Source organism: Urocitellus parryii, chromosome 14, assembly GCF_045843805.1.
Source record: "Urocitellus parryii isolate mUroPar1 chromosome 14, mUroPar1.hap1, whole genome shotgun sequence".
NCBI lineage: Eukaryota > Metazoa > Chordata > Mammalia > Rodentia > Sciuridae > Urocitellus > Urocitellus parryii.
The window spans coordinates 65,819,875-65,885,723 of NC_135544.1; the positions used below are offsets into that span (position 1 = coordinate 65,819,875).

Consider the following 65,849-nt stretch of genomic DNA (forward strand, 5'->3'; position numbering starts at 1 on the left):
AAAATTCATTAAATTTCATTTAAATTAATACAATTTAACAAAGTCAATTTAAATAACATTTAATATAGATTAAATCATTTAATATGAACTATATAATAAAAATATTAATAAGATTAATTTTAATAAAAATCCACTTAGTGGTTTTAGAAACTACAGGTATCAGAGAAATATTAGCTATATATTCTACTTTTGTCTGCTCTCTCATTTTGCCTAACTTAAGCTAGAAACTTTTGTTTATCTTTTATCTTAATTTACCAAGATAAAAATGGGAAGACAAAACACCCAGTAGCTACACACATCAGCTTTTCCTTTGTTTTTTTTCTAAATTTTGCCTTAACATTTACATTATTTTATCCAGTATCCAGGTATTTTCTTATGTTTTTATGTTAAAAGCATATGCCGTTTGATTTCAATCTCTTTTCAAATACATATATCTAAAATCCCTGTTGCTTCTGCCATTATAGTATTTTAATTTAATTCCATCTTGATTTTTGCTTTAATCTAACAATTATTTGGAATTGTTTCTATGGCCCTAATTTCATTGTATATGGAATTTTTTTTTTTTTTTTTTTTTTTGAGGAGTCAAAATTCTTCTAATTTTAGATGCACAAGGAATTGCAGCCTGTGTGATAACACCTTTACGGAATTGGCTGGCGTTTTCATTGTGGTCTAGGGCATGGTAAATTTTGGTGGCTGTAGCCTGTGTGTTTGAACATGATATGTAGTTTTGTGTGCATGGTACAACTTCTTGGTATAGCTCCTCAGTCAGGCTTCTTAAGTGCATTACACAGCTCTTCTCTATCCCTCCCCCCTGCTTGTTGGTGGTTCCTTGTTTGGGTTCTGAGAGAGGGATGTTCAGTTGATGCCTTTTATTCTGCAGGGTTTCCCATGTTTTTGCTCTATGTACCCCACGGTGTGGTACCCCAGATAACTATCTTATTGTTGTCCTGTGCTCTGTGATCCCTGGTATGTAATACTGAAAGCATGAAGCAGCCTGTTACCTCTCAGCTTCTGCAAGTGAACTGTTTCCTTGCACGTTCTATGTTTGCTTTTGTCTTTTCAACTTGATCTACTCTTTCATAATCTATTTTTGTGTTCAGTCCTTGAAATTCTCATTCTTATTTTGGATCACTGAGCATTTCAAATGTCCTTTTCTAACTTCTATGAGGATTTGGTGGTAGAAGGAGAAAGAGAGGTGAAACATGCTCATTTTCAGCCTTTAAGATTGAACCTCAAATCTTAGTGTAGTTTTGATTTTCACTTCTCTAAGTGCTAGTGATGATGAGCATATTTGCATAAATTTGTTGATTAATTTTATATCATCTTGGGAGAAGTGTCTGTTCAGGTCCGTGGCCCATTTATTGAATGGGTTATTTTATTTTATTTTATTTATTTATTTATTCGTTCGTTCGTTCATTCATTTATTTATTTATTTATTTGTGTGTGTGTGTGTGTGTGTGTGTGTGTGTATTTAGATTTGTGAGTTCTTTCTATACCCTAGAGATTAGTGCTCTATCTGATGTGTGATGGGGCAAAACTTTTCTCCCAAGATGTAGGATCCCTATTCACCTCCCAGATTGTTTGTTTTGTGGAGAAGAAACTTTTTTAGTTTGAATCTATCTCATTTATTGATACTTGGTTTTAATTCTTGTGCTATAGGAGTCTCATTAAGGAATTTTGGGACTAATCCCATATGATTGGAATTAGGGCCTACTTTTTCTTCTGTTACATGCAAGGTCTCTGGTTTTATTCCTAGGTCCTTGATTCATTTGAGTGGAGTTTTGTGCATGGTGAGAGATAGGGGTTTAATTGCACCTCCCTCCAGTTAGAATGTCAGCGATTTTTGAAAATGGCAGCTATGATGAAGACAACAACAGTAAGTGTTGGTGAGGATTTCAGGAAAAATGTACACTCCTACACTGTCGGTGGGACTGTAGATTGGTGCAGCCAATATGGAAAGCAGTTTGGCGGCAATTCCTTGGAAATTTGGGAATAGAACCACCATTTGACCTAGCTATCCCTCTTTTTGGTCTATACCCAAAGGACTTAAAAACTGCATACTACAGGGACACAGCCGCATCAATGTTTATAGCAGCAAAATTCACATTAGCTAAATTGTGGAAACAACTTAGTAGATGAATGCATAAAAAAAAAAAATGTGGCATTTATACACAATTAATATCACTCAGATACTTACCCTCTCGCTCAGTCCAGGAGACGCTAGTGCCCTTCACTACCTCTGTCAGAGCCTGGTTCGGACAGCTGGTGCCTCGGAGAGGACAGGCTGATCCTGCCTGCCTCCCATGTACCCTTTGTCACAGGGAGCGACATTCATGTGAGACCAAGTAAAATCCAGTCATAGACATTAATAGAATATCTCAAAAAAGTATTTAATAAAAAGGCTAGCAAATACAGGGTCTTTAATGAAACTTTAATAAAATTTATGAGACAAGGAAACTGAAAGCACAATATTTTCTTAGGAACTTTTCTGTTTGGTGTTATTCTTTACAATATAGCAGCTTTTCCTAAGAATGCAGGGAGTATGAAATTTCTAAGGCTATCTTGCTGTGTTCTCCATTAAACCCCTTGTCTTAAAAAAACCTTGGATCTAGATTAATCTTTGTAATTTTCTGAGTACCTGTATAACATATTTTTCTCAAGAATGCAGTGAGGTCGCCGTTTCCAAGAGCTCTTCAATTCTGAAATATAAGAAGTGTGTTTCCAGGCATTGAAACCCAAAGGCTCACCTAGACACAATGGAGTGAGCAGAATATATAAAAATCTCTCATGACAAATCTGAACTCTGCTTTTCCCAACCGTGTGAAGTCTACTGGAATAAGATTCCAAGTAATTTGGCAAGTCGAAGCCAAATATATACTTTGATATTCTTCTCGGGAGTAAGCCGTGTGATGTTACAGGAAGGCAGATTTTAGTGCTGAATTTCTGATCGTATCCCCCCAAAAGTTGTTCCATGCATATCATGCAAGAATGTAACCTCCAAAAAAATAAATAAATAAAAGAGAGGACATTTGACGTAAGAAGGCTGGATAATATTTGCATGTTCGTGTATTTTTACCACACATCATACCTTCTTATTTCTTCCTTGCTCTGATTTGAAGCATATGCTTTCATTTTTCATTTTGGCTTACCGTGTTATCACTTAATAATAATTCAGTAAATTTACTTAGAACAAGAAAGTCACCTAATGACTCATGTCTTAGAGATGCTTTCAAATAAAAGTAATTGTGCATTTTGTACCATAGAGTATTCCCAGTGTTTCCTAGAATTGTTGCAACTGATGCTGGAGGCTTTGAAATAGAGCAGGAGGCATAAGGGCCGTGGCTTGTGACCCTTCCCAAAGTATGTAAGATTGATAGACATTGAATGCAAATAAACAACTATGCATCATTGAATTTTTTCCTGTCACTAAAATGCTAGTAGAGCTCAAGGAATTGTGAGCCTCTTTGTCTGCAGTACAGGAAAAATAAGAAATTTAAAGACTTGAGTTACATACAATTTCTGATAACATACCTTAGGTTGGTTCTCAGCTTAAAAAACACAAAAAGAGAAATGTCATCATTTTCCATAGCATTGGGAAACTTTTCATAGGTGGGAAACTTTACTATCAGAGCTCATCGGTTCTCAGACATTTATATGTTTTGAATACTTGGCCAATGTGCCTTTGGGATGCGTCCTCCAGTTGTTGTTTCAGTGATTTTGTTCATGCCTAACAACTGATGGCATCTTAATTTTGGTAAAATAATGTAAATGTTAAGGTGAAATTTAGAAATAAGAAAGGAAAAGCTGATATGTGTGTAGCTACTAGGTGTTTTTCTTCCTTTTTTTTATTTTTGTAAAGTAAAGCAAAAGATAAACCAAAAGGTTCTAGCTTAAGTTAGGTAAAATCAAAGAGGAGAAAAAAGAAGATAACATTGCTAATACTTCACTGCCACCTGTAATTTCCAAAACAACTAAGAGCATTTTTATTAAAATTAACTTTATTGACATTTATATTAAATTATATAGTCAATATTAAATAATTCAATCTATATTATGTTAAATTTACTTTGTTAAATTGTATTAATTTAAATAAAATTTAATGAATTTTTAAATATAAATCATACTATAATTTAACATAAGTTAATAAACAATATCAATTAATAAAATAAATTTAAATCAAACCATCGTATTAATAAAAGAAATTTAAATAATACTACTAATAAAATTAATTTAAATTAGATTGATTTAAATTAGATTAATTTATATTAAATGATAGTATAATTTATATTTAAAAACATATTAAATTTTGTTTAAATTAATTTTAATAAAAACGTTCTGAATGGTTTTAGAAACTACGGGTGTCAGAGAAGTATGTGCTATGCAATCTGCTTTTTCGCTTCTCGGATTTCACCTACTTAAGCTAGAAACTTTTGATTCATCTTTTACCTTAATTTATCAAAAGGTTATAACTACTCCTGTTGTAAAGCTTTTCATCTTCCAAAAACTGTTGTCAGCTTATTTCTCTCCCCAACTTGTTTTGATCAAATGTTTTATAAAATGTGTTTATAAGAACGATTGTAGAGCCCCCAATAGTAGGTAGATAAGCAGTCCAGATATTTAATGATACATTCTTACTAATTAACTTTTCCATTGGCAATGGATCATGTGATCCCACTTCGGGGTTGCCTCATAAAAATACTCTTCCTTCTGGACATATTTATCATCTGGAAAACTGAATTAATGTGAAGTGACTTTCGTAGAGAAATGGAAATCAGCAAAATGGATAGGGGTCATAGAATTTGGATTCAAAGCATCTTAGAATTTATCCACTAAGCTTCCTGTTTAGGTCCTCCCCATTGGAATTTTCGCTTGGTAGTTGTACAATGTTATCTTGGATAAACTAAATATTCTCAACGTTTTGCAACATTATATTTGGTTTTCATGTACTCTAAATCTGAGACATCCTTCTTATGGGTTGGATTTCTCTCGTTTCCTGTGATTGCATGTATCGTTTTTATCTTAATGCCATTAAGTGAGGTTGGAACTAGTGGTTCAAGAAGGCTGCTCTGTACAGTGGCTCACAAAAGTACATCAGAATTGATAACTGGTGATGATTATCTGCTACATTGGAACAAAATTCTATAAACAAAAAGTGCTACAAAAAACAAAACAAATTTTTTAAAAAGTACTATAGCAAAAAAATCACAACAACAACAACAACTAAAGAAATAAAATAAAATACCTAGTAGCTATACACTTACATATACCAGCTGTTTTGCTTTCTCTTTTTGTCTACAAGCACATGCGTGCTTTTTCAAAAGGCCATGCTGTAAAACATCAAAAAGGGTTATGGCTTCTTTAGAATAATGCTAAATATTTAGAAGATCCTGGAGTACAGCTCTGGCCCTGTTGTGCAGGGACACTGGCGACGGTGTAAAGGTGGGCATGAAATCTGCAATGGGTGTGAAAAGAGGACGCCCAGGTCCACCAAGTCCAACTCCAGCGAGGTTACTAAGAGGCACCGCTGCAGAACGTGGGACCAAGAGTGGATTCCCCTTGGTGCTTCTGCCAGCTCTTAATTTGGCTCCATCTTTAACATTTCCTGGTAAAGGGGTTCTGAAAAAGAACTCTGAAGCACGGGTTGGGGTTGTTGACTTGGTTTCGGAGGTGTGCTGGGGACACTTGTTGAAGCCCCTCCAAGGCAACTCCTCATCCACTTTCTGACACCACCATAATCTTTATTCAACAAGTGCTCCATTTCGTCCTTCGGAACGTCCAGGATGCTCCCCATCAACTGCAATACTTCACGGCGACGTTTGCCTTTTGTTATCTGGAAATGAGCGATTAGAAGGTTTCGCATGAGGACTTTGTCCACTTTTCCTTCTGCGCTGTTGACCAAAGTCGACAATTTCTGTTGTGCGTGGTCCAGCATTTCTTTTCGGAGCTCGTTTTGTTTTTTCAGTTCTGCCATCTGCTCTTCCTTGAGATCTAAGTCTTCTCTCAGCCTGGAAGCAGAATCCCACAGAGCATTCGCTTGATCCAAACGTTCCTGCAGTGATGTTACTTCTCCTTCTAGCTTTTCGGCCTTGTTCTTCCATTCAGCTATTGACTGTTTTTCTTTGGCTAGTTCAGCAGAATGCAGAGCTTTCTCTTCTTCTTGGAAGTGTTGAACCTCGTTTTCTCTTAGGATTTTTACTTTGGTCTCTTGAAAAATATCAGAATTCAGTGTTTGAGCGTCTCCTCTCTCTCCAGGCAACTGGGCTTTTAGTTCTTCAATAGTTTTCTGCAAGTTCTTAATTTCCTCCTCTCTTTCTAAAATTAACTGGCTATGCGCAGCATTCATCTGCTCATACTTGTACTTAAATTCATGCATTTCCTCCTTCTGCTCCTGTAAAGACTGAAGTAGTTGCATTTTATGCTGGTTTTGATTTTCAATTATATTCAGATGGTCTTGAATTTCATCTTCCAGATGATTTTTGACTATGTTCAGTTGAGATACCTCCAATTCTAGTTCTGTGATAGCATCAAGAGCTTCAGGCTCAGCCACTGGTGCAGCTTGATTGTGGTGTTCCGTAAGTATTTCCAGTTCTACTCGCAGATAGTTGTTTTCTGCTCTCATGTAGGTAAGACTTTTGTCCTTTCTTTCAACGGATTGCCTTAAAGTTTCATTTTCTCTTAAGGCCTGAGAACACTTATGTAAATCCTTTTGTAGTTGTGAAATTTTTTCTTCGAGTTTTTCAATAAAAACTTCTTTCTCATTTATGACTTGTGTCAATCGCTCCTCTTCTTCTATATAAGATGCCAAAATTTCCTCAGTTTCTTTTTCATCAGCAGTCATTTGCTCAATATTCTTTTTGAGTCCTGCTATTTCAAAGTCCTTCTCTTGATTGAGTTGAACTGCACATTCGTGTTTCAGCTTTAAGGCCGAGGTATTCCAATCATGTGCATTGGAGAGTTCCTGAATAGTCTGCCTGTGATTATTTGCTTCTTCCAACAGTCTTTTTTCTGCCTGGTGCAGTTTGGCTTCAGTCTCTTCTTTGTCTCTTTTGAGAGTCTCCGTGATAGTGTCTTTTTCTTGAGAGATTTGATTGTAAGCAGCAATAGATTCTTCCAACTTACGCCTTACATCGTCACGTGCTAAAATCAACATTTCATTTTCCGTCTTGAGTTCAACAGCAACTTTCGTTAAGTTTTCGTTGAGCTGTTCCTCTTCAGAAAGATTTTGACTTAGGTTGCTAGCTTCAGCTTCTCGTTCTTTAGGCATGTCATCCTTACAATGACTGTTAGAGTCTTCATTCAGAGAGGTTCGATACTTACTCTTAAACCCAGACAGCTCCTCTTCAAGTTGTCTAATGTGATCCTTAAGCCCAAGGTTTTCCTGCTGGATGTTTGAACTATTTTTTTGTGACTGATTTAGCTGATCTACTAAATCTTCTACTTTTCCTTCAAGCTTCTGCTTGGTTAAATGCAAATCACTGAGGCTCCGTGCATTCTCAGTTAACTTCTCCTTCTGCACATGCAGCTCTTGGGATATGTTCATTTGCTCATCCTCAAGTTGATGAACTCTCTTTTTTTCATCATCTAGATCTTGTTCCAACTTCTTGATGACAAGGTCTCCTTCATTTTGTTGTTTTGATAGCTCATCTTGTATCAAAATCATGTGCTCTGTAGCTTCCCGATTCCGATGATCCAGTTCTTCTAACTCAGCCATCAGCATTTTCTTTTCATTGATAGTCTGATTCAGTTCTTCCTCCTTTGCCTTCAAGTGAAGTTTTAAGTCTAGTAATTGTACATTCAAATTCATGTCCGTTGAAGCTCTGTTTTTCATGACTTGATAGTCACGGCTCAGTTTTGACAGTGACATCTGAAGTTCCTCTTTTTCTTGACTCAATGATGACTTCTCTTTTTCTAGAGCTTCAACATGCATTTTAAGTTTCAGATTGTCTTCAGCAAGACGGTTATCCTGGTTTAAACCATTTAGTCTCACGATTTCCTTCTCCGCATCAGCCAGGGCTCGTTGAAGCCTGAACACTTCTTCCACTGCTGAATGCTGAGGAAGGGTTCTTCCCTTTTCTGCCACAGTAGAACTCTGCTCCCAAACTGAAATTTCATGCTGATGATCATATATGTCTGGACTTTGGTTTGGTTGAAGAGTCTTGATAGTATTTAGTACTTTGCAGATTTCACTTGAGTCAGAATGGTGCGTTCCCTGAGCCTCAGCAATCTGCCTCGAGTGGCCAACTTCAGATTCATGTTTTGCAACTTCAGTTGGTAATCCGTTTGTTTCTTGTTGTGATAAAATTATGTCACTAAAGTCCGTGTCATCATCACGAAAGGCTGAAAAATGACTACCGACCAGGGAACCGAACGGAGCCGGTGCAGTTGTTGTTGGTACACCACAAGCTCCCGAGCGTACTGATTGAGCAGCTGCCTGTAGTTGGAACATTTGATCTTGCAGTACAATCTGTCCTGCTTTAGGATGGCTGATCTCTACCTCTTTCTGTGGCAGTTGATTCTGGGAACTTACAGACTGATGGTTTATTTGTAGCTCTGATGCTTCATGCTTTTCTTCCAGGTCAGTACAGCACTTTTTCGGTCCTTCATTCTCACATCTTAGTGTGGAATCAGTAGTTTCCATTTCCTTTCTCGAACAATGATGTAAAGCTGCTTCTGGGTCTCCTAAGTCATCCAGAAGCATTTCCCTGTTGAAGGTGGAGCTCTGGCCGGTGAGGAAAGCCAAGCTGCTCCCCACCTGACCCAAGAAGTGGCCCAAGCCTGAGCCCAGGCCTCCAAACCAGGACCACATCGTGGCCACTTCAGTGATCCATCGGACCAGCTCTGAGAAGCGCGTCCATCACCATCCACTTCTCTGCCCCGAACGTCCTCCGGCGTTGCCGGGGTCGATTATGACCCAAGCGCTCAGAATTCCTCAGAGCGCGGGGTTCCTGGGGCTCCACCAACACTAATCATCCCTTCCTGCCTGTAAACTCAGAAGCCTGTCCTGCGCTTTGACCAGGGACTGGCATCCAGTAGCACACTCACCCCCTGCAGGGCCTCTGCTTCTTCCCTGCACTTGCCTGTCAGCTATTGGCTCACAGGATTGGGCAGGGTTGGCTGGGAGGAGCTAGAGATCCAGGAAAGTGTCCCAGTTTGAGTCCCAAGGCAGTGTGCTGTGGAGCCAGGAAGAATCAATGTTGTAGATGAAATCCAAAGGTAGTTCACTGGACAGTTCCCTCTTGTCTGGGAGAGGTGGGCTTTTTGTCCCATTCAGTTGCATTCAGTTGACGAGGTGAGGTCTCGCTCCACATTAGAGAATGGAATCTATTTAACTAAAAGTCCCCGATTCAAAAGTAAATCTCACCCCATAACACCAGCACAGACACACCCAGAATAAAAGTTGGCCAAGTATCTGGGCATCGTAGCCCAGACGAGTTAACATATAAAATTAACCATCACAGAGTCTTAATCAGTCTCAGAATTCAAATTATAATACGGATTAAATTTCACTAAAGAACCATCTTTACCCTTTCCAAAAGTAAACTTTTGCTGTTAATCTATACATTTTCGAGTTCATTTTAATATTATTTGGTCCTTGTTGATTCTGATTGAAGTTTATTTAAGTGCTCAAAAATTCCGCTTAAATTTCACTTAAGAAAAATTTGTTTTAGAGCCAATAGGTTGATGTTCACTTCACCTATGGTTGTTTATCAGTGCCAAATATAATCCAGGTTTCAAGAGTACAGAGCGAAATAGAAAGTTGAGAAATTTTCTACTATGGAGTAACAATCCTAAATGTAATTCCCATACCTCTAAGGATCAGAAGGAGTTAAGATAAGGCCCTGCTTTCCAAGGTGTTTAAATTCCAACAAGTTAATGAGGAGGCAGTTTTGTAGAGTTGGGGACAAAGCAAAGAGAGGAAGCACGTGGGCTGTAACAGACAGACCAGTTGGGACCAAAGCAATTTTGGAGCTAAACTGACAGAATGCATTTATGAAACCTCTCTCACAAGCATGAGTTGAACAGTAAATGAGAACATAGTGTGTGTAGTTCTCACCTGATGGCTGGTGCAGAGAAAGTGGCCAACAAATGGAGCCTGCTGCCACTTTGTTCATATTTGCCTTTTTGTTTCCTTTAGGATCATTTTCCTTATTACCCTTTAGAAGGGGTTTGGGTTTGCTCCCATTACTCTCTTCCCAGAGCCCATATTCAGGAGACTCTTTTCCTTGAGCTGTTCTTTCTATATGTCTGTTCAGGAAACAAAACCCCAAGGTGGCAGAAATAAAATTTAAAAAAAGGAAGAATTTTTGGAAAATTAATGGTTAAATAGATTCTGAGGATCATATGAATCACCTCATAATGTCTCTTGCCTTCAAGATAGAGCAAGTAGACATAATTACTCAGATTGCTATCAGAAACTAGTGACTGCATTTGTGTCCTGTGCTAGAAAAGGAAATCTTCTTGGTCCTTCTTATTCATCTCCAAATCTGAGAGAGAAGTCAGGCCTGTGTTAGTCAATGTCTCCTCATAAAAGACTAAAATAAAAATTTAAGCCCCTTTTAGCATCTGCTGAAGTGAGAATCCACGCTGTACCCCAGCTGTGTCTACTGTTGAAGAAGGCATCAACAATACCAAGTGTCCTTTTCTCCCTTTAGACCATTCCTCCTGTGTGTGTGTGTGTGTGTGTGTGTGTGTGTGTGTGTGTGTGTTAGAAGACTTTTTCATCACTTTGACAACATACCTGAGAAAATTAAATGAGTAAATATTTATTTTGGTTCAATTTCAGGCTCCATTGCTGTGGCCTGAAGTGAGGCAGATTACCATGGCAGAGAGCCTGGCTTCAAAACAGAGCTTCTCAACTCATGGAGATCAGGGAAATGGTGAGGGGAAGAGAGGACTGAGGAATATGATGTACCCTTCCAGGGAATCAACTCCAGTGGCCTACCCTCCAACTAGGCCCTACCGCCCACAGTTTTGACCAACTCCCGATAGTCCTGTCCAATCATGAACCCATCAGTGGATTGATCCACAGACGAGGTTAGAGCTCAGGATTCAATTCACCTTTCTGTAGAGTCCGTTCTGAATGCTGGTGGATTGGGGTCCAAGCTTTCAACACATGACCTTTGGGCAACATTCCAGATCCAAATTATAGCAGGGTGCCTCCTTCTCTTTAGGTGTTCTGTGTTTGTTTATTGTTTTAAATCACAAATAATGATCCTTTTTCAGTGTAAGACCTATCCCATTTGGCTTGAATCTGGTTCCAGTGGTTGTTGCTCCTCCTGCTGAAAGGCATTTCTGATCACTCAGATTCGGTCTTCTAGCATGGTTCACTCTGACCACAGCTGTTTGTCATTTTGTATTTCTATCTGAGAGAGATACCTACCTAGTGTATTCGAAACTGACCGTCCAAATAAAAGCATTTCTCTTCTTCTCAATATGTTTGGAATATTCCTGGAAACTATGGGGGATATGGAGGGAAAACCCTGGCTCATTCGCGAGCACACGTGACAAAAAGGATCCAGTAATCATAAGTGTATCCTTATACATATATTCAGTGCCCAAAAAGTACAAGGTATTGTGGTAGATATTGTGAACAACATAAAGCTGTGTTATATACATTTCCTGCTATGAAGTGCAATTGAATACAGTCAGTCAATGGAGAAGATGTTACATAGAGTGATCCTTGAAATATAATGCAAGGTCAGCCATTGACGACTGTGGTGGTGAGGATCTCATATGGGGGAAAAGACTAAGTAAGAAAGAATAAAGCCAGAAGTAGAGAGCCCTGAATAATGTGGCTTTGTTAAAACACAGTTGAAGGTTAAAGTAAGGAAAGCTTTTTGAGTCTATAAACATAGGGTGATAAATTCTATGCAAGATATTAAGTTTGTACTTCTTTTAATACCTCATGATTCATTCAAACATTTTCTTATAGATTTCAGTAGAATTTTTAAATCTCTTTAATATGGGCCTTGTCTCGTTTCTTTTTTTAAATTTTTATTGGTTGCTTAAGAAAAAATTACAATGATCTTGACATATCATATTTCATACATTTGATTCAAGTGGGGTATGAATTCTTATTTTTACCACGTGTACAGTTTGCAGGATCACATTGGCTGTGCGTGCAGGTTTATACATACTGCCATACTAGTGTCTGTTATATTCTGCTGCCTTTCCTATTCCCTCCCTATCCCCCCTTCTGTCCCCTCCCCTCCCATAATCTCTCTCTACCCCAGCTACTGTAATTCATTTCTCTCCTTTTTTCCCCCCTTTCCCCTCACATCCTCTTCTATGTAATTGTGTGTAACAATGAGGGTATCCTTCCATTTCCATGAAATTCCCCTTCTCTCTCCCATTCCCTCCCACCTCTTGTCCCTTCTAATTGGTAGTCTTCTTTTCATGCTCTTCCAGCCTGCTCTGTTTTGAGTCCCCCTCCTTATATGAAAGAAGACATTCGGCATTTCTTTCCTAGGGATTGGCTAACTTCACTTAGCATAATCTCCTCTAATGCCATCCATTTCCCTGCAAATGCCATGGTTTTGTTATTTTTTAGTGCTGAGTAATATTCCATTGTGTACAAATGCCACATTTTCTTATCCATTCATCTATTGACTGGCATCTAGGTTGGTTCCACATTCTAGCTATTGTGAATTGTGCTGCTGTGAACCTTGATGTAGCTGTATCCCTATAGCATGCTCTTTTTAGGTCTTTGGGAATAGTCCGAGAAGGGGAATAGCTGGGTCGAATGGTGGTTCCATTCCCAGCTTTCCCAGGAACCTCCATAATGCTTTCCAAATTGGCTGCACCAATTTGCAGTCGCACCAGCAATGTACAAGTGTACCTTTTCCCCCCACATCCTTGCCAGCACTTGTTGTTGTTTGACTTCCTAATGGCTGCCATTCTTACTGGACTGATTTGGTATCTTAGAGTGGTTTTAATTTGCATTTCTCTGATTGCTAGAGATGGTGAGCATTTTTTTCCGTGTATTTGTTGATTAATTGTGTATCCTTCTCTGAGAAGTGTCTGTTCAGGTCCTTGGCCCATTTGTTGATTGGGTTGTTTGTTTTCTTAATGTTTACTTTTTGAGTTCTTTGTGTACTCTGGATATTAGGGCTCGGCACATTTGTATCTTTAAGAATTGGCATAATCAATGAAATGTTCCGCACACGTTTGTAGGAAGATTAACATAACACTCCAGTGACAATACAGTAGTAGAAGGATTGATTTGGACTGAGAAGTTGTTCAGTGAATGATATATTACCCATAAATTTGAATTCTCATTATCATAAAGAAGCAAGGTGGAAATAAGAATTTCTTTAAGAGAGTGTTGGGTCTATGGCTCAAGTAGTAGCTCGTTCACCTAGCATGCGTGAGGCATGGGGTTTGATCCTCAGCACTACATAAAAAAAAAAAATAAAATAAAATAAAGATGTTGTGTCCACTAAAGGCTAAATAATAAATATTTTTAAAATAGAATTTAAAATAATAGTCCATAAATGTTATGTACAAACTGTGAAAGTAGATTCGTCAACAGATTAATTGTCTGCCTCGAACTAGAATCAGTTGCCTACTGATTTGCCTGGATGATGTTCTCAATTCTGGTTTTTTTTTTTTTTTTTTTTTTTTTTTTTTTTTTTTTTTTTTTTTCTTTCATTCCACTGGGCAAACATCTGCCGGGCTTTCTTGATGGCAACATAGTGATTACTGAGCTCCACCCTATTAGAAATACAACTAGTTTTCAACTCATGAAAGTCTATAAAAGCCACTTTTTTAGAAGTCTCTAAACTTTGGAACTATTCAATGATACTCTATTTTTGCCAGCAATAAACAATATATATATATATATATATATATATATATATTTTAATGTAAAGGGCAAGGTATTGAACAGACACTTCACAGAAGAAGCAATACAATCAGTCAATAAATATATGAAAAAATGTTCAACTTCACTAGTAATGAGAGAGATGCAAATCAAAACTACTCTAAGATTTCATCTCACTTCAATCAGAATGGCAATCATCAAGAATATAAGCAACAGTAAATGTTGGCGAGGATGTGGGGGGAAAAAGGTACACGTATACATTGCTGGTGGCACTGCAAATTGATGCAGCCAGTCTGAAAAGCAGTATGAAAATTCCTCGGAAAACTGGGATCGGAAGCACCATTTGACCCAGCTGTCCCACTCATTGGTTTATAACTAAAGGACTTAAAATCGGTATACTAAAAATTCATTAAATTTCATTTAAATTAATACAATTTAACAAAGTCAATTTAAATAACATTTAATATAGATTAAATCATTTAATATGAACTATATAATAAAAATATTAATAAGATTAATTTTAATAAAAATCCACTTAGTGGTTTTAGAAACTACAGGTATCAGAGAAATATTAGCTATATATTCTACTTTTGTCTGCTCTCTCATTTTGCCTAACTTAAGCTAGAAACTTTTGTTTATCTTTTATCTTAATTTACCAAGATAAAAATGGGAAGACAAAACACCCAGTAGCTACACACATCAGCTTTTCCTTTGTTTTTTTTCTAAATTTTGCCTTAACATTTACATTATTTTATCCAGTATCCAGGTATTTTCTTATGTTTTTATGTTAAAAGCATATGCCGTTTGATTTCAATCTCTTTTCAAATACATATATCTAAAATCCCTGTTGCTTCTGCCATTATAGTATTTTAATTTAATTCCATCTTGATTTTTGCTTTAATCTAACAATTATTTGGAATTGTTTCTATGGCCCTAATTTCATTGTATATGGAATTTTTTTTTTTTTTTTTTTTTTTGAGGAGTCAAAATTCTTCTAATTTTAGATGCACAAGGAATTGCAGCCTGTGTGATAACACCTTTACGGAATTGGCTGGCGTTTTCATTGTGGTCTAGGGCATGGTAAATTTTGGTGGCTGTAGCCTGTGTGTTTGAACATGATATGTAGTTTTGTGTGCATGGTACAACTTCTTGGTATAGCTCCTCAGTCAGGCTTCTTAAGTGCATTACACAGCTCTTCTCTATCCCTCCCCCCTGCTTGTTGGTGGTTCCTTGTTTGGGTTCTGAGAGAGGGATGTTCAGTTGATGCCTTTTATTCTGCAGGGTTTCCCATGTTTTTGCTCTATGTACCCCACGGTGTGGTACCCCAGATAACTATCTTATTGTTGTCCTGTGCTCTGTGATCCCTGGTATGTAATACTGAAAGCATGAAGCAGCCTGTTACCTCTCAGCTTCTGCAAGTGAACTGTTTCCTTGCACGTTCTATGTTTGCTTTTGTCTTTTCAACTTGATCTACTCTTTCATAATCTATTTTTGTGTTCAGTCCTTGAAATTCTCATTCTTATTTTGGATCACTGAGCATTTCAAATGTCCTTTTCTAACTTCTATGAGGATTTGGTGGTAGAAGGAGAAAGAGAGGTGAAACATGCTCATTTTCAGCCTTTAAGATTGAACCTCAAATCTTAGTGTAGTTTTGATTTTCACTTCTCTAAGTGCTAGTGATGATGAGCATATTTGCATAAATTTGTTGATTAATTTTATATCATCTTGGGAGAAGTGTCTGTTCAGGTCCGTGGCCCATTTATTGAATGGGTTATTTTATTTTATTTTATTTATTTATTTATTCGTTCGTTCGTTCATTCATTTATTTATTTATTTATTTGTGTGTGTGTGTGTGTGTGTGTGTGTGTATTTAGATTTGTGAGTTCTTTCTATACCCTAGAGATTAGTGCTCTATCTGATGTGTGATGGGGCAAAACTTTTCTCCCAAGATGTAGGATCCCTATTCACCTCCCAGATTGTTTGTTTTGTGGAGAAGAAACTTTTTTAGTTTGAATCTATCTCATTTATTGATACTTGGTTTTAATTCTTGTGCTATAGGAGTCTCATTAAGGAATTTTGGGACTAATCCCATATGATTGGAATTAGGGCCTACTTTTTCTTCTGTTACATGCAAGGTCTCTGGTTTTATTCCTAGGTCCTTGATTCATTTGAGTGGAGTTTTGTGCATGGTGAGAGATAGGGGTTTAATTGCACCTCCCTCCAGTTAGAATGTCAGCGATTTTTGAAAATGGCAGCTATGATGAAGACAACAACAGTAAGTGTTGGTGAGGATTTCAGGAAAAATGTACACTCCTACACTGTCGGTGGGACTGTAGATTGGTGCAGCCAATATGGAAAGCAGTTTGGCGGCAATTCCTTGGAAATTTGGGAATAGAACCACCATTTGACCTAGCTATCCCTCTTTTTGGTCTATACCCAAAGGACTTAAAAACTGCATACTACAGGGACACAGCCGCATCAATGTTTATAGCAGCAAAATTCACATTAGCTAAATTGTGGAAACAACTTAGTAGATGAATGCATAAAAAAAAAAAATGTGGCATTTATACACAATTAATATCACTCAGATACTTACCCTCTCGCTCAGTCCAGGAGACGCTAGTGCCCTTCACTACCTCTGTCAGAGCCTGGTTCGGACAGCTGGTGCCTCGGAGAGGACAGGCTGATCCTGCCTGCCTCCCATGTACCCTTTGTCACAGGGAGCGACATTCATGTGAGACCAAGTAAAATCCAGTCATAGACATTAATAGAATATCTCAAAAAAGTATTTAATAAAAAGGCTAGCAAATACAGGGTCTTTAATGAAACTTTAATAAAATTTATGAGACAAGGAAACTGGGGCTGGGGATGTGGCTCAAGTGGTAGCGCGCTCGCCTGGCATGCGTGTGGCCCGGGTTCGATCCTCAGCACCACATACCAACAAAGATGTTGTGTCCGCCGAGATCTAAAAAAAATAAATATTAAAAAAAAAAAAAATTCTCTCTCTCTCTTTCTCTCTCTCTCCTCTCTCACTCTCTCTTTAAAAAAAAAAAAAAAAAAAAAAAAAAAAAAAAAAAAAAAGGAAACTGAAAGCACAATATTTTCTTAGGAACTTTTCTGTTTGGTGTTATTCTTTACAATATAGCAGCTTTTCCTAAGAATGCAGGGAGTATGAAATTTCTAAGGCTATCTTGCTGTGTTCTCCATTAAACCCCTTGTCTTAAAAAAACCTTGGATCTAGATTAATCTTTGTAATTTTCTGAGTACCTGTATAACATATTTTTCTCAAGAATGCAGTGAGGTCGCCGTTTCCAAGAGCTCTTCAATTCTGAAATATAAGAAGTGTGTTTCCAGGCATTGAAACCCAAAGGCTCACCTAGACACAATGGAGTGAGCAGAATATATAAAAATCTCTCATGACAAATCTGAACTCTGCTTTTCCCAACCGTGTGAAGTCTACTGGAATAAGATTCCAAGTAATTTGGCAAGTCGAAGCCAAATATATACTTTGATATTCTTCTCGGGAGTAAGCCGTGTGATGTTACAGGAAGGCAGATTTTAGTGCTGAATTTCTGATCGTATCCCCCCAAAAGTTGTTCCATGCATATCATGCAAGAATGTAACCTCCAAAAAAATAAATAAATAAAAGAGAGGACATTTGACGTAAGAAGGCTGGATAATATTTGCATGTTCGTGTATTTTTACCACACATCATACCTTCTTATTTCTTCCTTGCTCTGATTTGAAGCATATGCTTTCATTTTTCATTTTGGCTTACCGTGTTATCACTTAATAATAATTCAGTAAATTTACTTAGAACAAGAAAGTCACCTAATGACTCATGTCTTAGAGATGCTTTCAAATAAAAGTAATTGTGCATTTTGTACCATAGAGTATTCCCAGTGTTTCCTAGAATTGTTGCAACTGATGCTGGAGGCTTTGAAATAGAGCAGGAGGCATAAGGGCCGTGGCTTGTGACCCTTCCCAAAGTATGTAAGATTGATAGACATTGAATGCAAATAAACAACTATGCATCATTGAATTTTTTCCTGTCACTAAAATGCTAGTAGAGCTCAAGGAATTGTGAGCCTCTTTGTCTGCAGTACAGGAAAAATAAGAAATTTAAAGACTTGAGTTACATACAATTTCTGATAACATACCTTAGGTTGGTTCTCAGCTTAAAAAACACAAAAAGAGAAATGTCATCATTTTCCATAGCATTGGGAAACTTTTCATAGGTGGGAAACTTTACTATCAGAGCTCATCGGTTCTCAGACATTTATATGTTTTGAATACTTGGCCAATGTGCCTTTGGGATGCGTCCTCCAGTTGTTGTTTCAGTGATTTTGTTCATGCCTAACAACTGATGGCATCTTAATTTTGGTAAAATAATGTAAATGTTAAGGTGAAATTTAGAAATAAGAAAGGAAAAGCTGATATGTGTGTAGCTACTAGGTGTTTTTCTTCCTTTTTTTTATTTTTGTAAAGTAAAGCAAAAGATAAACCAAAAGGTTCTAGCTTAAGTTAGGTAAAATCAAAGAGGAGAAAAAAGAAGATAACATTGCTAATACTTCACTGCCACCTGTAATTTCCAAAACAACTAAGAGCATTTTTATTAAAATTAACTTTATTGACATTTATATTAAATTATATAGTCAATATTAAATAATTCAATCTATATTATGTTAAATTTACTTTGTTAAATTGTATTAATTTAAATAAAATTTAATGAATTTTTAAATATAAATCATACTATAATTTAACATAAGTTAATAAACAATATCAATTAATAAAATAAATTTAAATCAAACCATCGTATTAATAAAAGAAATTTAAATAATACTACTAATAAAATTAATTTAAATTAGATTGATTTAAATTAGATTAATTTATATTAAATGATAGTATAATTTATATTTAAAAACATATTAAATTTTGTTTAAATTAATTTTAATAAAAACGTTCTGAATGGTTTTAGAAACTACGGGTGTCAGAGAAGTATGTGCTATGCAATCTGCTTTTTCGCTTCTCGGATTTCACCTACTTAAGCTAGAAACTTTTGATTCATCTTTTACCTTAATTTATCAAAAGGTTATAACTACTCCTGTTGTAAAGCTTTTCATCTTCCAAAAACTGTTGTCAGCTTATTTCTCTCCCCAACTTGTTTTGATCAAATGTTTTATAAAATGTGTTTATAAGAACGATTGTAGAGCCCCCAATAGTAGGTAGATAAGCAGTCCAGATATTTAATGATACATTCTTACTAATTAACTTTTCCATTGGCAATGGATCATGTGATCCCACTTCGGGGTTGCCTCATAAAAATACTCTTCCTTCTGGACATATTTATCATCTGGAAAACTGAATTAATGTGAAGTGACTTTCGTAGAGAAATGGAAATCAGCAAAATGGATAGGGGTCATAGAATTTGGATTCAAAGCATCTTAGAATTTATCCACTAAGCTTCCTGTTTAGGTCCTCCCCATTGGAATTTTCGCTTGGTAGTTGTACAATGTTATCTTGGATAAACTAAATATTCTCAACGTTTTGCAACATTATATTTGGTTTTCATGTACTCTAAATCTGAGACATCCTTCTTATGGGTTGGATTTCTCTCGTTTCCTGTGATTGCATGTATCGTTTTTATCTTAATGCCATTAAGTGAGGTTGGAACTAGTGGTTCAAGAAGGCTGCTCTGTACAGTGGCTCACAAAAGTACATCAGAATTGATAACTGGTGATGATTATCTGCTACATTGGAACAAAATTCTATAAACAAAAAGTGCTACAAAAAACAAAACAAATTTTTTAAAAAGTACTATAGCAAAAAAATCACAACAACAACAACAACTAAAGAAATAAAATAAAATACCTAGTAGCTATACACTTACATATACCAGCTGTTTTGCTTTCTCTTTTTGTCTACAAGCACATGCGTGCTTTTTCAAAAGGCCATGCTGTAAAACATCAAAAAGGGTTATGGCTTCTTTAGAATAATGCTAAATATTTAGAAGATCCTGGAGTACAGCTCTGGCCCTGTTGTGCAGGGACACTGGCGACGGTGTAAAGGTGGGCATGAAATCTGCAATGGGTGTGAAAAGAGGACGCCCAGGTCCACCAAGTCCAACTCCAGCGAGGTTACTAAGAGGCACCGCTGCAGAACGTGGGACCAAGAGTGGATTCCCCTTGGTGCTTCTGCCAGCTCTTAATTTGGCTCCATCTTTAACATTTCCTGGTAAAGGGGTTCTGAAAAAGAACTCTGAAGCACGGGTTGGGGTTGTTGACTTGGTTTCGGAGGTGTGCTGGGGACACTTGTTGAAGCCCCTCCAAGGCAACTCCTCATCCACTTTCTGACACCACCATAATCTTTATTCAACAAGTGCTCCATTTCGTCCTTCGGAACGTCCAGGATGCTCCCCATCAACTGCAATACTTCACGGCGACGTTTGCCTTTTGTTATCTGGAAATGAGCGATTAGAAGGTTTCGCATGAGGACTTTGTCCACTTTTCCTTCTGCGCTGTTGACCAAAGTCGACAATTTCTGTTGTGCGTGGTCCAGCATTTCTTTTCGGAGCTCGTTTTGTTTTTTCAGTTCTGCCATCTGCTCTTCCTTGAGATCTAAGTCTTCTCTCAGCCTGGAAGCAGAATCCCACAGAGCATTCGCTTGATCCAAACGTTCCTGCAGTGATGTTACTTCTCCTTCTAGCTTTTCGGCCTTGTTCTTCCATTCAGCTATTGACTGTTTTTCTTTGGCTAGTTCAGCAGAATGCAGAGCTTTCTCTTCTTCTTGGAAGTGTTGAACCTCGTTTTCTCTTAGGATTTTTACTTTGGTCTCTTGAAAAATATCAGAATTCAGTGTTTGAGCGTCTCCTCTCTCTCCAGGCAACTGGGCTTTTAGTTCTTCAATAGTTTTCTGCAAGTTCTTAATTTCCTCCTCTCTTTCTAAAATTAACTGGCTATGCGCAGCATTCATCTGCTCATACTTGTACTTAAATTCATGCATTTCCTCCTTCTGCTCCTGTAAAGACTGAAGTAGTTGCATTTTATGCTGGTTTTGATTTTCAATTATATTCAGATGGTCTTGAATTTCATCTTCCAGATGATTTTTGACTATGTTCAGTTGAGATACCTCCAATTCTAGTTCTGTGATAGCATCAAGAGCTTCAGGCTCAGCCACTGGTGCAGCTTGATTGTGGTGTTCCGTAAGTATTTCCAGTTCTACTCGCAGATAGTTGTTTTCTGCTCTCATGTAGGTAAGACTTTTGTCCTTTCTTTCAACGGATTGCCTTAAAGTTTCATTTTCTCTTAAGGCCTGAGAACACTTATGTAAATCCTTTTGTAGTTGTGAAATTTTTTCTTCGAGTTTTTCAATAAAAACTTCTTTCTCATTTATGACTTGTGTCAATCGCTCCTCTTCTTCTATATAAGATGCCAAAATTTCCTCAGTTTCTTTTTCATCAGCAGTCATTTGCTCAATATTCTTTTTGAGTCCTGCTATTTCAAAGTCCTTCTCTTGATTGAGTTGAACTGCACATTCGTGTTTCAGCTTTAAGGCCGAGGTATTCCAATCATGTGCATTGGAGAGTTCCTGAATAGTCTGCCTGTGATTATTTGCTTCTTCCAACAGTCTTTTTTCTGCCTGGTGCAGTTTGGCTTCAGTCTCTTCTTTGTCTCTTTTGAGAGTCTCCGTGATAGTGTCTTTTTCTTGAGAGATTTGATTGTAAGCAGCAATAGATTCTTCCAACTTACGCCTTACATCGTCACGTGCTAAAATCAACATTTCATTTTCCGTCTTGAGTTCAACAGCAACTTTCGTTAAGTTTTCGTTGAGCTGTTCCTCTTCAGAAAGATTTTGACTTAGGTTGCTAGCTTCAGCTTCTCGTTCTTTAGGCATGTCATCCTTACAATGACTGTTAGAGTCTTCATTCAGAGAGGTTCGATACTTACTCTTAAACCCAGACAGCTCCTCTTCAAGTTGTCTAATGTGATCCTTAAGCCCAAGGTTTTCCTGCTGGATGTTTGAACTATTTTTTTGTGACTGATTTAGCTGATCTACTAAATCTTCTACTTTTCCTTCAAGCTTCTGCTTGGTTAAATGCAAATCACTGAGGCTCCGTGCATTCTCAGTTAACTTCTCCTTCTGCACATGCAGCTCTTGGGATATGTTCATTTGCTCATCCTCAAGTTGATGAACTCTCTTTTTTTCATCATCTAGATCTTGTTCCAACTTCTTGATGACAAGGTCTCCTTCATTTTGTTGTTTTGATAGCTCATCTTGTATCAAAATCATGTGCTCTGTAGCTTCCCGATTCCGATGATCCAGTTCTTCTAACTCAGCCATCAGCATTTTCTTTTCATTGATAGTCTGATTCAGTTCTTCCTCCTTTGCCTTCAAGTGAAGTTTTAAGTCTAGTAATTGTACATTCAAATTCATGTCCGTTGAAGCTCTGTTTTTCATGACTTGATAGTCACGGCTCAGTTTTGACAGTGACATCTGAAGTTCCTCTTTTTCTTGACTCAATGATGACTTCTCTTTTTCTAGAGCTTCAACATGCATTTTAAGTTTCAGATTGTCTTCAGCAAGACGGTTATCCTGGTTTAAACCATTTAGTCTCACGATTTCCTTCTCCGCATCAGCCAGGGCTCGTTGAAGCCTGAACACTTCTTCCACTGCTGAATGCTGAGGAAGGGTTCTTCCCTTTTCTGCCACAGTAGAACTCTGCTCCCAAACTGAAATTTCATGCTGATGATCATATATGTCTGGACTTTGGTTTGGTTGAAGAGTCTTGATAGTATTTAGTACTTTGCAGATTTCACTTGAGTCAGAATGGTGCGTTCCCTGAGCCTCAGCAATCTGCCTCGAGTGGCCAACTTCAGATTCATGTTTTGCAACTTCAGTTGGTAATCCGTTTGTTTCTTGTTGTGATAAAATTATGTCACTAAAGTCCGTGTCATCATCACGAAAGGCTGAAAAATGACTACCGACCAGGGAACCGAACGGAGCCGGTGCAGTTGTTGTTGGTACACCACAAGCTCCCGAGCGTACTGATTGAGCAGCTGCCTGTAGTTGGAACATTTGATCTTGCAGTACAATCTGTCCTGCTTTAGGATGGCTGATCTCTACCTCTTTCTGTGGCAGTTGATTCTGGGAACTTACAGACTGATGGTTTATTTGTAGCTCTGATGCTTCATGCTTTTCTTCCAGGTCAGTACAGCACTTTTTCGGTCCTTCATTCTCACATCTTAGTGTGGAATCAGTAGTTTCCATTTCCTTTCTCGAACAATGATGTAAAGCTGCTTCTGGGTCTCCTAAGTCATCCAGAAGCATTTCCCTGTTGAAGGTGGAGCTCTGGCCGGTGAGGAAAGCCAAGCTGCTCCCCACCTGACCCAAGAAGTGGCCCAAGCCTGAGCCCAGGCCTCCAAACCAGGACCACATCGTGGCCACTTCAGTGATCCATCGGACCAGCTCTGAGAAGCGCGTCCATCACCATCCACTTCTCTGCCCCGAACGTCCTCCGGCGTTGCCGGGGTCGATTATGACCCAAGCGCTCAGAATTCCTCAGAGCGCGGGGTTCCTGGGGCTCCACCAACACTAATCATCCCTTCCTGCCTGTAAACTCAGAAGCCTGTCCTGCGCTTTGACCAGGGACTGGCATCCAGTAGCACACTCACCCCCTGCAGGGCCTCTGCTTCTTCCCTGCACTTGCCTGTCAGCTATTGGCTCACAGGATTGGGCAGGGTTGGCTGGGAGGAGCTAGAGATCCAGGAAAGTGTCCCAGTTTGAGTCCCAAGGCAGTGTGCTGTGGAGCCAGGAAGAATCAATGTTGTAGATGAAATCCAAAGGTAGTTCACTGGACAGTTCCCTCTTGTCTGGGAGAGGTGGGCTTTTTGTCCCATTCAGTTGCATTCAGTTGACGAGGTGAGGTCTCGCTCCACATTAGAGAATGGAATCTATTTAACTAAAAGTCCCCGATTCAAAAGTAAATCTCACCCCATAACACCAGCACAGACACACCCAGAATAAAAGTTGGCCAAGTATCTGGGCATCGTAGCCCAGACGAGTTAACATATAAAATTAACCATCACAGAGTCTTAATCAGTCTCAGAATTCAAATTATAATACGGATTAAATTTCACTAAAGAACCATCTTTACCCTTTCCAAAAGTAAACTTTTGCTGTTAATCTATACATTTTCGAGTTCATTTTAATATTATTTGGTCCTTGTTGATTCTGATTGAAGTTTATTTAAGTGCTCAAAAATTCCGCTTAAATTTCACTTAAGAAAAATTTGTTTTAGAGCCAATAGGTTGATGTTCACTTCACCTATGGTTGTTTATCAGTGCCAAATATAATCCAGGTTTCAAGAGTACAGAGCGAAATAGAAAGTTGAGAAATTTTCTACTATGGAGTAACAATCCTAAATGTAATTCCCATACCTCTAAGGATCAGAAGGAGTTAAGATAAGGCCCTGCTTTCCAAGGTGTTTAAATTCCAACAAGTTAATGAGGAGGCAGTTTTGTAGAGTTGGGGACAAAGCAAAGAGAGGAAGCACGTGGGCTGTAACAGACAGACCAGTTGGGACCAAAGCAATTTTGGAGCTAAACTGACAGAATGCATTTATGAAACCTCTCTCACAAGCATGAGTTGAACAGTAAATGAGAACATAGTGTGTGTAGTTCTCACCTGATGGCTGGTGCAGAGAAAGTGGCCAACAAATGGAGCCTGCTGCCACTTTGTTCATATTTGCCTTTTTGTTTCCTTTAGGATCATTTTCCTTATTACCCTTTAGAAGGGGTTTGGGTTTGCTCCCATTACTCTCTTCCCAGAGCCCATATTCAGGAGACTCTTTTCCTTGAGCTGTTCTTTCTATATGTCTGTTCAGGAAACAAAACCCCAAGGTGGCAGAAATAAAATTTAAAAAAAGGAAGAATTTTTGGAAAATTAATGGTTAAATAGATTCTGAGGATCATATGAATCACCTCATAATGTCTCTTGCCTTCAAGATAGAGCAAGTAGACATAATTACTCAGATTGCTATCAGAAACTAGTGACTGCATTTGTGTCCTGTGCTAGAAAAGGAAATCTTCTTGGTCCTTCTTATTCATCTCCAAATCTGAGAGAGAAGTCAGGCCTGTGTTAGTCAATGTCTCCTCATAAAAGACTAAAATAAAAATTTAAGCCCCTTTTAGCATCTGCTGAAGTGAGAATCCACGCTGTACCCCAGCTGTGTCTACTGTTGAAGAAGGCATCAACAATACCAAGTGTCCTTTTCTCCCTTTAGACCATTCCTCCTGTGTGTGTGTGTGTGTGTGTGTGTGTGTGTGTGTGTGTGTTAGAAGACTTTTTCATCACTTTGACAACATACCTGAGAAAATTAAATGAGTAAATATTTATTTTGGTTCAATTTCAGGCTCCATTGCTGTGGCCTGAAGTGAGGCAGATTACCATGGCAGAGAGCCTGGCTTCAAAACAGAGCTTCTCAACTCATGGAGATCAGGGAAATGGTGAGGGGAAGAGAGGACTGAGGAATATGATGTACCCTTCCAGGGAATCAACTCCAGTGGCCTACCCTCCAACTAGGCCCTACCGCCCACAGTTTTGACCAACTCCCGATAGTCCTGTCCAATCATGAACCCATCAGTGGATTGATCCACAGACGAGGTTAGAGCTCAGGATTCAATTCACCTTTCTGTAGAGTCCGTTCTGAATGCTGGTGGATTGGGGTCCAAGCTTTCAACACATGACCTTTGGGCAACATTCCAGATCCAAATTATAGCAGGGTGCCTCCTTCTCTTTAGGTGTTCTGTGTTTGTTTATTGTTTTAAATCACAAATAATGATCCTTTTTCAGTGTAAGACCTATCCCATTTGGCTTGAATCTGGTTCCAGTGGTTGTTGCTCCTCCTGCTGAAAGGCATTTCTGATCACTCAGATTCGGTCTTCTAGCATGGTTCACTCTGACCACAGCTGTTTGTCATTTTGTATTTCTATCTGAGAGAGATACCTACCTAGTGTATTCGAAACTGACCGTCCAAATAAAAGCATTTCTCTTCTTCTCAATATGTTTGGAATATTCCTGGAAACTATGGGGGATATGGAGGGAAAACCCTGGCTCATTCGCGAGCACACGTGACAAAAAGGATCCAGTAATCATAAGTGTATCCTTATACATATATTCAGTGCCCAAAAAGTACAAGGTATTGTGGTAGATATTGTGAACAACATAAAGCTGTGTTATATACATTTCCTGCTATGAAGTGCAATTGAATACAGTCAGTCAATGGAGAAGATGTTACATAGAGTGATCCTTGAAATATAATGCAAGGTCAGCCATTGACGACTGTGGTGGTGAGGATCTCATATGGGGGAAAAGACTAAGTAAGAAAGAATAAAGCCAGAAGTAGAGAGCCCTGAATAATGTGGCTTTGTTAAAACACAGTTGAAGGTTAAAGTAAGGAAAGCTTTTTGAGTCTATAAACATAGGGTGATAAATTCTATGCAAGATATTAAGTTTGTACTTCTTTTAATACCTCATGATTCATTCAAACATTTTCTTATAGATTTCAGTAGAATTTTTAAATCTCTTTAATATGGGCCTTGTCTCGTTTCTTTTTTTAAATTTTTATTGGTTGCTTAAGAAAAAATTACAATGATCTTGACATATCATATTTCATACATTTGATTCAAGTGGGGTATGAATTCTTATTTTTACCACGTGTACAGTTTGCAGGATCACATTGGCTGTACGTGCAGGTTTATACATACTGCCATACTAGTGTCTGTTATATTCTGCTGCCTTTCCTATTCCCTCCCTATCCCCCCTTCTGTCCCCTCCCCTCCCATAATCTCTCTCTACCCCAGCTACTGTAATTCATTTCTCTCCTTTTTTCCCCCCTTTCCCCTCACATCCTCTTCTATGTAATTGTGTGTAACAATGAGGGTATCCTTCCATTTCCATGAAATTCCCCTTCTCTCTCCCATTCCCTCCCACCTCTTGTCCCTTCTAATTGGTAGTCTTCTTTTCATGCTCTTCCAGCCTGCTCTGTTTTGAGTCCCCCTCCTTATATGAAAGAAGACATTCGGCATTTCTTTCCTAGGGATTGGCTAACTTCACTTAGCATAATCTCCTCTAATGCCATCCATTTCCCTGCAAATGCCATGGTTTTGTTATTTTTTAGTGCTGAGTAATATTCCATTGTGTACAAATGCCACATTTTCTTATCCATTCATCTATTGACTGGCATCTAGGTTGGTTCCACATTCTAGCTATTGTGAATTGTGCTGCTGTGAACCTTGATGTAGCTGTATCCCTATAGCATGCTCTTTTTAGGTCTTTGGGAATAGTCCGAGAAGGGGAATAGCTGGGTCGAATGGTGGTTCCATTCCCAGCTTTCCCAGGAACCTCCATAATGCTTTCCAAATTGGCTGCACCAATTTGCAGTCGCACCAGCAATGTACAAGTGTACCTTTTCCCCCCACATCCTTGCCAGCACTTGTTGTTGTTTGACTTCCTAATGGCTGCCATTCTTACTGGACTGATTTGGTATCTTAGAGTGGTTTTAATTTGCATTTCTCTGATTGCTAGAGATGGTGAGCATTTTTTTCCGTGTATTTGTTGATTAATTGTGTATCCTTCTCTGAGAAGTGTCTGTTCAGGTCCTTGGCCCATTTGTTGATTGGGTTGTTTGTTTTCTTAATGTTTACTTTTTGAGTTCTTTGTGTACTCTGGATATTAGGGCTCGGCACATTTGTATCTTTAAGAATTGGCATAATCAATGAAATGTTCCGCACACGTTTGTAGGAAGATTAACATAACACTCCAGTGACAATACAGTAGTAGAAGGATTGATTTGGACTGAGAAGTTGTTCAGTGAATGATATATTACCCATAAATTTGAATTCTCATTATCATAAAGAAGCAAGGTGGAAATAAGAATTTCTTTAAGAGAGTGTTGGGTCTATGGCTCAAGTAGTAGCTCGTTCACCTAGCATGCGTGAGGCATGGGGTTTGATCCTCAGCACTACATAAAAAAAAAAAATAAAATAAAATAAAGATGTTGTGTCCACTAAAGGCTAAATAATAAATATTTTTAAAATAGAATTTAAAATAATAGTCCATAAATGTTATGTACAAACTGTGAAAGTAGATTCGTCAACAGATTAATTGTCTGCCTCGAACTAGAATCAGTTGCCTACTGATTTGCCTGGATGATGTTCTCAATTCTGGTTTTTTTTTTTTTTTTTTTTTTCTTTCATTCCACTGAGCAAACATCTGCCGGGCTTTCTTGATGGCAACATAGTGATTACTGAGCTCCACCCTATTAGAAATACAACTAGTTTTCAACTCATGAAAGTCTATAAAAGCCACTTTTTTAGAAGTCTCTAAACTTTGGAACTATTCAATGATACTCTATTTTTGCCAGCAATAAACAATATATATATATATATATATATATATATATATATATATATATATATATATATATATATTTAATGTAAAGGGCAAGGTATTGAACAGACACTTCACAGAAGAAGCAATACAATCAGTCAATAAATATATGAAAAAATGTTCAACTTCACTAGTAATGAGAGAGATGCAAATCAAAACTACTCTAAGATTTCATCTCACTTCAATCAGAATGGCAATCATCAAGAATATAAGCAACAGTAAATGTTGGCGAGGATGTGGGGGGAAAAAGGTACACGTATACATTGCTGGTGGCACTGCAAATTGATGCAGCCAGTCTGAAAAGCAGTATGAAAATTCCTCGGAAAACTGGGATCGGAAGCACCATTTGACCCAGCTGTCCCACTCATTGGTTTATAACTAAAGGACTTAAAATCGGTATACTAAAAATTCATTAAATTTCATTTAAATTAATACAATTTAACAAAGTCAATTTAAATAACATTTAATATAGATTAAATCATTTAATATGAACTATATAATAAAAATATTAATAAGATTAATTTTAATAAAAATCCACTTAGTGGTTTTAGAAACTACAGGTATCAGAGAAATATTAGCTATATATTCTACTTTTGTCTGCTCTCTCATTTTGCCTAACTTAAGCTAGAAACTTTTGTTTATCTTTTATCTTAATTTACCAAGATAAAAATGGGAAGACAAAACACCCAGTAGCTACACACATCAGCTTTTCCTTTGTTTTTTTTCTAAATTTTGCCTTAACATTTACATTATTTTATCCAGTATCCAGGTATTTTCTTATGTTTTTATGTTAAAAGCATATGCCGTTTGATTTCAATCTCTTTTCAAATACATATATCTAAAATCCCTGTTGCTTCTGCCATTATAGTATTTTAATTTAATTCCATCTTGATTTTTGCTTTAATCTAACAATTATTTGGAATTGTTTCTATGGCCCTAATTTCATTGTATATGGAATTTTTTTTTTTTTTTTTTTTTTTTGAGGAGTCAAAATTCTTCTAATTTTAGATGCACAAGGAATTGCAGCCTGTGTGATAACACCTTTACGGAATTGGCTGGCGTTTTCATTGTGGTCTAGGGCATGGTAAATTTTGGTGGCTGTAGCCTGTGTGTTTGAACATGATATGTAGTTTTGTGTGCATGGTACAACTTCTTGGTATAGCTCCTCAGTCAGGCTTCTTAAGTGCATTACACAGCTCTTCTCTATCCCTCCCCCCTGCTTGTTGGTGGTTCCTTGTTTGGGTTCTGAGAGAGGGATGTTCAGTTGATGCCTTTTATTCTGCAGGGTTTCCCATGTTTTTGCTCTATGTACCCCACGGTGTGGTACCCCAGATAACTATCTTATTGTTGTCCTGTGCTCTGTGATCCCTGGTATGTAATACTGAAAGCATGAAGCAGCCTGTTACCTCTCAGCTTCTGCAAGTGAACTGTTTCCTTGCACGTTCTATGTTTGCTTTTGTCTTTTCAACTTGATCTACTCTTTCATAATCTATTTTTGTGTTCAGTCCTTGAAATTCTCATTCTTATTTTGGATCACTGAGCATTTCAAATGTCCTTTTCTAACTTCTATGAGGATTTGGTGGTAGAAGGAGAAAGAGAGGTGAAACATGCTCATTTTCAGCCTTTAAGATTGAACCTCAAATCTTAGTGTAGTTTTGATTTTCACTTCTCTAAGTGCTAGTGATGATGAGCATATTTGCATAAATTTGTTGATTAATTTTATATCATCTTGGGAGAAGTGTCTGTTCAGGTCCGTGGCCCATTTATTGAATGGGTTATTTTATTTTATTTTATTTATTTATTTATTCGTTCGTTCGTTCATTCATTCATATTTATTTATTTATTTGTGTGTGTGTGTGTGTGTGTGTGTGTGTATTTAGATTTGTGAGTTCTTTCTATACCCTAGAGATTAGTGCTCTATCTGATGTGTGATGGGGCAAAACTTTTCTCCCAAGATGTAGGATCCCTATTCACCTCCCAGATTGTTTGTTTTGTGGAGAAGAAACTTTTTTAGTTTGAATCTATCTCATTTATTGATACTTGGTTTTAATTCTTGTGCTATAGGAGTCTCATTAAGGAATTTTGGGACTAATCCCATATGATTGGAATTAGGGCCTACTTTTTCTTCTGTTACATGCAAGGTCTCTGGTTTTATTCCTAGGTCCTTGATTCATTTGAGTGGAGTTTTGTGCATGGTGAGAGATAGGGGTTTAATTGCACCTCCCTCCAGTTAGAATGTCAGCGATTTTTGAAAATGGCAGCTATGATGAAGACAACAACAGTAAGTGTTGGTGAGGATTTCAGGAAAAATGTACACTCCTACACTGTCGGTGGGACTGTAGATTGGTGCAGCCAATATGGAAAGCAGTTTGGCGGCAATTCCTTGGAAATTTGGGAATAGAACCACCATTTGACCTAGCTATCCCTCTTTTTGGTCTATACCCAAAGGACTTAAAAACTGCATACTACAGGGACACAGCCGCATCAATGTTTATAGCAGCAAAATTCACATTAGCTAAATTGTGGAAACAACTTAGTAGATGAATGCATAAAAAAAAAAAATGTGGCATTTATACACAATTAATATCACTCAGATACTTACCCTCTCGCTCAGTCCAGGAGACGCTAGTGCCCTTCACTACCTCTGTCAGAGCCTGGTTCGGACAGCTGGTGCCTCGGAGAGGACAGGCTGATCCTGCCTGCCTCCCATGTACCCTTTGTCACAGGGAGCGACATTCATGTGAGACCAAGTAAAATCCAGTCATAGACATTAATAGAATATCTCAAAAAAGTATTTAATAAAAAGGCTAGCAAATACAGGGTCTTTAATGAAACTTTAATAAAATTTATGAGACAAGGAAACTGAAAGCACAATATTTTCTTAGGAACTTTTCTGTTTGGTGTTATTCTTTACAATATAGCAGCTTTTCCTAAGAATGCAGGGAGTATGAAATTTCTAAGGCTATCTTGCTGTGTTCTCCATTAAACCCCTTGTCTTAAAAAAACCTTGGATCTAGATTAATCTTTGTAATTTTCTGAGTACCTGTATAACATATTTTTCTCAAGAATGCAGTGAGGTCGCCGTTTCCAAGAGCTCTTCAATTCTGAAATATAAGAAGTGTGTTTCCAGGCATTGAAACCCAAAGGCTCACCTAGACACAATGGAGTGAGCAGAATATATAAAAATCTCTCATGACAAATCTGAACTCTGCTTTTCCCAACCGTGTGAAGTCTACTGGAATAAGATTCCAAGTAATTTGGCAAGTCGAAGCCAAATATATACTTTGATATTCTTCTCGGGAGTAAGCCGTGTGATGTTACAGGAAGGCAGATTTTAGTGCTGAATTTCTGATCGTATCCCCCCAAAAGTTGTTCCATGCATATCATGCAAGAATGTAACCTCCAAAAAAATAAATAAATAAAAGAGAGGACATTTGACGTAAGAAGGCTGGATAATATTTGCATGTTCGTGTATTTTTACCACACATCATACCTTCTTATTTCTTCCTTGCTCTGATTTGAAGCATATGCTTTCATTTTTCATTTTGGCTTACCGTGTTATCACTTAATAATAATTCAGTAAATTTACTTAGAACAAGAAAGTCACCTAATGACTCATGTCTTAGAGATGCTTTCAAATAAAAGTAATTGTGCATTTTGTACCATAGAGTATTCCCAGTGTTTCCTAGAATTGTTGCAACTGATGCTGGAGGCTTTGAAATAGAGCAGGAGGCATAAGGGCCGTGGCTTGTGACCCTTCCCAAAGTATGTAAGATTGATAGACATTGAATGCAAATAAACAACTATGCATCATTGAATTTTTTCCTGTCACTAAAATGCTAGTAGAGCTCAAGGAATTGTGAGCCTCTTTGTCTGCAGTACAGGAAAAATAAGAAATTTAAAGACTTGAGTTACATACAATTTCTGATAACATACCTTAGGTTGGTTCTCAGCTTAAAAAACACAAAAAGAGAAATGTCATCATTTTCCATAGCATTGGGAAACTTTTCATAGGTGGGAAACTTTACTATCAGAGCTCATCGGTTCTCAGACATTTATATGTTTTGAATACTTGGCCAATGTGCCTTTGGGATGCGTCCTCCAGTTGTTGTTTCAGTGATTTTGTTCATGCCTAACAACTGATGGCATCTTAATTTTGGTAAAATAATGTAAATGTTAAGGTGAAATTTAGAAATAAGAAAGGAAAAGCTGATATGTGTGTAGCTACTAGGTGTTTTTCTTCCTTTTTTTTATTTTTGTAAAGTAAAGCAAAAGATAAACCAAAAGGTTCTAGCTTAAGTTAGGTAAAATCAAAGAGGAGAAAAAAGAAGATAACATTGCTAATACTTCACTGCCACCTGTAATTTCCAAAACAACTAAGAGCATTTTTATTAAAATTAACTTTATTGACATTTATATTAAATTATATAGTCAATATTAAATAATTCAATCTATATTATGTTAAATTTACTTTGTTAAATTGTATTAATTTAAATAAAATTTAATGAATTTTTAAATATAAATCATACTATAATTTAACATAAGTTAATAAACAATATCAATTAATAAAATAAATTTAAATCAAACCATCGTATTAATAAAAGAAATTTAAATAATACTACTAATAAAATTAATTTAAATTAGATTGATTTAAATTAGATTAATTTATATTAAATGATAGTATAATTTATATTTAAAAACATATTAAATTTTGTTTAAATTAATTTTAATAAAAACGTTCTGAATGGTTTTAGAAACTACGGGTGTCAGAGAAGTATGTGCTATGCAATCTGCTTTTTCGCTTCTCGGATTTCACCTACTTAAGCTAGAAACTTTTGATTCATCTTTTACCTTAATTTATCAAAAGGTTATAACTACTCCTGTTGTAAAGCTTTTCATCTTCCAAAAACTGTTGTCAGCTTATTTCTCTCCCCAACTTGTTTTGATCAAATGTTTTATAAAATGTGTTTATAAGAACGATTGTAGAGCCCCCAATAGTAGGTAGATAAGCAGTCCAGATATTTAATGATACATTCTTACTAATTAACTTTTCCATTGGCAATGGATCATGTGATCCCACTTCGGGGTTGCCTCATAAAAATACTCTTCCTTCTGGACATATTTATCATCTGGAAAACTGAATTAATGTGAAGTGACTTTCGTAGAGAAATGGAAATCAGCAAAATGGATAGGGGTCATAGAATTTGGATTCAAAGCATCTTAGAATTTATCCACTAAGCTTCCTGTTTAGGTCCTCCCCATTGGAATTTTCGCTTGGTAGTTGTACAATGTTATCTTGGATAAACTAAATATTCTCAACGTTTTGCAACATTATATTTGGTTTTCATGTACTCTAAATCTGAGACATCCTTCTTATGGGTTGGATTTCTCTCGTTTCCTGTGATTGCATGTATCGTTTTTATCTTAATGCCATTAAGTGAGGTTGGAACTAGTGGTTCAAGAAGGCTGCTCTGTACAGTGGCTCACAAAAGTACATCAGAATTGATAACTGGTGATGATTATCTGCTACATTGGAACAAAATTCTATAAACAAAAAGTGCTACAAAAAACAAAACAAATTTTTTAAAAAGTACTATAGCAAAAAAATCACAACAACAACAACAACTAAAGAAATAAAATAAAATACCTAGTAGCTATACACTTACATATACCAGCTGTTTTGCTTTCTCTTTTTGTCTACAAGCACATGCGTGCTTTTTCAAAAGGCCATGCTGTAAAACATCAAAAAGGGTTATGGCTTCTTTAGAATAATGCTAAATATTTAGAAGATCCTGGAGTACAGCTCTGGCCCTGTTGTGCAGGGACACTGGCGACGGTGTAAAGGTGGGCATGAAATCTGCAATGGGTGTGAAAAGAGGACGCCCAGGTCCACCAAGTCCAACTCCAGCGAGGTTACTAAGAGGCACCGCTGCAGAACGTGGGACCAAGAGTGGATTCCCCTTGGTGCTTCTGCCAGCTCTTAATTTGGCTCCATCTTTAACATTTCCTGGTAAAGGGGTTCTGAAAAAGAACTCTGAAGCACGGGTTGGGGTTGTTGACTTGGTTTCGGAGGTGTGCTGGGGACACTTGTTGAAGCCCCTCCAAGGCAACTCCTCATCCACTTTCTGACACCACCATAATCTTTATTCAACAAGTGCTCCATTTCGTCCTTCGGAACGTCCAGGATGCTCCCCATCAACTGCAATACTTCACGGCGACGTTTGCCTTTTGTTATCTGGAAATGAGCGATTAGAAGGTTTCGCATGAGGACTTTGTCCACTTTTCCTTCTGCGCTGTTGACCAAAGTCGACAATTTCTGTTGTGCGTGGTCCAGCATTTCTTTTCGGAGCTCGTTTTGTTTTTTCAGTTCTGCCATCTGCTCTTCCTTGAGATCTAAGTCTTCTCTCAGCCTGGAAGCAGAATCCCACAGAGCATTCGCTTGATCCAAACGTTCCTGCAGTGATGTTACTTCTCCTTCTAGCTTTTCGGCCTTGTTCTTCCATTCAGCTATTGACTGTTTTTCTTTGGCTAGTTCAGCAGAATGCAGAGCTTTCTCTTCTTCTTGGAAGTGTTGAACCTCGTTTTCTCTTAGGATTTTTACTTTGGTCTCTTGAAAAATATCAGAATTCAGTGTTTGAGCGTCTCCTCTCTCTCCAGGCAACTGGGCTTTTAGTTCTTCAATAGTTTTCTGCAAGTTCTTAATTTCCTCCTCTCTTTCTAAAATTAACTGGCTATGCGCAGCATTCATCTGCTCATACTTGTACTTAAATTCATGCATTTCCTCCTTCTGCTCCTGTAAAGACTGAAGTAGTTGCATTTTATGCTGGTTTTGATTTTCAATTATATTCAGATGGTCTTGAATTTCATCTTCCAGATGATTTTTGACTATGTTCAGTTGAGATACCTCCAATTCTAGTTCTGTGATAGCATCAAGAGCTTCAGGCTCAGCCACTGGTGCAGCTTGATTGTGGTGTTCCGTAAGTATTTCCAGTTCTACTCGCAGATAGTTGTTTTCTGCTCTCATGTAGGTAAGACTTTTGTCCTTTCTTTCAACGGATTGCCTTAAAGTTTCATTTTCTCTTAAGGCCTGAGAACACTTATGTAAATCCTTTTGTAGTTGTGAAATTTTTTCTTCGAGTTTTTCAATAAAAACTTCTTTCTCATTTATGACTTGTGTCAATCGCTCCTCTTCTTCTATATAAGATGCCAAAATTTCCTCAGTTTCTTTTTCATCAGCAGTCATTTGCTCAATATTCTTTTTGAGTCCTGCTATTTCAAAGTCCTTCTCTTGATTGAGTTGAACTGCACATTCGTGTTTCAGCTTTAAGGCCGAGGTATTCCAATCATGTGCATTGGAGAGTTCCTGAATAGTCTGCCTGTGATTATTTGCTTCTTCCAACAGTCTTTTTTCTGCCTGGTGCAGTTTGGCTTCAGTCTCTTCTTTGTCTCTTTTGAGAGTCTCCGTGATAGTGTCTTTTTCTTGAGAGATTTGATTGTAAGCAGCAATAGATTCTTCCAACTTACGCCTTACATCGTCACGTGCTAAAATCAACATTTCATTTTCCGTCTTGAGTTCAACAGCAACTTTCGTTAAGTTTTCGTTGAGCTGTTCCTCTTCAGAAAGATTTTGACTTAGGTTGCTAGCTTCAGCTTCTCGTTCTTTAGGCATGTCATCCTTACAATGACTGTTAGAGTCTTCATTCAGAGAGGTTCGATACTTACTCTTAAACCCAGACAGCTCCTCTTCAAGTTGTCTAATGTGATCCTTAAGCCCAAGGTTTTCCTGCTGGATGTTTGAACTATTTTTTTGTGACTGATTTAGCTGATCTACTAAATCTTCTACTTTTCCTTCAAGCTTCTGCTTGGTTAAATGCAAATCACTGAGGCTCCGTGCATTCTCAGTTAACTTCTCCTTCTGCACATGCAGCTCTTGGGATATGTTCATTTGCTCATCCTCAAGTTGATGAACTCTCTTTTTTTCATCATCTAGATCTTGTTCCAACTTCTTGATGACAAGGTCTCCTTCATTTTGTTGTTTTGATAGCTCATCTTGTATCAAAATCATGTGCTCTGTAGCTTCCCGATTCCGATGATCCAGTTCTTCTAACTCAGCCATCAGCATTTTCTTTTCATTGATAGTCTGATTCAGTTCTTCCTCCTTTGCCTTCAAGTGAAGTTTTAAGTCTAGTAATTGTACATTCAAATTCATGTCCGTTGAAGCTCTGTTTTTCATGACTTGATAGTCACGGCTCAGTTTTGACAGTGACATCTGAAGTTCCTCTTTTTCTTGACTCAATGATGACTTCTCTTTTTCTAGAGCTTCAACATGCATTTTAAGTTTCAGATTGTCTTCAGCAAGACGGTTATCCTGGTTTAAACCATTTAGTCTCACGATTTCCTTCTCCGCATCAGCCAGGGCTCGTTGAAGCCTGAACACTTCTTCCACTGCTGAATGCTGAGGAAGGGTTCTTCCCTTTTCTGCCACAGTAGAACTCTGCTCCCAAACTGAAATTTCATGCTGATGATCATATATGTCTGGACTTTGGTTTGGTTGAAGAGTCTTGATAGTATTTAGTACTTTGCAGATTTCACTTGAGTCAGAATGGTGCGTTCCCTGAGCCTCAGCAATCTGCCTCGAGTGGCCAACTTCAGATTCATGTTTTGCAACTTCAGTTGGTAATCCGTTTGTTTCTTGTTGTGATAAAATTATGTCACTAAAGTCCGTGTCATCATCACGAAAGGCTGAAAAATGACTACCGACCAGGGAACCGAACGGAGCCGGTGCAGTTGTTGTTGGTACACCACAAGCTCCCGAGCGTACTGATTGAGCAGCTGCCTGTAGTTGGAACATTTGATCTTGCAGTACAATCTGTCCTGCTTTAGGATGGCTGATCTCTACCTCTTTCTGTGGCAGTTGATTCTGGGAACTTACAGACTGATGGTTTATTTGTAGCTCTGATGCTTCATGCTTTTCTTCCAGGTCAGTACAGCACTTTTTCGGTCCTTCATTCTCACATCTTAGTGTGGAATCAGTAGTTTCCATTTCCTTTCTCGAACAATGATGTAAAGCTGCTTCTGGGTCTCCTAAGTCATCCAGAAGCATTTCCCTGTTGAAGGTGGAGCTCTGGCCGGTGAGGAAAGCCAAGCTGCTCCCCACCTGACCCAAGAAGTGGCCCAAGCCTGAGCCCAGGCCTCCAAACCAGGACCACATCGTGGCCACTTCAGTGATCCATCGGACCAGCTCTGAGAAGCGCGTCCATCACCATCCACTTCTCTGCCCCGAACGTCCTCCGGCGTTGCCGGGGTCGATTATGACCCAAGCGCTCAGAATTCCTCAGAGCGCGGGGTTCCTGGGGCTCCACCAACACTAATCATCCCTTCCTGCCTGTAAACTCAGAAGCCTGTCCTGCGCTTTGACCAGGGACTGGCATCCAGTAGCACACTCACCCCCTGCAGGGCCTCTGCTTCTTCCCTGCACTTGCCTGTCAGCTATTGGCTCACAGGATTGGGCAGGGTTGGCTGGGAGGAGCTAGAGATCCAGGAAAGTGTCCCAGTTTGAGTCCCAAGGCAGTGTGCTGTGGAGCCAGGAAGAATCAATGTTGTAGATGAAATCCAAAGGTAGTTCACTGGACAGTTCCCTCTTGTCTGGGAGAGGTGGGCTTTTTGTCCCATTCAGTTGCATTCAGTTGACGAGGTGAGGTCTCGCTCCACATTAGAGAATGGAATCTATTTAACTAAAAGTCCCCGATTCAAAAGTAAATCTCACCCCATAACACCAGCACAGACACACCCAGAATAAAAGTTGGCCAAGTATCTGGGCATCGTAGCCCAGACGAGTTAACATATAAAATTAACCATCACAGAGTCTTAATCAGTCTCAGAATTCAAATTATAATACGGATTAAATTTCACTAAAGAACCATCTTTACCCTTTCCAAAAGTAAACTTTTGCTGTTAATCTATACATTTTCGAGTTCATTTTAATATTATTTGGTCCTTGTTGATTCTGATTGAAGTTTATTTAAGTGCTCAAAAATTCCGCTTAAATTTCACTTAAGAAAAATTTGTTTTAGAGCCAATAGGTTGATGTTCACTTCACCTATGGTTGTTTATCAGTGCCAAATATAATCCAGGTTTCAAGAGTACAGAGCGAAATAGAAAGTTGAGAAATTTTCTACTATGGAGTAACAATCCTAAATGTAATTCCCATACCTCTAAGGATCAGAAGGAGTTAAGATAAGGCCCTGCTTTCCAAGGTGTTTAAATTCCAACAAGTTAATGAGGAGGCAGTTTTGTAGAGTTGGGGACAAAGCAAAGAGAGGAAGCACGTGGGCTGTAACAGACAGACCAGTTGGGACCAAAGCAATTTTGGAGCTAAACTGACAGAATGCATTTATGAAACCTCTCTCACAAGCATGAGTTGAACAGTAAATGAGAACATAGTGTGTGTAGTTCTCACCTGATGGCTGGTGCAGAGAAAGTGGCCAACAAATGGAGCCTGCTGCCACTTTGTTCATATTTGCCTTTTTGTTTCCTTTAGGATCATTTTCCTTATTACCCTTTAGAAGGGGTTTGGGTTTGCTCCCATTACTCTCTTCCCAGAGCCCATATTCAGGAGACTCTTTTCCTTGAGCTGTTCTTTCTATATGTCTGTTCAGGAAACAAAACCCCAAGGTGGCAGAAATAAAATTTAAAAAAAGGAAGAATTTTTGGAAAATTAATGGTTAAATAGATTCTGAGGATCATATGAATCACCTCATAATGTCTCTTGCCTTCAAGATAGAGCAAGTAGACATAATTACTCAGATTGCTATCAGAAACTAGTGACTGCATTTGTGTCCTGTGCTAGAAAAGGAAATCTTCTTGGTCCTTCTTATTCATCTCCAAATCTGAGAGAGAAGTCAGGCCTGTGTTAGTCAATGTCTCCTCATAAAAGACTAAAATAAAAATTTAAGCCCCTTTTAGCATCTGCTGAAGTGAGAATCCACGCTGTACCCCAGCTGTGTCTACTGTTGAAGAAGGCATCAACAATACCAAGTGTCCTTTTCTCCCTTTAGACCATTCCTCCTGTGTGTGTGTGTGTGTGTGTGTGTGTGTGTGTGTGTGTGTTAGAAGACTTTTTCATCACTTTGACAACATACCTGAGAAAATTAAATGAGTAAATATTTATTTTGGTTCAATTTCAGGCTCCATTGCTGTGGCCTGAAGTGAGGCAGATTACCATGGCAGAGAGCCTGGCTTCAAAACAGAGCTTCTCAACTCATGGAGATCAGGGAAATGGTGAGGGGAAGAGAGGACTGAGGAATATGATGTACCCTTCCAGGGAATCAACTCCAGTGGCCTACCCTCCAACTAGGCCCTACCGCCCACAGTTTTGACCAACTCCCGATAGTCCTGTCCAATCATGAACCCATCAGTGGATTGATCCACAGACGAGGTTAGAGCTCAGGATTCAATTCACCTTTCTGTAGAGTCCGTTCTGAATGCTGGTGGATTGGGGTCCAAGCTTTCAACACATGACCTTTGGGCAACATTCCAGATCCAAATTATAGCAGGGTGCCTCCTTCTCTTTAGGTGTTCTGTGTTTGTTTATTGTTTTAAATCACAAATAATGATCCTTTTTCAGTGTAAGACCTATCCCATTTGGCTTGAATCTGGTTCCAGTGGTTGTTGCTCCTCCTGCTGAAAGGCATTTCTGATCACTCAGATTCGGTCTTCTAGCATGGTTCACTCTGACCACAGCTGTTTGTCATTTTGTATTTCTATCTGAGAGAGATACCTACCTAGTGTATTCGAAACTGACCGTCCAAATAAAAGCATTTCTCTTCTTCTCAATATGTTTGGAATATTCCTGGAAACTATGGGGGATATGGAGGGAAAACCCTGGCTCATTCGCGAGCACACGTGACAAAAAGGATCCAGTAATCATAAGTGTATCCTTATACATATATTCAGTGCCCAAAAAGTACAAGGTATTGTGGTAGATATTGTGAACAACATAAAGCTGTGTTATATACATTTCCTGCTATGAAGTGCAATTGAATACAGTCAGTCAATGGAGAAGATGTTACATAGAGTGATCCTTGAAATATAATGCAAGGTCAGCCATTGACGACTGTGGTGGTGAGGATCTCATATGGGGGAAAAGACTAAGTAAGAAAGAATAAAGCCAGAAGTAGAGAGCCCTGAATAATGTGGCTTTGTTAAAACACAGTTGAAGGTTAAAGTAAGGAAAGCTTTTTGAGTCTATAAACATAGGGTGATAAATTCTATGCAAGATATTAAGTTTGTACTTCTTTTAATACCTCATGATTCATTCAAACATTTTCTTATAGATTTCAGTAGAATTTTTAAATCTCTTTAATATGGGCCTTGTCTCGTTTCTTTTTTTAAATTTTTATTGGTTGCTTAAGAAAAAATTACAATGATCTTGACATATCATATTTCATACATTTGATTCAAGTGGGGTATGAATTCTTATTTTTACCACGTGTACAGTTTGCAGGATCACATTGGCTGTACGTGCAGGTTTATACATACTGCCATACTAGTGTCTGTTATATTCTGCTGCCTTTCCTATTCCCTCCCTATCCCCCCTTCTGTCCCCTCCCCTCCCATAATCTCTCTCTACCCCAGCTACTGTAATTCATTTCTCTCCTTTTTTCCCCCCTTTCCCCTCACATCCTCTTCTATGTAATTGTGTGTAACAATGAGGGTATCCTTCCATTTCCATGAAATTCCCCTTCTCTCTCCCATTCCCTCCCACCTCTTGTCCCTTCTAATTGGTAGTCTTCTTTTCATGCTCTTCCAGCCTGCTCTGTTTTGAGTCCCCCTCCTTATATGAAAGAAGACATTCGGCATTTCTTTCCTAGGGATTGGCTAACTTCACTTAGCATAATCTCCTCTAATGCCATCCATTTCCCTGCAAATGCCATGGTTTTGTTATTTTTTAGTGCTGAGTAATATTCCATTGTGTACAAATGCCACATTTTCTTATCCATTCATCTATTGACTGGCATCTAGGTTGGTTCCACATTCTAGCTATTGTGAATTGTGCTGCTGTGAACCTTGATGTAGCTGTATCCCTATAGCATGCTCTTTTTAGGTCTTTGGGAATAGTCCGAGAAGGGGAATAGCTGGGTCGAATGGTGGTTCCATTCCCAGCTTTCCCAGGAACCTCCATAATGCTTTCCAAATTGGCTGCACCAATTTGCAGTCGCACCAGCAATGTACAAGTGTACCTTTTCCCCCCACATCCTTGCCAGCACTTGTTGTTGTTTGACTTCCTAATGGCTGCCATTCTTACTGGACTGATTTGGTATCTTAGAGTGGTTTTAATTTGCATTTCTCTGATTGCTAGAGATGGTGAGCATTTTTTTCCGTGTATTTGTTGATTAATTGTGTATCCTTCTCTGAGAAGTGTCTGTTCAGGTCCTTGGCCCATTTGTTGATTGGGTTGTTTGTTTTCTTAATGTTTACTTTTTGAGTTCTTTGTGTACTCTGGATATTAGGGCTCGGCACATTTGTATCTTTAAGAATTGGCATAATCAATGAAATGTTCCGCACACGTTTGTAGGAAGATTAACATAACACTCCAGTGACAATACAGTAGTAGAAGGATTGATTTGGACTGAGAAGTTGTTCAGTGAATGATATATTACCCATAAATTTGAATTCTCATTATCATAAAGAAGCAAGGTGGAAATAAGAATTTCTTTAAGAGAGTGTTGGGTCTATGGCTCAAGTAGTAGCTCGTTCACCTAGCATGCGTGAGGCATGGGGTTTGATCCTCAGCACTACATAAAAAAAAAAAAATAAAATAAAATAAAGATGTTGTGTCCACTAAAGGCTAAATAATAAATATTTTTAAAATAGAATTTAAAATAATAGTCCATAAATGTTATGTACAAACTGTGAAAGTAGATTCGTCAACAGATTAATTGTCTGCCTCGAACTAGAATCAGTTGCCTACTGATTTGCCTGGATGATGTTCTCAATTCTGGTTTTTTTTTTTTTTTTTTTTTTTCTTTCATTCCACTGGGCAAACATCTGCCGGGCTTTCTTGATGGCAACATAGTGATTACTGAGCTCCACCCTATTAGAAATACAACTAGTTTTCAACTCATGAAAGTCTATAAAAGCCACTTTTTTAGAAGTCTCTAAACTTTGGAACTATTCAATGATACTCTATTTTTGCCAGCAATAAACAATATATATATATATATATTAATGTAAAGGGCAAGGTATTGAACAGACACTTCACAGAAGAAGCAATACAATCAGTCAATAAATATATGAAAAAATGTTCAACTTCACTAGTAATGAGAGAGATGCAAATCAAAACTACTCTAAGATTTCATCTCACTTCAATCAGAATGGCAATCATCAAGAATATAAGCAACAGTAAATGTTGGCGAGGATGTGGGGGGAAAAAGGTACACGTATACATTGCTGGTGGCACTGCAAATTGATGCAGCCAGTCTGAAAAGCAGTATGAAAATTCCTCGGAAAACTGGGATCGGAAGCACCATTTGACCCAGCTGTCCCACTCATTGGTTTATAACTAAAGGACTTAAAATCGGTATACTAAAAATTCATTAAATTTCATTTAAATTAATACAATTTAACAAAGTCAATTTAAATAACATTTAATATAGATTAAATCATTTAATATGAACTATATAATAAAAATATTAATAAGATTAATTTTAATAAAAATCCACTTAGTGGTTTTAGAAACTACAGGTATCAGAGAAATATTAGCTATATATTCTACTTTTGTCTGCTCTCTCATTTTGCCTAACTTAAGCTAGAAACTTTTGTTTATCTTTTATCTTAATTTACCAAGATAAAAATGGGAAGACAAAACACCCAGTAGCTACACACATCAGCTTTTCCTTTGTTTTTTTTCTAAATTTTGCCTTAACATTTACATTATTTTATCCAGTATCCAGGTATTTTCTTATGTTTTTATGTTAAAAGCATATGCCGTTTGATTTCAATCTCTTTTCAAATACATATATCTAAAATCCCTGTTGCTTCTGCCATTATAGTATTTTAATTTAATTCCATCTTGATTTTTGCTTTAATCTAACAATTATTTGGAATTGTTTCTATGGCCCTAATTTCATTGTATATGGAATTTTTTTTTTTTTTTTTTTTTTGAGGAGTCAAAATTCTTCTAATTTTAGATGCACAAGGAATTGCAGCCTGTGTGATAACACCTTTACGGAATTGGCTGGCGTTTTCATTGTGGTCTAGGGCATGGTAAATTTTGGTGGCTGTAGCCTGTGTGTTTGAACATGATATGTAGTTTTGTGTGCATGGTACAACTTCTTGGTATAGCTCCTCAGTCAGGCTTCTTAAGTGCATTACACAGCTCTTCTCTATCCCTCCCCCCTGCTTGTTGGTGGTTCCTTGTTTGGGTTCTGAGAGAGGGATGTTCAGTTGATGCCTTTTATTCTGCAGGGTTTCCCATGTTTTTGCTCTATGTACCCCACGGTGTGGTACCCCAGATAACTATCTTATTGTTGTCCTGTGCTCTGTGATCCCTGGTATGTAATACTGAAAGCATGAAGCAGCCTGTTACCTCTCAGCTTCTGCTGGTCCCAGGAGATGGCTTCCAGATGGACCTAGCACTGCCTGCTCAGACCCAGCAATTCCCAGCCCCTGTGCTTGGGAGCTCTCTGGGGCTCTCAAGGGGTTGCTTTGCTGGTGCGTTCTTGGGAACCTGCCCTCTCCTGGCAGGTGCAAGGAATTGCTTTTTTGCAGTCAGCATTCCCCTAAAGTGATATGATCTCCTCAGACGTAATATAATCCACCCAAGGAGACCTTGCGGATGATGTCTTCATCGCCCAGACACACATTTGCACGACGGCCAGGTGGGGCTCAGCCACAACACTGACCACCTGTCGCAGTACCGTGTAGCGTGGGGGCTATTCACACAGTGTCCAAAAAGGAGAATCTAGAGGGCAGTTGACTTTTGTGTCTTTTATCAATTATTCTGTGCCTGGATGATGATAATTCACCAGTCAGGCAAACAGTTTAAAATAATCTTGATTTGTGGCCCTGTTATCTAGTGTGTACCTGAATTCAGACACTCACCTGCCCAGACTGGAGCATGGACCGTGTGGACCCTCACCAGACTGCAGTCAGGGCAGGTGGTCTTGGGGGACCAGCCCCCTGAGCGGTGCTGAAGCCCTTTCTTTCTGTACCTGAGTTTTCTCATCTAAATGAGGGTCTGGAGTGTCACTGAAGCATCCAGGGGGCCGGTGCCCTCTGTTGTTCCACTAACTTTCAGCTCTGTGTGTGTCTGCGGGGTGAGCACCCAAGGGAACGATTTCAGTCTTTTCTAGTTCCAGAACCTCCCAGGATCAGTCCAGCTGTACCCACACCATGGTTGCCAACGTGGCTTTTGCGTTCGGTCTTGTCACCCTTTTAGTCCTTGAAAGCCTTCGTGTCAGACCTGAGCTGCTGGAAGGAATTTCAGTGCTCTTGGGTGCTAACGAGCAGGACAGGAACCCTGGCCAACCACACCGGCCATTAAAGTTCTTTCCACCTTGTTGGGACTCCCTGACAACTTTAGGAGGCAGCTCAGGCAGCAACTTTTATATTTTGTTTTCCTTTGCAGCTGAGTCAACAAGGTCAGGGCTATTAAAGTGTGGAACTGGGGCTCGATTGCCAGGCGTCTGACTTCAGCCCACAGATCTCCACGTTAATGTTTGACTGACTTACCTGCACACTTGGAGATTATGTTAGACTAGGAAATGCTGTGGTCTCCCTGGGCTGGGGCTTCCCTCCTCAAGAACCTGGTAGAAAATGGAGCCTGACACCTGGCAGAAGCTTGGGGAATGTGGAAGCAAGGATTCCCCTGCAACCTCCTCCCACCTGCAAGGGGAGGGTAGTCATCCTCACTCATCTCCTGGGGCAATGATGCCGTTTAAATGTGATCATGTAGGTAAAGGTGTATACAATAACTTCTACCAGTTATCCTCAGGATGAAAGAATGAAGGGCTGCTTTATCCTCAGACTTGTTAGGCAAGCAGAGGAAAGACACTGCCAACTCAGGGCAAAGGTTTTCTGCTAAGGATTGCTTTTCTGCCTCGGAGGGTTCTTCTGGCCCCCAGGTCTGAGGTCTGAGGTCTGAGGCTTCAGCCATTCCACTCCTTCATCTGTGAAATGGAGAGAGATTTCTTTTTTTTCCTTCAGCAAACTTTTCCTATGTGATACTTTAGGCCTAGGTATCAGGGACAAGACACCGTCCCAAGCCTCAGCCAGCTCCTTCACCAGTAGGAAAGGGACTCTTGACCATAAAGTGACCGTGGGACGTGGTCAGTGCTACCGAGGAGGTATAAGCCAAGCAGGCCTGGGGACCTACACAGAGCCTCAGGGGGCCAGAACTCAGAATTTCTCTACCAATGTGGGCAGAAGATAACTCATAACAAGCAGTGACAGGTGCTTCTCTTGTGAGCCCCTGTACCTCGGTGTCTCCCGTGTCCCCTGTGGTCCTTTACGACGTCTGTGTGTCTAGATGTTTAGGAAAGTGAGGATCTGAGATAAAAGGGAGAGCTGAGATGAACATCGGTGAGGACTCTTTTCTCCCATGCTGGCCTGACCCGACCTGACTGAGCCCGTCTCTCCTGGACACCGGCTGCCTCCATCCTTCTGTGCCAGGCCATAGCAGGACAGATGACGTCAACCCATTTTGCAGATTAGGAAATGAAAGCACAGCGAGGACCAGGATGCCTGGGACAGTTTTTGTGCTTGAAAGGATCTCAGACACTGGTCAGTTTAGTGCTTTGTTTCCTGGAAGAGGAACCAGAAGGCAGAAATTGAATCTTATCCCAGATCATGGGGCCTGGGGGAAGTAGTTCCAGACTCCCGGGCATCTTTCTGTCCAAGGGGTTCACTGTGGGTCTTTCTCTCCTAGAATGGTCTCCTTCTGACTGCCTTTGTCACTACGAGAAAACTGGTGTGTGAATGGCAGATTTCACAGGTGAATGGCGGCCCGTGGGCGCTGCCCAGTGACATCATTTGTGGACTTGCTATTTTTTCTTCCTCCTCAAACCACCCCCAGAACCCAGAGGCAGACACAGTCAGCTGTGGCTGCTGAGGGCTTTTAAGCCCCGGGAACCCTGATTCAGGACAAGAGTTCTTATGCCCTGCAGGCCAATAGGTGTGCTCGGGCATCGTGAGGACCCCCTCAGCTTGGGATGAACCCTTAGGGCTCAGCTAGTGCACCACACAGCAACCTAGAATTAGAACTGAGAGTGGCAGGTGGGTTGGGTTGTGAAATAAAATTTACCAAAGTCTGGATTAGTCAGGATTATCCAGAGAAACAGAACCAAAGAGGGTGGGGGATGGAGACAGGCCTATTTTAAGGAATTGGCTCATGCAAGTGTGGGGCTGGCAAGTCTGAAGCCCGCAGGGTGGGCTAGCAGGCTGGAGACCCCAGGGAGGAGGTTTTCACCCGAGTCCACAGGCTGTCCAGAGACGAGCCCTTCTGGGTCAACACTCTCTCCTTTGAACAACACGTGCCCTTTTGGCGAGAATTCAGTTTACATTCTAATTCAGCTTGGATCCTGCTTTTGATTTTCAGCCATCTCACTTCTGCATCTGTGAGACTTAGGAGTCTCTTTCAGGCCATTTATGTGGTGCTTGATGTGGGAATTCGAACCCCTGAATCCATTGTTTTCTTTCTCCACTTGGTTCCAGCACCATTAAGAGCAACAGTCAGTCTCATGACATTTTGTCAGTTTGACAAAAATGTTCTACAGTGTCGCCCAGAATCTTGCCTCTTAGAAGTGTTGATAGGGAGCATCAGGAGTCGGATTCTGTGTATCTGTCGCCCCATTGTGCCATCGACGGCAAGGGCTGTCTTTACTGGAAATAGAAACCTTAAGGCTTTTAAATTGAATTGGATTAGAAAACCAATTCCAACAACCTCAGAAGCCATCCTGAAAACTCAGTCTTGAGATTTTTGTTTCCCTAGAACCACTCTTAGTACCAAAATCTGATAGCACGGTCCTAAGGCTGATGGGTGCGGCATGGGTTCTCTGAAAGAGCAAGTCTGGTGTGTGTGTATGTGTGTGTGTGAGTGGTGTGTGCCTGTCTCTCTGTCTTTCTGTCCCAGGCTCTTTTCTGTCTCTCTTGTGCTTCATTCTGAGTTATACATACATGTGATCTTCCATTGTTCCTCCTTTGGATTTGTCCTCCTGCTTCTCATTCATGGGAAATGACGAACTGTAGGAGCCAGGAGCTGTCAAACATTTTTAAACCCCAACCTTGCATTTATTCTTCACGAATGCACCCTGGCCCCAGGCTGGTTGTGAATAAACATCACCCGTGTGTCCCCTGTGAGTCCCTGCATTTCCCAGGGTTATGAGTGAGCCTGCCAGAGGCTGGCTGGGGGTCACATCCTTCAGTTTAGACTTTCCCTGGAGAAGAAAATCATGAAGCTCCGAGGGCCGCCAAGAAAGCGTCAGCAGTGTGTTTAGAGAAGTGCAGAAAGGCCGATTAAGCCATTCCGTGGTTTATTATTATGAGTGGCAATTGTTTCTGGCATGCAAGCTCCCTGGTGTCCGTGGCCTGACTGAGCTCCGGAAGCTCATTCAGGGCTCCTCGTGCATGCTGTTTAGAGAATGGGGAGAGGAGCCCTGGGGGAGGCACCAGGCCACTGGTGACCAGGCCACTGGGGAGAGCCTCATTCTGTAGACCCATGCTGCCTGGAGGTGGAGGCCTCGGACTGGTAGTTAATCCCTGCCCTGCCTTTGGAACTGAAGAACAGAAATAAAGTCCAAAGACAGCAAGAACCTCTGAATCCCTCCGTGAATTAGAACAGAACAAAGCAGAAATGACCCTCCAGAGGCTCCCCTTTTCTCTTAGTGCCCCCTTTCTTGTCCATGCTGCTGCCATCTTGGTTTGGCTCAGGTTTAGGAGTCCTTGCTTATCCTGGTCTAAGCAGGGAGGCTCTGGTCAGCAGTGGCCTTGGGAGCCCCAACCCATCAAGTTAAGAGGTTTCCAGAGGCTGAAGGCTGAGTTTGTTCTCTTGTGAGGTGGGTGTCCTGGGTGCTGAAGGAAGAGACCTTTGAGCAGCTCCCTACCCCAACCCGAGTGGTATATCACAGGGAGAGATGAAGCCAGCACTCCTAGCACCATCCCCTCCTGGTGCTCAGTTTCCAAGGGCAGGACTGAGCAGCAAATTCAAGTGAGAGGATGAGTCGCGACAAGTTACGTGGAACCCTGGGAAATGTGGGCATTGGTTCAGGGACCTCCAGGCCCTCCGACCATAGGTTTTTACTGGTTGTTGGGTTGGTTTTTATTACTCCAAGCACCCTTTCTCTCATGAACTTTCTCACAGCCGTGGGGATAGAACCAGAAGACCTTCAGGACTGTGAATCCTTGGTGTTCCTAGGGCTTACACAGATGTCACCTTTGGGCTCAGACAGGCAGGCAGCAGTAGGTGGGACGTCCAGACCTGGCTGGGCCGGGAGAGTGAGACTTAACCAGATCAAGTTAGACTTAACAAGATCTTTTGGATGCACCACCCCAAAGCTGGGAGCTGAGGTCCTGTGAGAGGCTGCCCCTGGGTCCTGGTCAGCTGTTGGCATCTGGTGAAGGACCTTGGCTGTAACAAGTCCTTGTCACATAGGCTGTTTTTCTGCTTTGGGGTGAGCTGAGTGGGCTCTCTGCACCAGCTTCTGGGGGAGTCCTTGAGTGGATCAGGAAGGCAGGGTCCCTTCCAGTCCTCCTGAGTGGCACTCTTCTTCCTGGGGGCTTTCTTCTGGGCAGGCCCCCTGGTCCTGGGGTCACTCCTCCTGCTTGGGACTGGGACTGATTGCCCGGAGCCAGCGGCCTGCCGGGGCCTCCACCACTCCCAGCTGAACAGCGACTTCTTTGTGGAATTCCTGAGGCAGGAGGGGGCAGCTCCTCTGAGCCAGCTCTAAGTGGCGGGCAAAGAGGGTGCTGTGGAACATTATCTGGTGATAAGGCTTTGGAAGCTGTGGAGAGGGAGAGAAGCGCATTCCTGACCGGGCCCTGTGTTTGGGGAGAAGGGAATCTAGGCTGGCCGATGTGGGTGGGGGCGAACCTTGCGGTAGGAGAGGTGGATGTGGCTGGCCGAGCTCAAATTCCGGCTCTGATGCCTTTAATTAATGCATAATTGGGCCGTTTGATCCATCTAACGTAGTTTTTGAGTGCCTACTCTGTGCAGATGAATAAATTGCCTTCAATGTGTCGCCATTGAGAGGAGTCAAAAAAATTCAAAACTGGGCATTCAGTGGAGCGGAGGATGGGATTCTGGGGCAGATGGTGTGAGGCCGAGTTGTTCTTGGCATGGTGTCAAAGGGGAGACCTTTGGATAGTGAGGGCAGTAGATGTTTCGGTGAGGAGTGGTTTTTATTTTATTTTTACTTTTATTTTTTAATTTTAAAATTTTTGTGCTTAGGTCACTAACAGTTTGCCTTCCCGTGTATATAAATGACTCCCAACACCCTGGCTGGCTCTGCATTGGCAGAGTTGGGGACAGGACTTGGGCAGCAGGAGCTGGCGTTCTTTCTTGGACATTGTAGCAAATTCGCCAAGGCTTTGGAAGCTCTGAGACCGCACTAGTGTGGCTGTGGCCACTCCACCAAAGTCGGCCATGGGTGTGGCAGCTGACATGGGCAGCTCCCCTCACGTGGCCACCCGGGTCCAGGCTTCCTCTCGGGAGGTCTGGAGGTGGTGTGTTTGCTGTCCAGGGCTTCGGCTCGTCCTGTCCTGGGTGATTTCCTCTCGCTGGCCTTGCAACAGAACTAGACAGGGCAGGGCACCGGGCACGTGTGAGTGGAGAGGGCGCTTGCTGAGCCCCAAGGGCACGTTCGAGTGCATCCGAGAAGAGCTGAGGTGGCACTTGGGGCAGGGTGCTTGAAGCCAAGTAAATTGGAGATTGTTCCCGGAGCTTGGGAGCAGGCGTGGGAGGCAGAAGCCTGGGGGCTGTTTGGGACCACAGGAGACAATGCGCAGGCTTCACAGGGGGTTCACAGGAAATTCCCGGGAGCACATGCCCTATAGGTGGCTTTGGCCAGATGAGGGACGTGGCCTCCCTGGCATGCATTGCCTCACCTGTGACAAGGCTACCGTCTCCTTCACAGGGCTGGTGAGAGCAGTGGGGGCTGCTAGTGTCCCCCAGTGAAGGTGGCCCCACTCCTCCTCCTGTCTGACTGAGCCATGTGTGTTCTGACCCTCAGGAACTGTGGTGTACGGCGAGCCCATCACCGCCAGCTTGGGGACTGACGGCTCTCACTACTGGAGCAAGAACTGGGCCAAGGCCGCTGCCTTTGTCACCTCGCCACCCCTGAGCCCAGATCCAACCACTCCAGACTTTCTCAACTCCCTGCTGTCCTGGTGAGTCCTGGCCCCCTGCTCACACTCCACATTCTCTGACTCCTCAGGCCAAGCTGACCTGCAGGTGACCATGCGGTGGCCCAGAGCAGGCTTGGAAATAGACCCTTATGCACCAAACTGGGGTTGATAGATGCGAACAAGGAATTGTCATTGTGTCACTGTCCCTGGAGGGTGTTCCTGATAAAAAGCTGGGCCATCGTGACAGTCAGCCATGAGGCATGAGTTGGTATCCGAAGACCCCTCTTTGGCTGCAGGCCTTGACCTCCCTGACCACAAGTTGTCTCACCTGTGCATCGAGGATGCCATCTCCTTGGAGGCCTGAGGAGAGTGCTGGTGGGCTGCCAGCGAGTGTCCCCTGGTGAAGGTGGCCTCCACACTCTTTAGTGTTGTTGGACTGAGCCCTGGGTGTTCTGATTCTCTGGTGCCACGAGTTCCCCCAGATTCCTCATAGGACAGATTGGGCACAGTGTTATCCTATTATATGTTTCCTTCCAGTGGAGACCTCCAGGTCACTGGCAGTGCCCACTGCACTTTCAACACTGCCCAGAAAGCCGTAGGAAAGGACAACTTCACCCTGATTCCCGAGGGCACCAACGGCACGGAGGAGCGGATGTCCATCATCTGGGACAAGGCTGTGGTAAGGACCAAGGGTCTCACTCATGGTGCGCCTTGGTGCTCCCCTGCCTCCTCATCTGCAGGCATGGACTTGAGATGCTGGTTGAGAACATTCTAGAAGCTGGTACTTGTGTGGCAGTCTCCTACACAAGTAGGAGTAGTCTCCATGACTACTCCTGAAAGGTCATTTCACCTTAAATATTACATGTCTCTTATCATCATCTCTGGGACAGCGGAGCCTGAAAACATGTAGTCTTTAAATGTGACTTCTGTGCCCGTCAGGAGAGAACTTCCTCAGCCACCTGGTGACTCAATCAGCTAGCTCTTGTCCCGGTGGAAATGGGCTCTCTGAAGGCTGTCTGGATTTAGCATTTCTGTCCCACCTCAGGCTTCTGGAATGCCCAGTTTGAACAGGCACTGAGCTTTGGGGAAATCTTTGGTCTGTTTCATTTTAATGTTTTAAAATGTAACAGCAATAGGTTTTCTGTTTCTTGATGAATTTTTAGATTATGTAAATAAAAATCACCTGTTTCAGACCCAACTAGCAAGTGCCCTTCCATTTTTAAGGAGTGCTTAAGTGCACGGTTACATATGTTATGTGAGAGCGTGTCGATAACATTAGCATCATGCATAGTATTTTGAGATCTGTTTTTTGGGCAGTTTTAATATACCATGAAAAAGTTTCCACATCCTTAAATGCACTTGGTTTTTGATAGCAGACTTTTCCATTTGGTGCTAAATGATGATTCACTGGCAATGCTTTGAACATTTCTGATATTTTTTACCAGGATAGGCATCCACGTAGATACATCCTTGGACACATCCTTAATAATGTTTCTAGGCATCATCAAGGAAAAGGGTGTGTGCATTTTTAAGGCTGTTGATGCATATTATTGTTAGCATTCCTTCTAGGAAGATTGCACCCCAGTGTTTTCTCCATGTCCAAATGGGTACTATGAGCCAAAAGCTCAAAGTAGTACTGATTTGATAGGTGAATGTTGAGTCTTATTGTTTGACCTTTAATTTCTTCAGCTACTGATTAGAGTGAATATTCTTTTGTGTGCTTTTTGGCCATTTGTACCTTTTTTACTCTCTCTTGCTGCATGATCATTTCCTGTGCCCATTGTTGTACTGAATTTAGAACAGATTTGGAAAGGAAAGGACTTGAGCTAATGTGATTGGCGCCTACTGTATTCTGTGGAGCCAGAGGCAGAGCTGAGACCTGCAGGTAGACTAGATGCGAGGCGACATCTATGCCTCTCTCCCTCTTTTTTTTTGGTACCAGGTATTGAACTCAGGGGCACTTGGCTACTGGGCCACATCCCCAGCCTTATTTTGTATTTTATTTAGAGAGAGGGTCTCACTGAGTTGCTTAGTGCCTCACTATTTGCTGAGAGGCTGGCTTTGAACTCGCAATCCTCCTGCCTCAGCTTCTGCAGCCGTTGGGATTACAGGCGTGTACCACCCAGCTGCACCTCTCTTTTGTTGAGAGGCACATGCAACCTCTGTGTTCCAATGGCATGTCCCTTCTCTATGCTGGATAGCATCCCACCTTGCAGCTCTCTGACCTGCTGTCGTGTGTGCTCTGCCCCTCAGGTCACTGGGAAGATGGACGAGAACCAGTTTGTGGCTATAACCAGCACCAATGCAGCCAAAGTCTTTAACGTTTATCCCCGGAAAGGCCGCATCGCTGTGGGATCTGACGCCGATCTGGTCATCTGGGACCCTGACAGCATCAAAACCCTCTCTGCGAAGACACATAACAGTGTAAGCCTCACACCTCATCCACATGGATTACAGGCACACAAGGGGCAGAGGAAGGGAGAGGCCCAGGGGCTGTAAAGAGAACTTGCTGGGCTGGGAATGAATTTTCCCCAGGATGTGTGATAACTTGAAATTTGTTGAGGGAGCAAACAAAAAGAAAAAAGCCATTTCACTTTCTTCAGTGAAGTCATTAAGAATGTTATTCTCACCCACATTTTAGAGTACCGTGGCTTTACCTTCAGCATCCCCAAGGTGACATTGGGTCCTTAGAAGCTTCTAGAAGTTGGGTATCATTCCAGCATCATGGTTTGGGGCAGCACCTCTTTTGCTGGTGCTTGGTGCCAGGGACCTGAATAGAGAAGTCACTGTACAGTCCTGAGAGTCACCGGGCACTTTAATTTTCACACGTCATTGTTTTCTGTGGGGGTGGTGTTACCCCGGAACTTGACGGAAAATGACAGCTGGTTTTACTGTCCTAAGTGAATTGATCAACCTTGACTTCGCCCCAAAGAGAAGAAATACGTGCAGCCGTTGGATGGTGGTTAGGACCTGCAGGTGTGGGGAGCTCTCGCCTCTCAGTTAGGCTCTCGAGCTTGGGAATGTGCTGTCTTTAAAGGTCTCGGTCTCTGCAGCAGCTGAGGTCTGTGTGTCCTGTGATGCTGTGGGGCAGTGGGCATGAGCACAATTCCTCTGTAAAAATCATCTGTGTGTAAAATCGAAAGAGCATGGACCAGGCCACCCCGTGAGAGAGGGATGCAGGCCCAGGCTGCAGCTGCCCAGGTTCCCCAGCCCACCTCCCCAAGGACGCGTCCGAGGACCAGCGTTAAAGGTCTGCACACTGAAGTGACCCGACCTGCTGTTCCAGAATCCCTACGCTAAGTGAACTTCTTATTTCGGGGACAGCACCACTTAGTAAAAGGCATGCAGGCACCATTCTCACATTGTCCCCCTGCCCTTGGCTGTCACTGTGACTGGCTCATTTGTGCATTTACTTTTGTCCACCAGGCTTCAGAACACCAGCGCCCATCCTGCCTGGCCTTCACTGGCCAGCCCTGCACTCCACCCTGGGTTCAGCTGCAGCCTCGGACAGTCCTGGCACCCCGGGGCGCGGGGACAGATGAACATGGAATCTTCTGTCCTCTACACCCAAGCAGCAAGGCGCAAACAGGTATCGGCACCCGGGGGAGAGCCCAGCCCTGGCACTAACAGAGGTGGACATGCACAGGACCGTTCCACCAGCACTCAACCAGCTCCACTGGAGGAAAAGTGCAGGGGACGGGCACAAATAAAAATCCCTCTGGGTGAACTGAGGTCAGGGCCCGTCTTCACAGTCAGACAAGTTTGAAGCCAGCGGAGGACCCCAGTGTCAACCTCCCCGCCCCAGATACAGGAAACTCCTCTGATGGAAAGTCCACCTGGCAGGGAGTCAAAGCTATCCACACCAGAGCAAGGGGCAGAAAGACTCCGTGGGCGGGTTGTGGCTCAGTGGTGGTGCGCCTGCCTTGTGTGTGCGGGGCACTGGGTTCACTGCTCAGCACCACACAGATAGATAAGATAAGGGTGTCGTGTCCGGAGCTGAGCCAAGAGGCTGGTGTGCTGTGGGCAGGGCTGCTGTCAACCCAGGGGAGCACCCAGAGCCCAGGAGGACGCGGGCGAGCACTCTCAGTTACAGGACCCTTGCACCGCAGTCGAGCACACACCTCAGAGTGGCCTAGGACTCCCCTGGATTCCACGAAACCCAGCTCGTCTTAATCTTGTGGCAGTTCCCCTCTCGACCCTGCATCAGTTGGAAACATCAAGAAAACACTCCTGAGCTGGCTGACCAACACTCCTGAGCTGGCTGACCAACGCTCCTGAGCTGGCTGACCAACGCTCCTGAGCTGGCTGACCAATGCTCCTGAGCTGGCTGACCAACGCTCCTGAGCTGGTTGACCAATACTCCTGAGCTAGTGGACCAACACTCCTGTGCTGCTGAGCAACGCTCCTGAGCTGGCTGACCAACGCTCCTGAGCTGGCTGACCCATACTCCTGTGCTGCTGACCCATACTCCTGTGCTGCTGACCCATACTCCTGTGCTGGCTGACCCACGCTCCTGTGCTGGCTGACCAGTGCTCCTATGCTGCTGACCCACACTCCTGTGCTGGCTGACCCACGCTCCTGTGCTGGCTGACCAGTGCTCCTGTGCTGCTGACCCACACTCCTGTGCTGGCTGACCCACGCTCCTGTGCTGGCTGACCCACGCTCCTGTGCTGGCTGACCAAGGCTCCTGAGCTGGCTGACCAAGGCTCCTGTGCTGCTGACCCACACTCCTGTGCTGGCCGACCCACGCTCCTGAGCTGGCTGACCAAGGCTCCTGTGCTGCTGACCTCCCGACCCACATCACTCAGATCCAGGAGGACACTGCAGGAGCTGTGGCCCAGACCTCGGGCTCCCAGCCAGCGCGTCCCTGGACAGGCTACAAGAGTGGGGCCTGGAAGCTGCATTGGGCTGTGCCCAACAGGGCCCCTGGCAGCATCCATGACGCAGAACCACGGAGTGCGCTCAGCAGCCCCTGGGGATGTCCAACCCAGAGGACGGGGCTCTGAGCACATGGAAGCTCCTGGAACCCACCACACCTCACAGCACCTCCTGAGGGGGCTGCTGCCCTCTGCCAAAGACGGGCCCTGATGGGCAGCACTGCAGTCTGCTTCCTGGGGCTGACCCCAAGTCCCCTGGGTGGTGTCCCCCCTTGGTGTGACAGCCTGCCATTCCATCTGGCGTTCCTCATATTTTTTGAACAAGTGGACCCTCATTTTCAGTTCCCACTGGACCCTGAGTTATGAGGCCATCCTCCCTCTCAGGATCCTGGAGGCTTGAATGCCGCGGGGCTTAGGAGTCTAACCCAGGCTGGCGCTGGCACGGGCCGGGCGCACGCCGAGTGCTGACCACAGGGCACTCTGTGTCTTAGGCTCTGGGTGCCTGGCCCGGGAGGAGGCGTCACTGGACTGAGGCACGCTGGTGAGGCTCGCCCTGTCCTTCCCTGGGGAGACTCAGGGACTGAACAGCTCCTGTAAGAACCTGCTCACAGACAGAACTGAGTGACACCGTCAAGACCTTACAGGGCTCCGCAGAGCACGTCCCGAGACCACGCTCAGGATCAGAGCTGTCCCTGGGCAGCGGCTTCCCTTGCCCCCACCCCCAGGACCAGAAGAAAACACATTTCCCTGGCGATGCCACACAGGACCAGACCACCCTGGCCACGGTGCCACCTGCCTCTCCAGGGCTTCACCTCCGGGAGAGCACCCTCCTTTCAGCTCAGGAGCACCACCTCCGGCTGCGCTCACTCCAGCTCCACCGGGAAGTGGGACCGCAGCCCTGTGGCAGAGCACTACCCACTGGGAGCCCACACCCGCCATGGCCACCGGCCACTGCAGCTGGCCAGGGCCTCCCAACACCCCACAGACTCAGTGCTGACCAGGAGGAGGAGGAGGGAGGTCCCGCCTCAGGTGTGCTACAGAAAGAGAGGCACCGAGGTCTCCTCTGCCCGGGGCCAGTGCGCAGAGCCGCCCCCGGCCTGGGTCCCCCGCTGAGCTGAATCCTCTCCTTCTCCCCCACGGGGGCCTTCCTGCCACCAACGAAATGTGAACAGGAGCCAAGTGTGTCCACTCCTTGAGCACCATGCCCGGGCTACACAGCTCCTGCCTCGTGGCCGGGCCTGTGCCTGGTGAGGACTCCCTGTATCAGGTCCCCATGTCAGAACGTGTGGGGGTCCACCAACAGTGTGGACAGGAAGCACCCCATCTTGTGACTTCAGAGTTGGGGGCTATCAACCAGACTGTCCACTGGCAGCTCACACTGCCCTTTCCCAGGGAAAGTGAAGCAGGGGGCCTGAGAGTGACCACAGCCTGGGGCCCATGGAAACTTGGTACCAGGTTCTCAGAGTCGACCCCGAGTGGGTTTCAGGACAGGACAGGAAGGCCGTGTGAGGACGTAGCTGGGTGATACCCCACTCCCTGGGGCCTGCACGGGGTGTGGACAGCAGCAGACTAAACCCGCTCCCCTCCAGCAGGTTCTGAGGGCTGGCTTCCTCCTGCTGCCCCCAGCTGCTGGGTCCTTGCGGGGCGTGAGGAGCCCCTCTGAAGTGCCCGTTTGCCCACGGCTCCCTGGCACACTTAGAATTGGGTCTAAATCTCCCTACAAACGCTCTTTCTTTTTTTTTTATTTTAGAGAGAGAGAGAGTGAGAGAGAATTTTTTTTTAATATTTATTTTTTAGTTCTCGGCGGACACAACATCTTTGTTGGTATGTGGTGCTGAGGATCGAACCCGGGCCGCACGCATGCTAGGCGAGCGCGCTACCGCTTGAGCCACATCCCCAGCCCACAAACGTTCTTTCTTGAAGCATTTTAAGAACGGATAAAGGGGAAGGCGTGTTCATATTCACCAGACATGAAGCAGAGTTTCTCCACACCGCCCTCACTCCCATGCCCCGCAGTCCACAGGAAGTCTGCCCCTCTGGGCAGCTGCCAACCAGAACAGAAGGGAACAGACTCCGCTCACCTCCCTGGACAGAGCTGCCCATGTTACAGGCATGAACTTAACCCAGAGGCTGAGCAGACAGACCCGCTGTCCCAGGCCTGGGGCCCCGCAGCCCATACGCAGGGCAAGAGCGCCACCTGGTGGCCATAGCCCTGCTTGCGGCTGTCCTGTGCAGTTGTGGGTTTATAGGATTCCTTCCTTTCTCAGTTTGTCCTCTTTCTTCTTTTCCTATCTGGATTCCTCCTCTGCAGGGGGCCTGTCTTCCTTTCGTGGTGCAGGGCCGATAGGGTCCTGGCCCCCACAGGAATCTGCTCCAGGGTTCAGAGAGACTCCTGGGGCGTGGCCCCGAGGCCTGCTGCCTGCCTGCCTCAGGACCTCTCACCTGTCCTGGCTGTGCCTAGCCCCAGCCCCAGAGGCCATGGCCCTCCAGCCCCAGAGGCCGCGGCCCTGCCACCTCCCTCTCAGGTGACGAACTTCCTGGCGGAGGAGAACGCTCCCCAAGTGTCCACAGGCTCTCGACACAAGCTGGCTACACTTCTTAGAGATCCAGATGGGAAGGCCCGACGCTGTCCCCCACCCCACCCAACAGCAGCCACACTGAACCCACAACCTCCTCCAGGGGACGGCCCTCCAGGGCCTCCTGGTGTCCCAGGCCCTTGTGTGCCCACGTCTGGGTCTCCAGGTCCAGGATCCACCTGGCTCCTGACACCTGGCCATGAACATGCTGGCCTGGGGGTTGTCCACCTGTGCCTAAGCGATGGGCATGCTCAGTGGCAGGTCCTCACCTGCCCTCAACCCGTCCACCTCCACCACATGGGGGCGGTCCTCCTGCCCGTCCCCAGCCTGCCCCGCCTCTCCTGTCAGCACAGGCACATTTCCTTCGGGGACCCCAGTTTTGCCATCGGTCCCCTCTTCAGCCCCCAGTGGGGCCAGAGCCCCGGTGACACCAGCTGCTCGCAGAGCAGGTCCAGGCCTTTCTGAGGCTGGAGCAGGACCTTCTCTGAGGACATCGGCTTTGGTCTGTTTGGCATGTGAGCTGTCAGTTTCGCCATGACCCTGCCCTGAGAGAGCCACACATCCACCCTGGAGCACCTACCTCCATTCCCCGATTCCTCCACACAGTGACCTCAGAACGTGGGCTTTGGGGTCATTATCCCCTCTTCCCAGACGAGGAAGGAAGCCTAGAGGCTGTCCTGCAGGGCCCCGTGGGGCCAGCCCCACAGCGTGGCCAGCCCCACAGCATGGCCAGCCCCACGGGGCCCTTCTGCAGAGCCCCCGAGTCCCCCAAGAAGTCCCCCCAAGAAGTCCTCCCAGAAGTCCTCCCAGGTGCGCAGCCTCAAGACTCTAGGCGCTCCTCACCTCCTGCCCGTGCCCACGGCTGTTGCTGGGCAAGTTCTCCTCTCAGTTCTGCAGCTGCTGCCCAGTCCCTCTGCGGCAGCGTGAGAACCCCGAGGGCAGGTGTTCAGAGGCCGGGGTGCAGGACCCACTAGCTTCCCTCAGCTCTGGAGGCCGCGGCCCCTTCTCCAGACCAAGTGACATCCACATCTCCACCAAGCCATGGTGACCCGGTGTTGAGAGCCACAGCCAAAGGGGCCCCAGCAAACTTCCAGCTGCCAGCAAACTTCCAGCTGCCGGCTGATGATTGGCTCACAGTGGCCCCAGCAACATCTAGCTGATTGGCTCCTCTGCGGTCATGTTCATTGGGCTGTTTCCCTGCCCTTCAGACTACGGAACTGCTCATTGGGGGACTTCTTTGGCTCCGCCCATGCGACCCAGCCAATCGGCCTCAAGAGCAGGAGGATTGTGGGAGGTGGTGGTTGGTGTGTGGAGAGGCTTGTGGAAGCCGGTGGTGGCAGTTGGGCTCTGAGGGTTTTTCCTGAGGAGCTGTTTTGTTTGGCGTTTGTAGTTTTAAAAATAAAGTTTGTTTCTTTTGACAAGTGGCTCCTGAATTGTGCCCAGCCAGACTGCGGCAACCCGGGAGATGGAGAGGGAGTGGGCAGCCAGGGCCAGACGGCGAGTGAGGAGGTGGGGGCAGGGCCAGAGCACAGGGGCAGGGCGAGGGCCTTCTGAAGAGGTCAGCTTCCTGCTTGACAAAAGCACTCGGGGACACCATCAGACAGACAGTTCCCACTCGTGCTCCTGAGCAGGGGTCTGGTAGGAAAGCTAAACTAGACGCGTGGGCACAGGGCACCAGTACTGAGGAGCGCGTGGACAGGGAGGACATAGGAAAGGACAGGCCAGCACCCCCCCGTGGGATTTCCAGCTCCAGGCCCTTCTCTCCTGGGAGGTCTCTCTCCACGGCTTTTTCAGGGAGCCTGCTGGTGCGTGCTGTCCTGTCCTGGTCATCAGTTCTTGGCTGAGAGGAGACGAGGACCCCAGCACCCTAGATGGGAATGTGGAGGCAGGGGACACAGTGGTGGCCACGGGCAGAAGGCAGCTGTAACCTCAGTGTGGGAAGCAGCCCAGCAGGGACAGTGCCACACGGGCCATCGTGACAACCTCCTGCTGGCTCCAGGTCCGTCCAGCTCTCCTGCTGCTCTGGTGGGCAGTGGGTTCCAGGAGGGGTCCACCCAGCAGAGGACAGGAAATTGCCCTCGCTCCGCCATCCCATGCCTGAAGCTCTAGGGCGTCAACAGTGGCGAGCACGTGGCACCGGAGGCCTCTGGTGCCGGCGTGAAGAGAACCAAGAGGGGACGCTCTGTGGTGTGCCCAGCGTCTTCCCAGCAGTGTGATGGGCGGCTCTGTCACGCACCTGCTGAGACCTCAACACGCCCTGCACCAGCGAGCCAGACCTCACCAGGCTGCTGCTCCGTCAGGTGGGTGAATTCAGGTTTGGGTGTCCAGTGTCTGTTACCTGTTGGTTAAAACGCTCAGGTATTTCATCGGGCCTTCTAAACGCGGACTGGGGTTAGGAGAGCTTCCCCGCCTACCCTGTCTGCTAAAAACTCCAACAGACCCGCGAGCCACACGGTGAGTGAAGTGTCTATACCATAACCGCCAGCTGCATTTCCTAATTTATTTTGCATTTAATTAAACACAAGGTGTTTCATTAAAGTAGCTTTGGTCATTAGGAAAGAAAATGCTCTAATCATACGATCGCCTGAGCAATCCCTTAGACGTGGCAGCAGGCTCTCGTGGGGATGGTCGGTCCACAGCGCAAAGCCGTGATGGACACCGTCCAGCAGGACCGAGGAGAAGGCTGCGTCAGAGGAAGGTGGTGGAGCAGGAACAGCGTTCAAGGACTTCTTCCCCTGGTGGGCCTCCGTCAGGGCTTCCCTAAGAGTCAGCGGCCACACACCTACAGGTCTACACCAGGGGGAAATGAGAGAAACGCAGAGGACGTGCAGATTTACAGTGTGATGTTCACACAGCGGGATTCTGCTCATGGTGAAGGAGAGCAGCTGTCCACAGGGAAGCTCAAAACACACTGCAGACAGGAAGCAGCCCACACGCAAGCAAGTGCCGTGGGAATCCACATGCACAAAGTTCAGGAAGAGGCAGCTCTGGTGTGCTCTGAGACACACGTGGCTGTGTGGGGCACTCTGGTCCATCACAGGTGCGGGGAACCCGGAGGACAGCAGGAGCGGCTCTCTGGAGTAACTGCTATGCCACAGACCCAGGCGCTGGCTGTGGTCAGACACTCCCTGCGCAAGGGTCCAGTGCAGTTCCCTTGCTACGCCCCAGCTGCTGTGGGTCACTTGCGGTGGCCTGGTCTTCTAGAGTCTTGCTGAATGAGGAGACTGAAGACCAGTCTTCTTACTCTTCCCGGGGAGCTGGCCTCTCTGTCCCCCTCTAAGCTTGCCAACTGACACCCCTTCCAGCCGTCACCCACACCAGGATGCTCCCCTGGCCTTCTAGGTCACTGTGGAAGGGAGATCTGCATCCTGTGGGCTGCAAGGTGAGTCTCCCCAACCCAGAGTCCGGCCTGGGCTGGCGGCCTCCTGTGCTGGCCCTCGTGTTGCTGGTCCTGCCTGTCCCAGAGCCGATCGCTGAGGGCGAGTTAGGTTGCCGTGACAGTAACGCACTCAGCACACAGTCCTTACGTCAGCCCAGGGCTCACCCCGAGGGTCGGGGCTGCTTCCCACCATTGTCCCTCCAGCACCTGCTGAGACGCCCGTGTGCCAAGATGCAGGAAATACTCCGTGGGTGGAGGAGGGGGAGCCACCTGGGAACAAGCCGGAGACCGTGTGCGGTCTGCAGGGACCCATGACACCTGCGGGTTCCATGACATCCTGTAGACAGGCCGTCCTGTGAGAGGCGCTGAGTGCAGGAAGGCTGCCTGGAAGGTGGGTGCTGCTCCCTTAGGCCTCATGCCCTGGGGGAGAGGGGCTGGGTTGCAGCGTCTCCCAAAACTCCAAAAGCCTTTCTGAGTCGGGAGGGGAGCAAGGCCATTAGAGGTGAGCCCCGTGGCTGGGCCTAAGGCCAAGAAAACCGCAGGAAGCAGAGATGAAATCCTCCAAAATAAATGGTCTTCCAGCAGAGCACTTACGAAGAGTGTGTGCGTGTGCAGGGAGGCGGCCAGGAGGATGGGTGGGCACAGGAAGACACCACCCGTCACAGGGAGCACGACCCTGGCCCTGTGGAGGCTGTCACCACTGTCAGCAGTGCCAAGGCCACACGGCACAGAGCTCCTTGGTACATGGAGACGAGCAGGTTCGCACTTAGTCCGTGCTTAGTCTCCCCAGGAGAGTCTGCTCCCGCCAAATTGGCGTCAACAGCAGGGAACAGAGTGGCTCTGGGGGGCCTGGGGGTGAGCCTGTGTCACCCCAGGACTGTGGGGTGCAGGGGAATGGCAGGGCCAGTGAGAAAGAGCTCTTCCGAGGCTTCCTAGGTACAATGAATGACTACACTGCATCTCCCCTTCACGTCTACCCCCAGATCCTAAGGAAAACAAGGGCACGTAAATAGCAGGAAGATGGGTGGATAGAGGGAAGGGGACGGGGAGGGGTGCTGGGGAGTGAAATGGAGCGGATCACACGTGTGCATCAAAGATTGTCAAGATGAATCTAGTGTGATGTACGGCTAAGATGAACCAATCAATCAGGTGAAAAAAGACACCTTCCGAGTCTACCTTTAGTCTACCTTTAAGCATGACCTTGTGGGACAAATTTTTAACGTCCACAATCATTGCTTGATTCAGAAAATTGTGAACATATTGCCTAAGAATTCATACAGAAATACAAGAATTCCTAACATCCTGCAAGCCTGTTGTTAACGTGCAATAATGTTGACAAGGGGACACGTGTTTACAAAGAGCATTAAGAGGTGACAAATGCACATGGACCAACTGGTGAATTCCTAAGAAATCTGAGCCTCCCAGCAACTCAGGAGACGGGCAGTGCTACCAAATAAGTAAGGTCGCCCCATTCTGGCCCCAAATCTGTGTTCAAATCGATCCTTTCCAAAATGTCTGCTGGAAAGGGGACAGAGTCCTGAGGGCATGCCTTCTCGTGAGCTGTGACATGCCACAGCACCCACCAGGTGTCAGAAGCCTGAAACGGAGAACCTGAATTTCCATCTAACCTGCCCTTGGGAACTGCCACATCTCACAAACACCCTCTGCCTGTGAAGCCCCTCTATGGATTCCAACGCTTTTATCCCTTTTTAATGAATAAATATGGGCTTAACGATCTGTGAGAGTAGCGCGTGGCACTGCACCGCTACCTCTCCAAACGGCCAGCGCCACCCTGTTCGCCTGGGGTAGAATTTATTTTCCAAAGAAATACAATGTTTCTATTCAGATGGGCCATCTGTCCCCAGCTTCCCGCAGATCGGGAGCCGAGAACAGTATTTCACCATCTCACCCCTGCCCCGTCTTCCTGCACCCCAGGCAGGGACGCAGGGATGGTTTTGAGTTCATGGTCACAAACTGGCTGTGCCTCCTGCCGAGGACTAGATTAAACTTGGGAAAGTGGTGAATGCCCTTTTTAAAGAGAAGCCGGAACCTCCTTGACCGGACACTCCTAGCTGGCTACGTCGTGGGCACGTGAACCTGGAGAACCTGAAAGAAACACTCACCTTACCACGCCGCAGAGGATCCTCCACCTGAGGCAGCTTCCGCGACGTGAAAAGGAGGGCCATGGTCCACGGAGCCGCCCCCACTCAGGCGCTGCGTTCGGGGCTGTAAGCAGTGACCCGGGCAGACGGCTTAAAACCACTTCACTCCCCAGCCCTGGAGGCGGGAGGCCCCCGTGGATCCCGTCAGAGCCTCCCTGTGATGTCACCTCCCCTCTGTCACCCTGGGTGGGCCCTGCCACCAAGTGCAGCCCCATGTGGTCAGGGCTCGTGGATTCTCAGGGTCACAGCACAGCCCAAAGAGCCACCACTGTGGTCACCAAGGACAGAAGGGAAAACAGAGATGCAGTTCCCTCGAGGAGTCCAGGCTGGGCAGGGAGGCCTGTGTCCGTGTTTCCGGGTCAGATGCCAACCACGTGTCACCACAGTAGCTCAGCCCACAGACACATGTTGTCACAGGCTGCCAAGGTCACCTCCAGCTGAGTTTGGGTTAATGCCACCAGGCAGACAGACCAGTTCACATCACAGGGAGAGGGGGCTGAATGGTGTCTGGACCAGACCCCAGCTCTCCTCTGTGAAGTGTCCCTGGCTCAGGTTGGCACTGCGCCTGGCTGCCCCCTGTGGCTGGAGATTGCTGACCGTGGCTCTGATCAGGGGATGGGCTGAAGGGACTGGTCCTGGCCAGTGTGTGATGGGAGCTGAAGTCCTGACAGGAGGGCACACTCATGGAACCCCATTCTGCCAAGAACGTGAGGCCCAAGGCTGGGCTGGGGGCAGAGACAGGCCACCTCAGGTTCAAGTGTCCCCAGGAAATGGGGCCATTGAATTAGAAGCCCCAGATGGTTTCCTCTGGCCCCCAGCCACGTCCAGCCAACCCGACTTCCCACAGGCAACCGCTCAGGCAGAGAGCGGAGGCGGGCACTGCCCCATCTGGCAAAGCCCTGGTGCCAAAGAACACGGCAGCCCAGAGCTCCAGAACCGGAAGTGTGTCCCGCCAGCATCACCGGTTGAAGCCACGGGTGCCCGTTTCCTGGGTGCTGCTCCTGGGAAACGCAACGCTCTGCAGGATGGAGGGGTGGACAGCTCTCACCCCACCTTGGCCCAAGCTACCACTGAACTCATTGCTCCTTCTCGAACCCTTTTCTCTTATTTCTGATGTGGCCATTGGGGACTCCATAGGTCCTTGGCCTGGGCCTGGATACACCTGCGTGTTCTGGATCGCAGTGCCAGGCCTGGAGGGCTGAACTCTGACCCTGAGCCTCTCTGCAGCTCATGTGACCATGTGAAAGGGCATCCACCCCGTGACTTTCCACTCCCCGGGGAGCTGGGATGGCTGGCAGTAAGACCCTCTGGGTCTTGGCCTGAGCTCCTCCCCGGGCACAGCCCCTGTACCAAAGCCTCGGGCCCAGGGCCACTCGGCCCTCCACGGGGCCTCCGGTGTCCTGAGCAGCTGGCTGTCTCACTCCCTCCGGCCTCCTCCTCCGCGGGCCCCTGCTTATGGCTGCCGCGGCTGCAAGCCCACGGGCCTGCTCTGCTCTGTCCCCTGCAGCCCTGGCCCTGTGGTCTCCACGAGGCCAGCTCTTTCCACAAATGCAATGATCTCCCTCATCTTCAAGCCTGTAGATCAGAGAAACAGGCCGTGCACACCGTTAAAAGATCTTAAAATCATCATCATCATTTCAGGTGGATCACAAAACCTGAAGAGAACTAGGACTACTGTCAGGAATGTTGTTTCTACCTTTTCTGGTTTGCTTTGGCATCAAGGTCAGACTCAGGGCATGAGGGCAGCTGCCAGCCATCTCTCTTTTTAGTCTCTGGAGCTTGTTTTCCTTCCTAATGTTTCCTAGGAGTTGGGGAGAGCATGAGAGACATCCAGGAAGTAAGCTTCGCACGCCCCAGTGGCCCTCTGGGATGTCTGCCCTCGGGCCCAGGCACCCTGGTCTTCAGCACCTCCCTCCACTCTCCCTGTGTCCCTCGCTCTCGTCTCACACCTGTTCTTCACCTGGGCATCATCCTGCTGCCCAGCCCTCTCTCCCTGGACTGTCGTCCCTGGGCCTCGCACCCCCTGGGCTGGCACCCCTGGGCCTCGCACCTTCCCAGGGCTGCGACTGCTCCTATTCCCACTGGAGCCCCCATCTCCCTGTCCTCCGGGAGCACTTCCCTAGGGAGGCCTTGGCTTCTGCTAGGAACAGGCTCTGCTGGGCTCCAGGGCTCGCTCTCCCTCGCTCCCCGCAGGATGAGCTGCGGCTGCCTGCAGTGGGGGGCCAGAGCTCCTGGGAAAGGTGG

The 65,849-nt window shown here is 43.9% G+C and overlaps 1 protein-coding gene across 1 annotated transcript; it reads left to right on the forward strand.

Moving 5' to 3' along the window:
* Window positions 1–49,910: 49,910 nt before the first annotated feature.
* LOC144250100 (dihydropyrimidinase-related protein 2-like) lies at window positions 49,911–59,441 on the forward strand. Its single transcript, XM_077792487.1, has 6 exons — window positions 49,911–49,914; window positions 50,497–50,653; window positions 51,149–51,290; window positions 52,865–53,035; window positions 54,038–54,200; window positions 57,800–59,441. The coding sequence occupies exons 1-6, from the start codon at window positions 49,911–49,913 to the stop codon at window positions 58,015–58,017; spliced, it is 855 nt and encodes a 284-aa protein (XP_077648613.1). The 3' UTR covers window positions 58,018–59,441.
* Window positions 59,442–65,849: the final 6,408 nt, after the last annotated feature.

Excerpts from the sequence above, each read along its gene's own strand:
- LOC144250100 (XM_077792487.1), top strand. Across the intron at positions 50,654-51,148 it reads CTCAACTCCCTGCTGTCCTG|TGGAGACCTCCAGGTCACTG; the intron begins GTGAGTCCTGGC and ends GTTTCCTTCCAG. Across the intron at positions 53,036-54,037 it reads CTGCGAAGACACATAACAGT|GCTTCAGAACACCAGCGCCC; the intron begins GTAAGCCTCACA and ends TTTGTCCACCAG.